We start from the raw sequence: 60,948 nt of genomic DNA on the forward strand, positions 1-60,948 counted from the left end.
GACAGCTCTCTCTCCCCCATGTGGTTTGTGTACAGAGAGCTGTGGGACTGGGTCAAATCTGGGTGCAGATGGAAACTGGAAGCAGCACTCTGATTTATAATACCCAGCATCTCAAAAGAACCAGGATATCTTTCAACAGAGGAATGGATACAGAGAATGTGGTACATTTACACAATGGAGTACTACTCAGCTATTAAAAACAATGACTTCATGAAATTCAAAGCAAATGTATGGAAATAGAAAATATCATCCTGAGTGAGGTAACTCAATTACAAAAAAAAAAAAAAAAACCCCACACACATGGTATGCACTCACTTATAAGTGGATATTAGCCCAAAAGCTTGGTGTACCCAAGATACAATCTATAGCCTATACGAAGGTCAAGAGGAAGGACCACCAAACTGCAGATGCTTTAGTCCTTCTGAGAAGGTGGAAGAAAAATATTCTTGGAGGAGACACGGAGATGAAGTGTGGAGCAGAGACTAAAGGAATGGCCATTCAGAGCCTGTCCCACCTGGGGATACAGCCCATGTACATACAATCACCAAATTCAAACAATATTGAGATGTCAAGAAGTGCATGCTGACAGGAGCCTGATATAGCTGTCTTGTGAGAGGCTCTTCCAGAGCATGACCAAGACAGAGGTGGACACTCACAGCTAACCATTGAACATAGGATGGGGTCCCCATTGGAGGAGTTAGAGAAGGGATTATTGGAGTTGAAGGGGTTTGCAACCCCATAAGAACAACAATACCAACCAACCAGTGCTCTCAGGGATTAAACCCCTATACAAAGAGTAAACATGGACAGTCCATGGCTCCAGCTGCATATGTAGCAGAGGATGGCCTTATTGGGCACCAGTGGAAGGAGAAGCCTTTGGTAATGCCAAGTCTCACCTTGCCCTGCCCCCCACCCAGTGTAGGGGAATGTCAGGACAGGGAGGCAGGAAGGAGTGTGTGGATGGCTGGTAGAATACCCTCATAGACAAAGGGGGGTGGTGGTAGAATAGGCATTTATTGAAGAGAAACCAGGAAAGGGGGATAATACTTAAAATGTACATACAAAATACCCAATAAAAATTCAATATAATAGAATAAAAAGAGACATGTTGATGAATGAAACTGAAGACCCAAACATGAGTACTTGAAAATATATCCATCTGATATTTGATGAAAAGATAAAACCATACACTAAAGAAGAATAGTGTCTTCAGCAAATGATGCTAGGAAAACTGAATATCCACATGTACAAAAATGAAAGTAAACCTCTATATATCATCCTGTATAAAAACTAGACTCAAGTGGATCAAAGACCTCAATTTGAATCCTGAAATATTGAAACTGTTTGAGCAGTATCATGCAGGATTTACATGGAAAAAATAATTTTCTGAAAGCTCAATAGGACATTTACCCAGGAATTAATTATTTACCTGGGAATTATGATATCAAAAAACTAAAAACTTCTCTACAGCTAAGGAAACAGTACATTGAGTAAAATAGAAACCCACAGAATGGGATATAATCTTTGCTACTTATTCTTCTGAAAGAAAGTTAATATCCAAGCTATATAAAGAACTCAGAAAGAACAGTCAAAGGAAACATGAGCTAGGAATTAACAAATGAGCTAAAATATCTAAACAGAATTTTCAACTCAGGAAACAAACACAACACAGATCAGTTAAAAAAAATGTTCAGTATCTCTGCAATTAGGGAAGTGCACATTGAAACAGACTTGAGATTTCATCTTGCCCCAGTCAGAATGGCTAAGACAACAGATCAACTAGCAAATGTTGAGGAGCTTGTGGGAAGAGGGAACCCTCATTCATTGTTATTCAGAATGAAAATTGGTGCAACCATCCTAGAAATCAATATGGTGATTTCACAAAAATCTTAAAAAATTAAATACAGTATATGATCCATATATACCACTCCTTGGCTTATGCCGAAAGGAAGGAACATGCTACTTCACAATATACTTGTCAGCCATGGTCAGTACACATGGTCATTCACACTACCTAGACAGTGAAAACCACCTAAGTGTCATGCAACACATGAAAAGATAATGAAATATAGCAATATACACAATAATATTCCAATTAGCCTTAACAAAAACATTAGATCATGAAGTTTTAGGTAAATGGGTAGAACTAGAAAATATTATATTGAATGACGTAACGCAAAATGAGGTAAACCAGACATGTTACATTTCTCTCATCTGTAGTTCTGTCAGATGGGAGTCTACACTTCTTCATGTGTCAGCATGCAACAAGTAACCACAGAAACAAAGAAACTATAAAGGGGCTATTGGGATAAGGGGATTAGGAGTTATGAGAGGAATAGCAAAAGACAGTGATGTGAGGTGAAAACGGAAAAATGAGGGAGGAGAATCCAGCTTCTGGGTACAAAGGAAGGTCAATACAGAAGATGGGGATGAATGACAAATAACATCAAGGTTGTTTGAAAAAGTCTCAAGGAAACATTATTTCATATATATCTAAAATTATAAGCATATAAGTGTATAAGTGTATGAAGCATACAAGTACATGAAGATGCTTAAATTAAAATATGGCACTAGATCTGGCAGTGTGTCCCCTAAGAACCACTGACTAAGAAAAACTTAGTTCCAATACCGGGGACAAGGAATATCCTGTAGAAAAGTTCATCAAGGTAGTCCTTGTAGTAACAGCAAGAGTGTAGTAACTCCTAAAACAATGTAGACTCTGACAGTTGCCCTCAGTTGCCTGTTAGTGAAGATATGTCCCTATTGCAGAAGATACCACACACTTAAGATAGAGGTGTCAGTTGATACAAACTGGATATAATCTGGAAGATTCTTACTGCAGTCTACCTTCCATGGTATCAAAAAATACTAAGTAAGCTGCCAAGGGAGGGAAGTAATTAACAATACTACTCACCTGTGGCACACATGGACCACAACAATGACCAGCATGACAAGATGTCCATAAAGGTACAGGGATTGACACATGTTGGTGATTGAAGATGATGAAAACCCTGCCTGGCACTAGAAGCACAGCCACCTTCCTAGGTGTTGTGTGACAGGACTTTTCCTCATTAGATGCTACACACATGTTTTCTCATACGCTGGAGAGGGAGTCTAAAATAGACCAAAGTATGATGCCACCAAAGTCCAACTTGGTCAACTAATGTTTTATTGGGGTTTCTCATAGGAGTATGGTTGGTAGGTTACTTACAGGAACAGAAATGACTCAAAGCTGCATCACCACCCCAGCGTGAATGACAACTCACAAAAGCTGTGAACCTAAAGCATAGTACGAAGCTTACAGGCCATTCAACAGTGTGGAGACTGTCCTTTCCAAGTGATTGAGTGATTCTCTGGGTCTAAGCATCTTCTGGGCAGTTCTGCTGCTTTCCTCTTTCAGCAGCTGGTCTGATCTCAGTCTTCTTTGTATCCTGACTTGTTTGGTAGTGACACATAGGAACTTTATTGCTACTCTGGGAGAGAGGGAATCTGGCTACCCTAAAGAATATGGTCCCTTTCTGGGTCTTTCTATTTTGAGTTGTTTACTTTTTTGCTTGAGGCGCTTCCCTGCATATCACAATGTTTATAAGTTAGAGGAAACTGTTACACAGTACTAGGGTAAGTGAAGTGATGGATTGTAGAAGAGAATCTACGATCACTACCTTGTTACACCAGCATAATTTCTAACTACATTCTAAATCATATCCTTATATTCACATATAATTATAATTATTACCTTCGTCAAAGAAGCTGTTTTTTTTAAAGCAAATCACACAGATAACAACTGTATCCAATATCACAAAGATCAACTAATTGTACAAAGCCTAGTCCCAGTGTATACAACTATCCAATATCTCCTTATCTATGACTCATGGAGCATCACAGTTGAGATTGAAGAAAGATTTCAAGAGCTAGAAAAACAAGAAGTCGGCTTTGAAGCAGTCTTTTATTATAACAGCTGCTAAACAAAATCTGAACTTAGCAATATCGAAAGACATGCTAATGAGGTAGGGAAAAAGAAATCTGATAGGGTCTCATTCCTGTGAAAGTAACTACAGCCACTTAATGAATGCTGAGGGAAGGCGTCTTTCTCAGGGGTGAGCTAAATAATTGGCTGTCCAGAACAAAGTGGTCAGCCTTGAAGCCCTATATATAGAAACAAGAAAAGAAGACCCGGCAAGTTATTTTTTTTCTTTCTTTTTTTCTTTCTTTTTTCTGGAGCTGGGGACCAAACCCAGGGCCTTGTACTTGCTAGGCAAGCACTCTACCACTGAGCTAAACCCCCAACCCCCTGGCAAGTTATATTTAGATACTTTGGCATTCACAAACATACATATATATGTTATAATAATTGAGGAAGACGAGCTATTAATTTGAGAGTTGGAAGGCAGGGGAGAACTTACAAGGAGGAAACTTGGGAGGGGCTAGAGGAGAAAGGGAAGAGGGAAAGTGATATAATTATATTTTAATTAAAATGTATAATTAAAATAAAATGTAAGAAAAAAACTCTTATGCTTTAAAAGTGCAGCCAAAAAAGTGAAATAAAACTGAGGAGAATCAGCAACAGGACATGATGAAATATTTGCAAGTACATCAGATAAAACTGTTTGAGCATTATTTAAAGGAGTCTTCAAGTTAGATAATAAAAACAGCAAGTAGTCCACTTTAAGAAAAAAAAACAAAAATACTAATCTTCTATATTTAGTTTATCTGTGACAGGGAGAAATGTTTCAAGGTATACAATAGAAGAAAGAGAAAGGTGCTTACATAGACTGACCTGCTTTTCACGAGCCAAAAATGTGCTGAGAAAAGCACATGGCAGGAACAAGGGTGGCAGAGACTTTCTCTTCCTATTCATTATTCAGAAACTTTTCTTGCTCAGGGAAATCACTTGGCAATCAACTATGATTCTGTTTCAAAGTTGTAGCTTTCTCAGTCTTCCTGTGTAACTTATCAAATCCACTGCTTTGATACTTCAAGTCCTTACATTTCATAATATCTTCTCCAGCCCATGTAACATGTACCATTGAGTGAACATATTGCCTTATTCATCAAGGCTACTGTAATTAGTAACACTGGCAGTGGAGTTTTGGCAGGAAAATTGATTTCCAGCCTTTCACTCTGAGGTAGTGTCTGTCTTTGTCTCTGAGGTGTGTTTCCTGTAGGCAGCAGAATGCAGGGTCCTTGTTGTGTATCCAGTTTGTTAATCTATGTCTTTTTACTGGGGAGTTGAGGCCATTGATGTTGAGAGATATTAAGGAATAGTGATTATTGCTTCCTGTTATATTCATATTTGGATATGAGGTTATGTTGGTGTGCTTTTCTTCTCTTTGTTTTGTTGCGAAGACGATTAGTTTCTTGCTTCTTCTAGGGTATAGCTTGCCTCCTTATGTTGGGCTTTACCCTTTATTATCCTTTGTAGTGCTGGATTTATAGAAAGATAATGTGTAAATTTGGTTTTGTCATGGAATATCTTGGTTTCTCCATCTATATTAATTGAGAGTTTTGCAGGATACAGTAACCTGGGCTGGCATTTGTGTTCTCTTAGGGTCTGTATGACATCAGTCCAGGATCTTCTGGCTCTCATAGTCTCTGGCGAAAAGTCTGGTGTGATTCTGATAGGTCTGCCTTTATATGTTACTTGACCTTTTCCCCTTACTGCTTTTAATATTCTTTCTCTGTTTTGTGCGTTTGGTGTTTTGACTATTATGTGACGGGAGGAGTTTCTTTTCTGGTCCAATCTATTTGGAGTTCTGTAGGCTTCTTGTATGTTTATGGGTATCTCTTTCTTTAGGTTGGGGAAGTTTTCTTCTATGATTTTGTTGAAGATATTTACTGGTCTTTGAGCTGGGAGTCTTCCCTCTCTTCTATACCTATTATCCTTAGGTTTGATCTTCTCATTGAGTCCTGGATTTCCTGTATGTTTTGGCCCAGTAGCTTTTACCGCTTTACATTATCTTTGACAGTTGAGTTGATGATTTCTATGGAATCTTCTGCTCCTGAGATTCTCTCTTCCATCTCTTGTATTCTGTTGGTGAAGCTTGTATCTACAGCTCCTTGTCTCTTCTTTTGGTTTTCTATATCCAGGGTTGTTTCCATGTGTTCTTTCTCGATTGCTTCTATTTCCATTTTTAATTCCTTCAACTGTTTGATTGTGTTTTCCTGGAATTCTTTCAGGGATTTTTGTGACTCCTCTCTATGGGCTTCTACTTGTTTATTTATGTTTTCCTGGAATTCTTTCAGGGATTTTTGTGATTCCTCTCTGTAGGCTTCTACTTGTTTATTAATGTTTTCCTGTGTTTCTCTAAGGGAGTTCTTCACATCTTTCTTGAAGTCCTCCAGCATCATGATCAAATATGATTTTGAAACAAGATCTTGCTTTTCTGGTGTGTTTGGATATTCTGTGTTTGCTTTGGTGGGAGAATTGGGCTCCGATGGTGCCATGTAGTCTTGGTTTCTGTTGCTTGGGTTCCAGCGCTTGCCTCTCGCCATCAGATTATCTCTAGTGTTACTTTGTTCTGCTATTTCTGACAGTGGCTTGACTGTCCTATAAGCCTGTGTGTCAGGAGTGCTGTAGACCTGTTTTCCTGTTTTCTTTCAGCCAGTTATGGGGACAGAGTGTTCTGCTTTCGGGCGTGTAGTTTTTCCTCTCTACAGGTCTTCAGCTGTTCCTGTGGGCCTGTGTCTTGAGTTCACCAGGCAGGTCGCTTGCAGAAGAAAAGTTGTTCTTACCTGTGGTCCCGAGCCTCAAGTTTGCTTGTGGGGTGTTGCTTATGAGCTCTCCGGGGCGGCCGCAACCAGGAAGATCTGCGCTGCCCTTTCCAGGAGCTTCCGTGCACCAGGCTTCCAGATGGCGTTTGGTGTTTTCCTCTGGAATCAGTAATGTGTGCAGAGTGCAGTCTCTTCTGGTTTCCCAGGCATGTCTGCCTCTCTGAAGGTTTAGCTCTCCCTCCTACGGGATTTGGGTGCAGAGAACTGTTTATCTGGTCGATCCCTTCAGGTTCTGGGGGTGTCTCAGACGCAGGGGACCCGCTGCTGCTGTGCCCTTATCCAAGGGAACTCAGAGGCCATATACAGTTTCCTCTTGAGCCAGGGATGTGGGCAGGGGTGGGCAGTGTTGGTGGTCTCTTCCGCTCTTCAGTCTCAGGAGTGCCCTCCTGTCCAGGTGGTGAGGGCTCTCTCCCACGGGGTTTGGGAGCAGAGACCTGCTGTGGGCAGGGATCCACAGGTTTTGGACTCCCACTAAATACCGGAAGTGTACGGTCCTAGAGGAATTTTGCCTCTGTGTGTCTTGAGTTCACCAGGCAGGTCACTTGCAGCAGAAAAGTTGGCCTTACCTGTGGTCCCGAGGCTCAAGTTTGCTCATGGGGTGTTGCTTATGAGCTCTCCGTGGCGGCCGCAACCAGAAAGATCTGTGCCACACTTTTTGACCCATTTTTTTCTTCTTGTACAAAGCTCAATTCCAAGTGGATCAAAGATCTCCTCATAAAACCATATTCACTGAAACTAATAGAAGAAAAATGGGGAAGAGTCTTGAACACATCGGCACAGGGGAAAGTTTCCTGAACAAAACACCAATGGCTTATGTCTAAGATCAAGAATTGACAAATGGGACCTCATAAAAATGCAAAGCTTCTGTAAGGCAAAGGACACTGTGGTTAGGACAAAAATGGCAACCAACAGATTGAGAAAAAGATCTTTACCAATCCTATATCTAATAGAAGGCTACTATCTAATATATACAAAGAACTCTTCATAGTCTTTAGAGAACCAAATAATCTTATTAAAAAAATGGGGTCTAGAACTAAACAAAGAATTCTCAGTTGAGGAATACTGAATGGCTGAAAATCACCTAAAAAAATTTCAGCATCCTTAGTTGTCAGGGAAATCAAAACAACCCTGAGATGGCGAGGATGTGGGGAAATAGGAACACTCCTCTATTGTTGGTGGGATTGCAAGCTGGTACTGAAAGGAAAATTATACGAATTTAAGGTTTAAAAATATTAAAACTAAAAGAGTAAGCCCCAAAAGCCATATACTCAGGGCTAAGCCCTGCTGCCAGGAATAACAGGCCATAAAGATAAAGAAAAGGAATGCAAGAGAACTACTTTGCTTATCACCCTGTGTGAGTAACTGTTCTTTGTTCTGCCCCTGTGATGTTTATTTAAGCCCCTACTTGTGCTTTCCAGCCATTGCATCCTTCAGAGAGCACTCCAGGAAACCCGTGGCCCAAGCCTAACCAGAGGTGTTTCAAATACAGATGCTTCATCAATTCTGACAAACTTTAAAAAATAATGAGGACCTGAAGACCCTGATTTAGTAGCTCTCCTGATTTAGTAGCTCTGTTCCAGGAACCAGGGGGCCATAAATCCTTCTGGGTCCCCTTATCTCCTGGAGCCATAAACCAGTCCTGTGACTTGGGTGCAACCCCTTTGACATCCCCATCCCCTGGGCTCACAGCCTCTGCCTTTAAATGCTCTTTCTCCCAGCCTCTCAGGGGTGGAGACCTCTGTCTCCTGCGGGATACCTGTCGGCCGGAGATCTCTGTAATATGTCTCCTTAATAAACCTCGCCTTTATTTATTACATCCAAAATGGTCTCTCTGTGTCTGGGGTCTGAGATTTCCCAAGACTTGAGTAAGGGTCTCTCTGCGTGGGATCTTTCAGTACAACCACTCGGAAGAGGGGGTGGATAAGGGATAACATTTGAAATGCAAGTACGTAAAATATCCAAGAAAAATAAAATTAAAAGAAAACAAAACACCCCCCCCCAAAATGTTAGTGACTATAAGATGCTTGATTTATACCAGTTTTAATAAAAAGGAAGAAAAAGAAGAAGGAGGAGGAGGAGGAGGAGGAGGAGGAGGAGGAGGAGGAGGAAGAGGTGGAGGAGAAGAAAGAAAGAAAGAAAGAAAGAAAGAAAGAAAGAAAGAAAATCACCTACAAACTCGCATACTTGCAAATCTTTTAGAGGCATTGTGTTTTGTTTTGTTTTTAATTCAGAATTCCTCTTCCCAAATAACTCTAACTTGCTTAAAGTTGACAATAAAGTAGCCAGGATACCGCTGAGCCTTGAAAGAATTACAAAATTGAGACTGTACGTTTGAGATTGTGAAAGCAGCCAGTCACAAAAGAACCTGAGTGACTGTACTTGCAGGAAATGTGGAGAATTGACAAATCTATTTCCAGTTTTAAAGAGTCATAGATGAGTCATGTGGGGGATGGAAGGACTCAGAAGGTAGATGAAGACGACAGGATTTCTTTGAGAAGTGATGACAGTATTTTAACATGGAAGGAGGCAAAAACCTGTGAACATACTGAAAATCCCTCAACTAATACATTTTGATCATATTCTTTTCCTCCCCCAAATACTCCCAGATTATCTTCAAAGTACTTTTATTTCCTTGTCTTAAAAACAAAACAAAACCAAAATGTAAAAGTACAGATTCAATTAAGCAAAGTGAAGTCATTCTTAGGTTTCAAACCTGGGACAATGGCTGAGATGTCTATTTAACATATCAAAGCAGATGCTGCCTATAAGGATCTCCACACAACCCTCAATCTTAACTTGTTATAGAGTTCTAATGGGTGCAGACCCTGCTGTACCCTGAACTTTTCAGCCCAGAGGGCTCTTTATACCTTTGGGCCTCCTGCTGCAGTGCCTGTCTTGTCTGTCTCCCCCCCCCACCCCCCGTTGACCCCCCCCCCCCCGGTTCCCTGTTTACTCACATGGCAAAACTCAAGCTGGTCTTGTCCTCACTGAACTCTCCCATTTGTTCCTGCCTCTGACTATGCTCTTCTCAATATCTACAATAAATCTCCTCCAACATTTCATTCTCTCTCTCTCTCTCTCTCTCTCTCTCTCTCTCTCTCTCTCTCTCTCCCCCTCCTCTTAACCCTCCCTCCCTCCCCCCTCTTTTTTCTCTTTCTTTTTTTTATTCATCCATTTTGTATTGGGTCACTGTTCTTGAAGATGAAGCCTGTCCTACAGAGTGATTGATACATCCAGTTTCACTCCACTGAAGAAAACTCATTTTCCCAGTTCTAGCAGTTACCAATTTCAAGTAGCTTCTAATTAGGGATGCTACTTTGGGTCTATTTCTCCCCTGTGCTAGGATTTTGGTCTGGCTTAACGTTGTCTTTTGCATGTAGACAGGGTCATTCTCTTTGAGTGCTTGTGCACCTTCCCTATTGTCTGGAAAATACTTCTTTGTTGGACTCATCGACTATTTCAGTCTCTTTCTACCTCCTTTCCTTCATAGATCACTGAACCTTGAGAGGAGTTGTTTCACAGAGTCATCCTATTTGGGGCCAAATGCTCCAAATCTCTTACTCTTTGCACGTTGTCCACTTGTAGTGTCTCTTAACTACTGTCTACTGCAAGAAGCTTCTCTTGTGAGGGTTGAGTGATGCAGTTGTCTACCTCATTAGGAGTCATCCTATTGCTGTGTTCACTTAGCAGAAAAATATAAAGTTTTCCCCTAGTAATCATGACCTATTTTACCTCGGGTTATTGATCATGAACAGTGCCAAATATGGCTTCTATTCTCTTGGAGCAGGCCATAAATTCTATCCAAGCGGTTGGTTATTAGCATAACATATTAGACCAGAAAGTATACCTTGCATTGAGGTTGCTATTATAGCTCACAGAATTTTTAGTGTTCTTTGTATGTATGTCCAATGCTAGTATAGCTGGCTCTTTTGCTAGATCTATTTTCTGCTTTTTGAGAAATCTTCATAGTGATTTCCATATTGGTAATTTTTTATCAGCAATGAATACATGTTCACCATTCCTCAAATCCTCACTAAGATCAGTTGTCATTTATTTTATTAATATTGGCTATTCTTAGGGGAGTAAGGGGAAATAGTTTTATACCCACTTTAAAATTGTTTTTTCCCCTCAATGGTCACTCTTTAGTTATAAATATAGTTTGGATGATAACCCTCTTTTAAACGTATAATCAATCAGTCAGGATATTTTTCTATTCTGCAGGCTGACATTTGAATAATGATGATCTTTGCTGTACAGAAAATTTTCAACTTCACTAGATTAAATTTATTAATAATTGGTTTTAATCACATTCCTGTTTAAAAACTATTTTCTTCTTTGATGAATTCAAGCCTCTCTCCCACTTAAACTTTTACCAAACTGAGGAAGATTTCAGCAGATGGAAAGATCTCCCATGCTCATGGATTGGCAGGATTAATATTGTAAAAATGGCCATTTTACCAAAAGCGAAAAACAGATTCAATGCAATCCCCATCAAAAGACCAATCCAATTCTTCAAAGAGTTAGACAAAACAATTTGCAAATTCATCTGGAATAACAAAAAAACCAGGATAGCTAAAACTATCCTCAACAATAAAAGGACTTCCCGGGGAATCAGTATCCCTGAACTCAAGCAGTATTACAGAGCAATAGTGATAAAAACTGCATGGTATTGGTACAGAGACAGACAGATAGTTCAGTGGAATAGAATTGAAGACCCAGAAATAAACTCACACACCTATGGTCACTTGATTTTTGACAAAGGAGCCAAAACTATCCAATGGAAAAAAGATAGCATTTTCAGCAAATGGTGCTGGTTCAACTGGAGGTCAGCATGTAGAAGAATGCAGATCGATCCATTCTTATCACCCTGTACAAAACTTAAGTCCAAGTGGATCAATGACCTCCACATCAAACCAGATACACTCAAACTAATAGAAGAAAAAGCAGGGAAGCTTCTCGAAGACATGGGCACTGGAGAAAATTTCCTGAACAAAACACCAATGGCTTATGCTCTAAGATCAATAATTGACAAATGGGATCTCATAAAACTGCAAAGCTTCTGTAAGGCAAAGGATACTGTGGTTAGGAAAAAACGGCAACCAACAGATTGGGAAAAGATCTTTACCAATCCTACAACAGATAGAGGCCTTATATCCAAAATATACAAAGAATTCAAGAAGTTAGACTGCAGGGAGACAAATAACCCTATTAAAAATTGGGGTTCAGAGCTAAACAAAGAATTCACAGCTGAGGAATGCCGAATGGCTGAGAAACACATGAAGAAATGTTCAACATCTTTAGTCATAAGGGAAATGCAAATCAAAACAACCCCGAGATTTCACCTCACACCAGTGAGAATGGCTAAGACCAAGAACTCAGGTGACAGCAGATGTTGGCGAGGATGTGGATAAAGAGGAACACTCCTCCATTGTTGGTGGGATTGCAGACTGGTACAACCATTCTGGAAATCAGTCTGGACGTTCCTTAGAAAATTGGACATTGAACTACCTGAGGACCCAGCTATACCTCTCTTCGGCATACACCCAAAAGATGCCCCAACATATAACAAAGACACGTGCTCCACTATGTTCATAGCAGCCTTATTTATAATAGCCAGAAGTTGGAAAGAACCCAGATGCCCTTCAACAGAGGAATGGATACAGAAAATGTCTACATCTACACAATGGAATATTACTCAGCTATCAAAAACAATGACTTTATGAAATTCATAGGCAAATGGATTTAACTGGAAAATATCATCCTGAGTGAGCTAACCCAATCACAGAAAAGCACACATGGTATGCACTCATTGATAAGTGGCTATTAGCCCAAATGCTTGAATTACCCTAGATGTACAGAACACATGAATCTCAAGAAGGATGACCAAAATGCGAATGCTTCACTCCTTCTTCAAAAGGGAACAAGAATACCCTTGGGAGGGAATAGGGAGGCAAAGTTTAGAACAGAGTCAGAAGGAACACCCATTCAGAGCCTGCCCTACATGTGGTCCATACATATACAGCCACCAAACTAGATAAGATGGATGAAGCAAAGAAGTGTAGGCAGACAGGAACCGGATGTAGATTTCTCCCGAGAGACACAGCCAGAATACAGTAAATACATAGGCGAATGCCATCTTAAACCACTGAACTGAGAACGGGACCCCAGTTGAAGGAATCATAGAAAGAACTGAAAGAGCTTGAAGGGTATTCAGACCCCATATGAAAAACAATGCCAACCAACAAGAGCTTCCAGGGATTAAACCAGTACTCAAAAACTATTCGTGGACTGACCTTGGGCTCCAACCTCATAGGTAGAAATGAATAGCCTAGTAAGAACACCAGTGGAAGGGGAAGCTCTTGGTCCTGCCAAGACTGAACCACCAACGAACTGGATGGTAGGGGGGATGGTGGTAATGGGGGGAGGATGGGGAGGGGAAGAACCATAAGAAGGGGAGGGTAAGGAGTTAGGGGGATGTTGGCCCAGAAACCGGGAAAGGGGATAACAGTCAAATTGTAAATAAGAAATACCCAAGTTAATAAAGATGAAATATATATATATATATATATATATATATATATACATGAAATGAAAAGAAAAAAGAAATTCACGAATTTTTTTACGTTTTCCAGTTTAGTGTAATAAAGTTTTTTAAACTATTTCTTTATGATTCTCTGAATTTCCTCAGTGTCTGTTGTAATGGCCCCCTTTCACATCTCTAATTTTCCTAATTTTGATTCTCTTTCTTTTGTTTTTTTTTGTTTTCTTTTTTTTTTTTTGTATTAACTTGAGTATTTCTTATATACATTTCGACTGTTATTCCCTTTCCCGGTTTCCAGGCAAACATCCCCTCCCCCCTCCCCTTCCTTATGGGTGTTCCCTCCCAACCCTCCCCCCATTGCTGCCCTCCCCCCACCAGTCTAGTTCACTGGGGGTTCAGTCTTAGCAGGACCCAGGGCTTCCCCTTCCACTGGTGCTCTTACTAGGATATTAATTGCTATCTATGAGGTCAGAGTCCAGGGTCAGTCCACGTATAGTCTTTAGGTATTGGCTTAGTCCCTGGAAGCTCTGGTTGCTTGGCATTGTTGTACATATGGGGTCTCGAGCCCCTTCAAGCTCTTCCAGTTCTTTCTCTGATTCCTTCAACCGGGGACCTATTCTCAGTTCAGTGGTTTGCTGCTGGCATTCGCCTCTGTATTTGCTGTATTCTGGCTGTGTCTCTCAGGAGCGATCTACATCCGGCTCCTGTTGGTCTGCACTTCTTTGCTTCATCCATCTTGTCTAATGGTTGTACCAGTCTGCAATCCCACCAACAATGGAGGAGTGTTCCTCTTTCTCCGCATCCTCGCCAGCATCTGCTGTAACCTGAGTTTTTGATCTTAGCCATTCTCACTGGTGTGAGGTGAAATCAAGTTTCTCTCCATTTAGTTTAATGTTAGCAACTGGTTTGCTGTATATGGCTGTTACTATGTTTAGGTATGGGCCTTGAATTCCTATTCTTTCCAGGACTTTTGTCATGAAGGGGTGTTGAATTTTGTCAAATGCTTTTTCAGCATCTAATGAAATGATCATGTGGTTTTGTTCTTTCAGTTTGTTTATATAATGGATCACGTTGATGGTTTTCCGTATATTAAACCATCCCTGCATGCCTGGGATGAAGCCTACTTGATCATGGTGGATGATTGTTTTGATGTGCTCTTGAATTCGGTTTGCCAGAATTTTATTGAGTATTTTTGCGTCGATATTCTTATGGGAAATTGGTCTGAAGTTCTCTTTCTTTGTTGGGTCTTTGTGTGGTTTAGGTATAAGAGTAATTGTGGCTTCATAGAAGGAATTTGGGAGTGATCCATCTGTTTCAATTTTGTGGAATAGTTTGGATAATATTGGTATGAGGTCTTCTATGAAGGTTTGATAGAATTCTGCCCTAAACCCGTCTGGACCTGGGCTCTCTTTGGTTGAGAGACCTTTAATGACTGCTTCTATTTCCTTAGGAGTTATGGGGTTGTTTAACTGGTTTATCTGTTCCTGATTTAACTTCGGTACCTGGTATCTGTCTAGGAAATTGTCCATTTCCTGTAGATTTTCAAGTTTTGTTGAATATAGGCTTTTATAGTAAGATCTGATGATTTTTTGAATTTCCTCTGAATCTGTATTTATGTCTCCCTTTTCATTTCTGATTTTGTTAATTTGGACACACTCTCTGTGTCCTCTCGTTGGTCTGGCTAAGGGTTTATCTATCTTGTTGATTTTCTCAAAGAACCAACTTTTGGTTCTGTTGATTCTTTCTATGGTCCTTTTTGTTTCTACTTGATTGATTTCGGCTCTGAGTTTGATTATTTCCTGCCTTCTACTCCTCCTGGGTATATTTGCTTCTTTTTGTACTAGACCTTTTAGGTGTGCTGTCAAGCTGCTGACATATGCTCTTTCCTGTTTCTTTCTGCAGGCACTCAGCGCTATGAGTTTTCCTCTTAGCACAGCTTTCATTGTGTCCCATGAGTTTGTGTATGTTGTACCTTCATTTTCATTAAATTCTAAAAAGTTTTTAATTTCTTTCTTTATTTCTTCCTTGACCAGGTTATCATTGAGTAGAGCATTATTCAATTTCCACGTATATGTGGGCATTCTTCCCTTACTTTTATTGAAGACCAGTTTTAGGCCGTGGTGGTCTGATAGCACGCATGGGATTATTTCTATCTTTCTGTACTTGTTGAGGCCCGTTTTTTGACCAATTGTATGATCAATTTTGGAGAAAGTACCATGAGGAGCTGAGAAGAAGGTATATCTTTTTGCTTTAAGATAGAATGTTCTATAAACATCCGTTAAGTCCATTTGGCTCATGACTTCTCTTAGTCTGTCTATGTCTCTGTTTAATTTCTGTTTCCATGATCTGTCCATTGATGAGAGTGGGGTGTTGAAATCTCCCACTATTATTGTGTGAGCTGCAATGTGTGTTTTGAGCTTTAGTAAGGTTTCTTTTACGTATGTAGGTGCCCTTGTATTTGGGGCATAGATATTTAGGATTGAGAGTTCATCTTGGTGGATTTTTCCTTTGATGAATATGAAGTGTCCTTCCTTATCTTTTTTGATGACTTTTAGTTGAAAATTGATTTTATTTGATATTAGAATGGCTACTCCAGCATACTTCTTCTGACCATTTGATTGGAAAGTTGTTTTACAGCCTTTCACTCTGAGGTAGTGTCTGTCTTTGTCTCTGAGGTGTGTTTCCTGTAGGCAGCAGAATGCAGGGTCCTCGTTGCGTATCCAGTTTGTTAATCTATGTCTTTTTATTGGGGAGTTGTGGCCATTGATGTTGAGAGATGTTAAGGATTAGTGATTATTGCTTCCTGTTATATTCATATTTGGATGTGAGGTTATGTTTGTGTGCTTTTCTTCTCTTTGTTTTGTTGCCAAGACGATTAGTTCCTTGCTTCTTCTAGGGTATAGCTTGCCTCCTTATGTTGGGCTTTACCATTTATTACCCTTTGTAGTGCTGGATTTGTAGAAAGATACTGTGTAAATTTGGTTTTGTCATGGAATATCTTGGTTTCTCCATCTATGTTAATTGAGAATTTTGCAGGATACAGTAACCTGGGCTGACATTTGTGTTCTCTTAGGGTCTGTATGACATCTGTCCAGGATCTTCTGGCTTTCATAGTTTCTGGCGAAAAGTCTGGTGTAATTCTGATAGGTCTGCGTTTATATGTTACTTGACCTTTTTCCCTTACTGCTTTTAATATTCTTTCTTTATTTTATGCGTTTGGTGTTTTGACTATTATGTGACGGGAAGTGTTTCTTTTCTGGTCCAATCTATTTGGAGTTCTGTAGGCTTCTTGTATGCCTATGGTTATCTCTTTTTTTTAGGTTAGGGAAGTTTTCTTCTATGATTTTGTTGAAGATATTTACTGTTCCTTTGAGCTGGGAGTCTTCACTCTCTTCTATACCTATTATCCTTAGGTTTGATCTTCTCATTGAGTCCTGGATTTCCTGTATGTTTTGGACCAGTAGCTTTTTCTGCTTTACATTATCTTTCACAGTTGAGTCAATGATTTCTATGGAATCTTCTGCTCCTGAGATTTTCTCTTCCATCTCTTGTATTCTGTTGGTGAAGCTCGTATCTACAGCTCCTTGTCTCTTCTTTTGGTTTTCTATATCCAGGGTTGTTTCCATGTGTTCTTTCTTGATTGCTTCTATTTCCATTGTTAATTCCTTCAACTGTTTGATTGTGTTTTCCTGGAATTCTTTCAGGGATTTTTGCGATTCCTCTCTGTAGGCTTCTACTTGTTTTTTAATGTTTTCCTGTGTTTCTCTAAGGGAATTCTTCACATCTTTCTTGAAGTCCTCCAGCATCATGATCAAATATGGTTTTGAAACTAGATCTTGCTTTTCTGGTGTGTTTGGATATTCTGTGTTTGCTTTGGTGGGAGAATTGGGCTCCGATGATGCCAGGTAGTCTTGGTTTCTGTTGCTGGGTTCCAGCGCTTGCCTCTCGCCATCAGCTTATCTCTAGTGTTAGTTTGTTCTGCTATTTCTGACAGTGGCTAGACTGTCCTATAAGCCTGTGTGTCAGGAGTGCTGTAGACCTGTTTTCCTGTTTTCTTTCAGCCAGTTATGGGGACAGAGTGTTCTGCTTTCGGGCGTGTAGTTTTTCCTCTCTACAGGTTTTCAGCTGTTCCTGCGGGCCTGTGTCTTGAGTTCACCAGGCAGGTCACTTGCAGCAGAAAAGTTGGTCTTACCTGTGGTCCCGAGGCTCAAGTTCGCTCGCGGGGTGCTGCCCACGAGCTCTCTGGGGCGGCAGCAACCAGGAAGATCTGTGCTGCCCTTTCCGGTAGCTTCCGTGCACCAGGGTTCCAGACGGCGTTTGGTGTTTTCCTCTGGCATCCAAGATGTGTGCAGAGTGCAGACTCTTCTGGTTTCCCAGGCGTGTCTGCCTCTCTGAAGGTTTAGCTCTCCCTCCCACGGGATTTGGGTGCACAGAACTGTTTATCCAGTCTGTTTCCTTCAGGTTCCAGTGGTGTCTCAGGCGCAGGGGTCCTGCCGGTCCTGGGCCCTCCCCTACGGGAACCCAGAGGCCTTATACAGTTTCCTCTTGGGCCAGGGATGTAGGCAGGGGTGGGCAGTGTTGGTGGTCTCTTCCGCTCTGCAGCCTCAGGAGTGCCCACCTGACCAGGCGGTGGGGTCTCTCTCTCACGGGGTCTGGGAGCAGAGAGCTGCTGCGGGCCGGGATCCGCGGGTGTGGGACTCCCGGTAAACACAGGACATGCCCGGTCCTAGAGGAATTCTGCCTCTGCGTGTCCCGAGTTCATCAGGCAGGTCTTTTGCAGCAGAAAAGTTGGTCTTACCTATGGTCCCGAGGCTCAAGTTTGCTCGCGGGCTGCTGCCCACGAACTTTCTGCGGTGTCAGCAACCAGGAAGATCCGCGCCGCCGTTTCCAGGAGCTTCAGTGCACCAGGGTTGCAGATGGCGTTTGGTGTTTTCCTCTGGCGTCCGAGATGTGTGTGCAGAGTGCAGTCTCTTCTGGTTTCCCAGGCGTGTCTGCCTCTCTGAAGGTTTAGCTCTCCCTCCCACGGGATTTGGGTGCAGAGAACTGTTTATCCGGTCTGTTTCCTTCAGGTTCCGGTGGTCTTGATTTTCTTTCTTTTCTGGCTAATTTGTCTAAAAGTCTGTCAGGACTATTAATTTTTTAAATGAAATAGTTCTTAATTTCACTTACTTTTAGCATATTGCTTTTTTTGTTTATTTCTATCTTATTAGTTTGATCTCTGTGTTTGATTATTTCTTTCTGTCTGTACTTTTGGGGTAATGCTTCTGCTTGTTTTTTTTTAAAGTGTTCATGTGTATCATTAACTTATTAATATGAAATCTTTCCAAGAGTTTTTGTGCAGACATGCAGAAAGTCAGAATGACCTAGATAGAAAGTCTGCATGCTCTAAGAAAATCAGATGTCAGCCCAGAGTACCTAGTAAAACTATCAAACATAATGAAAGGTTAAAGAAAAAACATTTCACAGTAGGGACAAATATCAGCAATTTCTCTCCACCAATTCATTTCTACACACGGCATTAGTTATAGACCAAAAGAAGGCACAATGAGTAAATAATCCCAAAACACGTAGGCAAAAGATGATTCAAATGTGAGTCAGGAACACAAAAACAACAGGAATTAATAAATACTCCTTAATAATAACTGTTAATATTTTTAATTTCTTAATAAAAAGATACAGAATAAGAGATTTGATTAGAAAGCAGGATCCTGCTCCCTGGAAGAAGCACACTTGTCCATCAAGGACAGGTACCATCTTACAGTTAAAGAATAGAGAAATGTACTCAAGGGAATGAGGACAAGAAGCAAGCAGGCTAACTATTTGATATCTGACAAATATACTTCCAACAAAAACTAATTAGAAGATATAAGGGAGGAAGCTACATACTCATTAAAGGAAAAAACTACCAACAGGATGTTACAGTTTTAAACATTTCTGTACCAAATGTAAGGGCACCCCCTTTCATAATACAAACACTACCCTATCCAAAATTATATGTCGAGCATCACACAGGTATAGTGACTTCAGGACCTACTTCTAACCAATAAGCAGGTCCCCCTGACAAAAGCTAAACAGAAAAACTCTGGAGTTAATTACATCATACATTGAATGGAGCTAATGGAACTCTTACAATGTTTTACCCAATCATTAAACATTAAATTTTATTTTGGCAGTTAATGACATTTTCTCCAAAACTAAACACAGTACTAGGAGAAAAAGTAAGTCTTCATGAACATAGGAAAATTGAAATAACATCTGACATCTCATCTTGTTAATGCAATTTTATAATTAACAGTTTCTTGTTTATCTTGGTTATCTTCCAAATACATGAGACAGAGACTATAAGGTTTATTTGATAAGCTTTACAGAACAATATCTGAGTAGTTATTAATCAATCGAATCCTCTAAGCTAATCTGGCTACCTCTCAGGGAAGATTCCCAAGATACTTGCATTTTAGTATTGATTTGGCTCTCTCTGCTCTGGGCACTTTTCCAGGTATTTCTCGGACTCTCTCTTTGTGTTGACGTTTCTTTAACCCCTTTATTTACTCCTTTCCACTCACTGGAATCGGAAGTCCACCCCTGTTCTCTCCCCTGCTCAGCCATTGGCTGATCAGTTTTCATTGACAAATCAGAGAATAAATGGGGAGCAAAATGTATATAACAGCGAGACAGGAGATATTGGAATAAGCATTACAACGCCATGTCTGGATTACAAGAAGTTACGGGAGCAGAGAAATCAACATTTGAATAATACAAGGCTAATCTTTATACAATGCACAAAACATTATGCCTATGCCATCAGACTACCATGTATTAAATATGGATATCAACAATAGATATATCAAAAATTATACAATCTCATGTATAAAAACTGGTTCAAAACAGAATCCAAGAAGGAAGTAAAAAAGCTTTAGAACTGAATGAAAATATGACATACCAAATCTGGGGGAAACAATGACAGTATATTTAGCAGGAAAGTTCTTAGGCTAATTAAATGGTACAATTTAAATGCATTATTTATATGATGTCCAAACTACACCCAAATGACGTTTTGATAAAAAAATAAGTAATGAAAATGTGGTAGAACACACTTCCAGCTTTTAGGAAGTGGAAGCATAGGAGGAGTTCAAGGCCAGGCTAAACTACATAGCCTCAGCTAAATGATCTTTGTCCACAAAAGGAAAAGACAAGTAGGGAAAAGACAGTACAACCAAGGCCTTCAGATGATGGCTGAAGGAGAATGTAACAGGGAAAAGAGTCACAGAGATTCCAAGGTGTGGGTAAGGAAATATTTACTGAAGGGATGGGGTGTTGTTTCTAGTACAGGACTTTCCTCTTTATTCTGTATACTAGAATGGGGAAAAAACAGTTCACTATCTCTATTTGTAAATAATGTTTTATTTGAATACAGTCATGCCTAATTACTTAGTGTGATGTGACTGATTTCACAGTAAATAGACAACTTTGCAAAGTTACCATATGATTGATCAGTAAATCATAACATATTTTTCATATGATGCTGCCCAAGATATACATCTGGTCTTTATTATTAAGTTTAAAGTGTACCACAAAAACCATGTGCTAGAAACAATCATCCCACATTCATGCATGAATCATATTTAGAAGGGTCTTTGAAAAGTAAATAGGATTGGGTGAGAATACATAAGGCAAGAACTAGAATGTTTCCTGTTCTTCACTGTGTGATACCTCTGCCTCAGAGGGCACAAGGTTCTCTATTCTTCACTTCTTGATAAATTACCTAGTCTAGGCTATTTTGTAATAGGAAGAGAAATCAAACTAAGACCCTGCTATGTAGAGGGTGCCACCACTGAAGGTTTTCAGGATAACCATGTTTACCAGCCAGTAAGTGCATCTGAATGGACAGAACCAAAGGAGCACATTGTCCTATTGCACATTCTTTTATCTTACCTGTCTCCAGAATTCCACTGTCTTTTACAGAAGCAGGAGATAGGGCTATATACTCAACCCAGGAGTTTTGGGCCATTTCTCTTAAGATTTTGAGAGCAGTAACAACACATGCAGTACCAAGTTTTAAAAATCTTAAGATTTTTAACACTTCTTTCTTTGCACACTCCTCCATGTCTGATACAGTTCCTAGTAATCAACCAATATTTAATGAGTAAATGGCCATCATCACTAGTTACTAGAACAATATCAGTATTTCTTTCCATCTTTTTATAGAATTCAAAGCCTCCTATTACCTGTTCATAGAACCTTTTGGCTTTCTAACTAGAACATGTTTCCAGAAACTACTAGCCATCACCAATATCCCCCTAAAGTCTCAAAAGACATAAGTGTAGTGCACTGTTCTCCTTCCCTTGAACAGAGGCCCTCAAGAAGAATGTTTCTGTCACTTTCCTCCCACATTGAGAATTAATTCAGCCTGCATGCTCTTTCCTCTAGAGGACAAAAGTCCAACCCTGATTTCAAACATATATGTGGCCAATACTATCAAAAGTAAACTTATTAATCATAATACAATATGGCAACACTGAGGAGTGATTTCCTGAAGAAAGCCACAGCATTCATGCCAAGATGTGCTTGTGCCTCCAGGATGGGGTCAAAGTGGGTGGATTCCTGTGCTGCCAATTAACCTTGGATCAGGGAATTTACTAGTCTGAAGGAGGACCTTCAGAAGAGACTGTCAGAAAAGGAAGATGGTGCATCTGTTCTGCTTAACATCTTACAGACCCATACTGCTTGTGCTTAAACACTAACTGTAAGTAATTAAAGATAGCATATAGCACTGACTTTACTTAGTCCTTTAAATAAAATGCCATTAAACACTGAATAGAAAATATGCTGTTAGGCTGAAGAGATGGCTCAGCCATTAAAGGCTAGGCTAACAACCGAAAATGTAAGAAAATAGATTACACATTTTGAAAGATGAATGGGATTGTTGGCTCTTCAATTGACAAGGGCAAATTTCAAATGATGTTGGCTAACAAGAAAAATGTTATTTTTCTTTAAAAGAAGTTGTTTAGAGTAATTTTCTTTTATGTTTGAGTGCTTTACCTGTGTCCACAGAAGCCAGAAGAGGGCATGGGTCCTGTGATTGGATTTACCAATTCTTGTAAGCCATTTCAAGTGTGAAATAGTTGCATGCAGTGTATGACATCCCCACAGAGACACCAGGACACAGGACTTTCTACTACAGGGTAATTAATTGGCTTGATGACCTTGTACAGCTGTTATACAGGTAACCACATCAGCTCTGATTCTTGCACCAGCTGTTTCATTTCCAGAAGTCAACATTTTATAGCTGTCCTCTATATCTGCTGGCTCATACACTCTTTTTCTATTTTGTGGAGTCGTTTCCATAGCAATTGGATAGTTCTTCTCTGAACTTGTGCTAAAATTCTGCAGTGAGTCCATCTGATCTTTGGCACTGGTTATTTGGGACATATATTATTTTTATTATTTTCTTCAGTCTCATCACTAATGTATGGATCTGTTTAGCTCACTTGTTTTTTATTGGTTTAATTTTGATATGTCAAGTGTTTCTAGAAATTCATCTGTTTCTTTCAGACATTTCAGATTAGTGGAAAAGAGACTTTTAAAATAGGTTCTTATAATTTTCTTAATTACATTTATATGTTATAATATTTCCTTTTTCATTTCTCATTTTATTATTTGGGTCTGTAAAAACACACATGCACTTAGGCTTTCATTCAGGGCTTTCTATATGTGAGTTCTTTTTACTTTTCTTAGATTAACATAGAGTTTGCCAAAATATATTCAAACATAACTTTTAATTTAATGGATTCTTTGGAAACTTTTTTGCTTCCATTTCATTAACTTTTGACCTCTTTTCATCTACTGGTTTGGGGTTTGGTTTGCTCAAGGCTTTTGGATGTATCATTACGTTATTGATTACTGATGTCTGGATTAGTTTTTCATTAAGCGTTCAAAGCTGTAATATTTCATTGTGTTCAGATAGAATGCAGGAAGTTATTTCAATTTTCCTGTGTTTGTTGAAAGTCGCTTTTTGTTCTAATATATGGTGAATATTAGAGAGATTTCTTTGTCTCGTTGAGGAGAAAGTATAATTTTAATGTTTAGGTAGATGTGCTATAAGATATATTTTGTCCTTTTGCGTTTTGATTTCATTCAGTTCCAATGTTTCTCTGTTTAGTTTGAGTCTGGACAACCTCTCAGTTTTTGATAATTGGGTACTAAAGTCATCCAATGTCATTGTGGTGATTAATCTGTAGATTTAGATCTAATAGACAGTATTTGTTTTATGAAATTGTATTTAGTGCAGTTATGGTTATAAATATTTACAGATTTTCTTTTCTAGAGGCCCCTTACTTGATCAATGCGCTGTCAGGAGTGACTGAATATTTGAGGACTTTTACCATCTTTTCCCCTGGCTTCTAGCTGCTTGTTTCAACTGTCGAAAGCTGTATACCATTTCTTTTCTCTCATTTATTGGCATCTGGTTGGTGGCCCACAGTTTGTTGTGTGGTAGAGGAAGTAAATAGAGCTGTTGGAGGGGTGAGTGTCACTTTAGTTCATCACTGTGACCATGAAGGAATCAGTTGTAATCAATGCTCACTAAATACATATGCCAGGTTGTTAGAACCTATTGATTTATCTCCTTTACATTCACCCTCAATACATAGCTGTTCAATTAATAATATCACTCTGATATGGGATAAAGAGTCTAAAGTGACACTTTGAGTGTGAAAATAGTTGCATGCAGTGTAGGATATCTCCACACAGATACTAGGACACAGGGACTTCTGCTACAGGGCAATTGTGACTTGCGAGTCAACAAAGAAAACCTCTTTTAGAAAGGAGGTGGTAGAAGACATATCAGCCATGGAGGAATTACAGTATCAAAAGATGAGTTAAGCTTTAATTTCATGGCTAAAGCAAGTTTGGAAGTTGCCAGAAGATATCTAGTAAGCTCAGTTTGATCTGAGGTAGCCAAGAACAACATCAAGGAACATAATTTGCCTTATTCATGCAAGTATGTATGTATGTATGTATATATATATATATATATATGTATATATATATATATATCATGGGATGATGTGAGTATAAATAAATATATACATAGTTTCTTAGTCTAGACTTTTGTTCTGTCCTTTCTTCATATGTGTGTATCAATGAATATATTCTGGAAAGTAGGGAAAAAGCCAGCATTTGTAACTATTTAGTCTGTGTTGGGTCTGTCTTTCTCTCTCTATTTCTTTTTAAATTTTATTTTTCTTGGATATTTTATGTATTTACATTCCAAAGGTTATCCCCTTTCCCTCTCTCCCATACCTCCTCCCCCTGCTTCTATGAGCATGCTCCCTCTCCTACCCACCCACTCCAACCTCAGAGCCCGGGTTCTATGTTTTTAATCTAACAGTACTGATTGGAGGTAATTAGCATGACTCACATTTTATAGATATAGAACAGAAATCTCTAAGAAGGTCCCACTGGGTACCTGAGACCATGTAGCCAGTATTTTAGTTTCTCCATTACTGAACCCAAGTCTGTTTACTTGCCAACAGAACAGGACCCAAGTAACTAAGACTAGCTCTTGTGGTAGAAGAAAAACAAAGATTCTTTAGACTCGTGTTTTGAAATGTCTTTTTAAACTCACTCAGGTTTTAAGCTTCTTTTTATCACAGTCAAGGGGAGATTGGGAATTAGTTTACTTAGTGAATCCTGGTGGTTAATAATTTTTTTAGTTTGGCACACCTTAGCATCACGAGTCTTAAAAGGTAAATGAGGTCATGTATGTAAGCCTCATGTGCCGGGTTTGAGTAACTTTATAAGGGCTGCACTCATCTAGGCACAGGGTGCTTTGAGCAAAAGGCTGAATGTGTCAGCTTTTGAGTTATTTTTCGTTTTGAACATAAGCATGGCTATACTCTTGTTTTTCCCAGTTTAAACTCTATCAGAGTAGAGAGGAAGAAGACCAAGTAGCATGGAAACTTTGCAACAAAGCCAGGGCCTGCACATAGTGGGGAACCAGGTGGTCTTAGAGAGGGAGGAGCAGTGTGTTTGCCTCTGTGCATTTCTCTAAACAGCCTTGAGTCTGAAAGTACTTAAGGTAGTGGAGATTTATAGACCAGTGATCACTAAACAGTGAGACTTACTTCCTCATTGGCCAGATGCCAAAGTTTGTTTCTTGTAGTCGTGACTCTGTTGATTAAAGCTCTAGCTGATCTCGTTGATTGCAGAGCATTTGAGATTGATTGCTAAAGGTTGGGTACATTTGGCATAGTAGAATTTGAGCCTCTGTGCTTGCCATATACCAGACATACTTTCTTCCTTCCTCTAAATGTACCTTTATACTCACCGAACACTGGGCAGTCCAGCTTTTAGATTGCTGACAACTAGAGTTTGAAGGTAAGAACACAGCTTATCTAAAACATTTGGCATAACTTGTTGGTGTATGTTCTTAGTTCTCAGACATACAGGTGCTAATGTGTAAGTGGTGTAACTCAAGTCAGAAAGATCCTAAGTCTTAAGAAACCTAAGAAAAATAATAATAAAAAAAATCTGAAGCTAACATTGGCTGTGTTCAACTTAGAAATTCATGCAGACACCTTTCCACAATACCATCTCTTTGTGCATCCTGTACTTTTCCCTCACAAAGACTCCCCTCCTGTCAGCCATCTACACTGCTCTGGCTATGACTATTTCTTCACCACACTGGACCCTCTTTCGTCTAAGTCTGTGGACACCATTCAAGCTAGGCCTATAAAAGGAACTGGACCAGGTCTCCTGCTTAGGGAAGTTACTTATATAAGCAAGTAACCATAGCACTGTGGCATAAGATCTGGAAAGTTCTCATGTAAAGTTAGATCCTCTTGCAGCTGAGGGTGGAGGACAGTTATGATTTCAAATCGTGTCTGGAGGACAGTGTGAGGACCTGTCTCAGAAAAAAAGATGAAAGGTTAACTCTATGGAAAAGACTAGAGATTGTTTCACAAAGGAGGCCACAGGGACTTGGCCTCAGAGGACGAAAAGGAGCCTGCCTGGGAAAGTCTGTGTGTCTATCTGCCTTACTCTAAAAATAGCAGTGACCACAGCTGAGACCACCTATAAGTAGAAGCCCAAGGAAGCACTCTTTTTCTCTTCTAGCCTGCATGCTGTGGGCTGTCAGATGGCAGGTGTATTTCTACCTGTGTGCTCCTTGACCTTCTATGAGGTTATCAGAAGTAGAAAGTGTCATTCTCAGTATTTGATGTACCCAGTCTGCGAGGCACTGGTGCTCAGTAGCACAGGAAGCTGCTTTCAGTTCTTCCCCTGTGATCTCTGCTTCTGCTCAGCAGCAGAAGTGAGGTTTGTGCACACATCAACTCCAATTCTGGGAACACATTCAAACTTGAGAATCTGATTTCAGCTGGGTGTCTGTGGCTTTTGTATCACTGTAAGATAAGGCATTCAGAAACCTCTATTCCTCCCCAACATTGTCAAGCTGGGCATGGTGCACACTGGGCAAACCTTTACTACAGAACTACACATCAGCCCCCACCTGACTCACTGTACATACTTCCATGGCCTCACTCAGCCCCTCAAATCTACCTTTATACCACAGAGACTCTATTAATGAGCTGGTCTCTGTCAACTGAAGATTTTCAGTCCTTACCTCAGGTCATAATTTTAAACTTATTTAAATTCAGTTACTTGTTTGGTCAAGTAACAAAGAAACACTAAGACAAATGAATAATTTTCTTTATTTTCCAATGTTCAATGAAACAGCAGGTCTCTGAGCTTTAACTGATCATGCTATTCTGCTCAGTTTTAAAAAAAATTCCTACAAAAAAGTCCCAGATCAAGGTGTCTGTCAGTATGGTTTCTCAAGGCCTTTTCCTCTGTTTGCAGGCGGCCTTCTTTTACTATGTCCACACATGTTGTTCCCTGTGTACATCCCTTGGTATTTCTCTGTATGTCTAAATCTCTTCTAAGAAGAACCCTAGTATGATAGAATTGGAGCCTCATCTCAACTTAATGACATCTTCAGGGCCCTGTCTCAAACTGACACATTTTAAAGTAAGAAGATTAGAGCTCAACATGTGAATGTGGAGGCACACAGTTCAGTCCATCATATCCACCAATGCTTTTGCAATATTAGTTTATGCAAATAGTTTGCACTTGCTCACAAATTGAGCAGTTTAAAATGATGCAACAAGATGTGGTAGTACGTATCTGGAATCGCAGCATTTTGGAGGCAGAGGTAGAGGCAGAGGCAGAGGCAGAGGCAGAGGCAGAGGTAGAGAAAAAGGCAGAGACAGAGGCAGAGGCAGAGGCAGAGGCAGAGGCAGAGGCAGAGGCAGAGGCAGAGGCAGAGGCAGAGGCAGAGGCAGAGGCAGAGGCAGAGGCAGAGGCAGAGGCAGAGGCAGAGGGATACTTGCAATTTTGTTTAGAAAAACAAAGGATGAATTAATTAACTCAAACTTTTTCCTTTATTCTTATTTTGTTTTGTGCCAGCCTAGGTCTGCTTCTGCCCTTGAGGTATCCAGGTACCATTGTGCACTGAGTAGGACTGAAAAGAACAAAGTTTATTCTGGTAGGTGGATTTCACAGGGTGTCAGTCGGAGTGAATGCAAAGGGATAAATAGCCTTCTTTAGTGATGGTTTTCAGTGAAATAGCTCTCTCTCATTGGGGGTATTAAGGGGTATATATAAACCTTGGTGTGTAGGTAGGAGTTTTCATAGTGAGGGTATATTACTGGCTGGTGTTCATATGCTGGGAATGTTCCTTTACCTGTGGAGGACTATTTGATTCCTGAACATATCCTTACAGGGAAAGAGGAAGGTTAATCTGTAATTTTGCCATGACTACCTCAAGGGTGGCAAAAGTGGGGATCATAGGGTTTATGTGCACAGGGCATGCACACCCAAAGCAAGGAGGAAAACAGTCCTACTCCTGCTGGTGTCAGGATGAGATTTTCAAGGCTTCGACACATCAAACTTACTCTTGCTCTGGATTGGCTCCCTTGGTTGCATGGCATTCCTGACTCACAGGTTTAATGCTTTGAAACAGTCTTACTGTAACCTAGACTGTCCTCAAAGTCACACTCTTTCTGCTAGCTTCCCTCATATTGCTTGCCATCATAGCCTACTGATTGTTTTAACTGTTTTTGGTCAGAAGTTTGAGCAGATTACAGCAGCTAGGTGAAATGAAGGTCTGCACACCAAGAGGCTTGGGGAAAACATCCCTCCTCAGTTCATCTGCTGAACATCAGCCTTCTGTTCTGTTGTGCAGGTAAAGGACTGAGGATGCTGCCTCCAATTTATCCTCAGCTTCTAAAGGCCGTGAAATCTATTCCCTGTTGTCTATGAGCTGGTAGTGGGAACTGCATCATCAGTATACTTAGAGAACTCCCATATCCACCACCAAAGTTCTATTGGAGTTCAAAATGAGAATGTGTTTGGGAACTGTTATATTGAATACCTAAATTTACATTTGAAAAGGACACTGTAGACTTGCAGACTTGTGCTCTCATGTTGCCAACAGTGGAATGTGCTAGTAGAGATTTGTCTCTACAACCTCTCAGTTCTGGAGGCCATATTAGGCTTCCTATCTTAATAGATATTTGGTCATTCAAAGATTTCTGGTGGGGTTGAAGACTGATTACAGTCTCATAGCCTATCAGGCTGTTTAACTCTGAAAATACATATTTTTTGTATAGTTATCTATACTAAACTAGCTAGCCAAGATATAATATAGATTTTAAGCCTTTCTTAAGCTGGAATGGATAACTAAATGTTCTGTTTAACTAAACAAGTGATTGTCTGTGTGTTGAGTATATCATATGCTTTATAAATTTTAGAATGGTAATAATTGTACTCAATTTATATATAAGTGAAAAGGCTTTTTAACTGGACAAAAAGGGATAAATGTTGTGGTTTGCCCTGGAGTTATCTGTATTTTGATGCTAACTCCACTGCCCCAAGGACAGCTGTCTAGTCATGTACTCAGGAATCAGGTGACTTCAGTAGAAACTTCTCCCCATTGAATTTGTAAAATACAGGTGAGGGGTAGGTACAGGATAGAAGGAGGCCTGTCATTGGAGGAGAAGGAAGGATGGGTGGGAGAGAAGTTTGAAGGAAGAGGAGGAGACTGGAACAGAAAGAGAAGAGGAGAGGGAGAGAGAGAGAAGCGCTGGCAGGACAATGGACGCTGATGTAAAGATCTCACTCTGTGTATTTACAGATTGTTATTAATGTTCCTAAGGGATGGATGGTACTGGGCTTTGCATGTTTAGGTGGGCAATTATATCTTACCAATTGGCTCAAAGAAAAAAAAGAAAAGGACAAAAATACATTAAGTAATAACAATTTCTGTATTAGTTTTCTTTGTGAATATGGACTTATTGCATGGGCATCTTAAATTTCATGGACACTTGTAACTTAGAAGCAATTTTTAAAGAAGTTTTATGAGATTAGTAGACAGATACTAGCTGAGGTCTTTATCAAACCATTGATTTAGAATCTTGTAAGCCTTCTTATGTTTAGAGGAATGAATATTACTTATGCTAAACCTGTGATGTGGATTAAAAGTGAAGGGGGAATTTAGGGAAGGACCTAACATAGAAGGTATGTTAGAAATGTCAGTGCTCCAAACCAAGTGAGTGAGCTTACACTTGCCACTTCAGAACCAAGGAGACTGGAGCAGGAGGATTGTACATTCAAGGCTACAGAATGAGCAATGGGCAATCCTGGGATATGTAGAGACCCTATCTACTCTTACCTTAAAAGAAAAGAAAGGGGAGATGGCAATACTTTATCTTCCTCTGCTGAAGCTGATTATATCACATCTCAGAGTTTTATGGGAAGTACACCCTCTCTGCAATACTACAACTGTAGCTGCTGCTTATATTGGAAATGTTTTCAAGTAAAACCGGGTCTTCATTTTCTAAAAGCCCTGCATCCATTCCAGAGAACTCAGCTTTCTCTGGGAACCTGTCATCCTGATATTTGGTCTGGCCAGCCTGGACAGTCTTTGTTTCTCTCACTCATTGTAGTTTTCTTTACACAATTACTAGCAATTATTCACTGTTACACTTTCCATAAATATTCTTTCCCTCTAATGTTCTAGGCCTCAAATTATATAAGAACTAAAAACAAGTTGCTTATAATAAATAAAATAGTGGTGCTCACTATTGTAGCAGTCACTGAACATTACCTTGCTATCCCTCTGAGCAGCAGTGATAGATGTGCTTTGAAACTCAAATAGCCACTTACTCTTGAGTATTAGAAGATCATTCATCCCTTCTATTCATATATTTGTAAGTTTCTAGGTATAGCAACCAACAACAAACAGTGGAACAATGTGTCTCTTTCTGAAAAAAAGACATAAAGTAGACTGTAAGTGCATGAGAAGATATTCATTAGTAGTCATGAAGGAAAAGCAAAACAAATCTATTGGGATGGAGATTTAAGGGAGATACATGTCAGTGATTAGAGAGTACTATATACTACTGGTAGAGTTCTTAAATGATACAGCCACTGTAGGAAAGTTCTATGACAATTTCTCAAAAATGAGAACATACTCTATGGCATATCTGCATTGAGTTATGAACCCAAAAATATGAATGTAGAAGCTTAGATATTTGTACATTTTTTATTGTACAATAGTTGAAAGGAGGCACTCCAAGTGCCCATGGACAAAGAAATGGATAAACAAACCACACTACAAGCAGGCATGCAATAAAAGTTAGCATTAATTGGGAAGAAAATCTGATGACATGCCACAATACAGCCGATCCTTAAGAATATTCAACTAAATAAATTAGCTATTCACAAGAGGACAAAATGAACTTAGTCTAAAGCATCTAGAGTTTAAGGAGATAAAAAGGAAAGTCGTGGTAGCCAGGCACTGAGATTTAGCAGCAGTGGGCTCCTAGCTTCCATCTAGAAAAGTAAAATGTTTTCAGGAGATTCAAGGTGATGGTAGACAAAGAACAGCAGGAATATTATTAATGCCACTGAGCCATCCACTTATGATACTTAAGAGTCATTTTCATGTTGTGTATGCTTTATCACAGTACTTTAAGAATTCCATTCTGATCTTTTCTCACAGGGACTAAACCTTCTTCCCAGAGACATCATGGCCCTGGCCCCAGAATTGAGCAGACAGACAAAACTGAAAGAGGTCGCAGGGATCCACTGCAGGCTCCAACTGTCGACAACTGGAGTCAGATTCAGACCTTCAAGGCGAAGCCAGATGACCTCCTCATCTGTACTTACCCTAAATCAGGTAACCTGGTAGAGTAGTAGCCCCAGCCTCATCCTCTGAGCTATCTGAACTTCTCACCTAAGTTAGAACTACCTACAATGAGAAGCTGGCTCCTTTTGTCCCACAATGGGTGCTACTTCACATGTCTTATCCCTGGGATCTTGAAGCTTAGTCTCTTGTACCATTCATTTTTCTTGGGAAGAGGTGAGATTTGTGTCTACTCTTTTACCTTTCCCAGAGATCCAAAGTATTTCTTCTATAGCTAACAAGATCCTTGTTAGAACAGAAGGTAAAGCCAACATCTGCATCCACACCCGTTCATTAGTATGTTTGAAGAATAATCGTCTAACTCAATCTTTATGGTCTTCCCAGGGACAACATGGATTCAAGAAATTGTCGACATGATTGAGCAGAATGGGGATGTAGAGAAGTGCCAGAGGACCATCATTCAACACCGACACCCTTTTATTGAGTGGGCTCGACCACCCCAACCATCAGGTAAGAGACCATGATTCCATATATGTTCCTCTCCTGTCTAATCTCTGTCCTTGTCCCTTCATCTTCTCTTTTTCTTTCCTATCCTGTCTCTCTCCCTCCCCCTAGTTGCTATTTGGAACAGCATCATGCTGTATATTAGGCTGGCCTTGAACTCACTGAGATTCTCCTCTTCTGCCTCCTGAGTGTTGGGTTAAATGTATATGCCACCCCTTCCAGATCCATTTTTTTCTGTATTTCTACCAAATGTGAATCAGCAAGGAAGATAGATGCATATGAAGGCAAAATTCTGCCTAATGTTCTCATTATACCTTTGCTCTGGTCATGTGTAACTGCAGAATAGAGGAAGGAACAGAACTCTACTCATCAGCAGCTCACAGCCATCTGCTTTCAGTACTTTACCTTTCATAACCAAGTGGTTTCTGGACAGTGTCTTATGATTCAAAACACACACACAAACACACACACACACACACACAAACACACGCATGCACACACACATACACACATATACACACATACACATATATACATGCACACAAACATACACACACATGCACACACATACACAGGCATATTAATACACACACATACACATGCACATACATACATATGCACACACACACACACACACACACACACACACACACACACACGAGGAGGCAATTACTTTGTTCAATTGAAAAGCTATTTTCCCCGTGACGTTAACTGAACATTTTTCTTTTCATACATAGTTTCTAGTCTTGAGATTTCCTTGCTAAACATAATCCCTCATTGTTGTGAAATAAACCTTACTCAAGTTCTTACTTCAAGAGCAATATGTGGCCAGACTCTTCACCAAAATATAATATAATAACCTCCAGCTCATCTCTCCATAGAGCAGTTCTGCAACCTCATGAGTGGGCCTCCATTCTCTACTCTTTTGGCACTGTGCTCTTCCAAATTTTCCCCAGAATTGTCTGTGAAGCTTTGCTTACAGCATTTTAGGGCTTTTAAGCTTGATGTTCAAATTTCAGGACATATTATGAATCTGTCATGAAGCTCATCACAATTAGTCTATAGTTAGAAGCAGAGACAGATGCTAATGTGTTGCTCGACTTTTTTCTATTTAGTTTAATTTCCCATTGGGCTGCCAATCTGTGGGTGAACCTTTCTGGAAACCGCATTATGGATATACACACCCAGAGATACAGTTCATAGTCCAGTCAAGTTGACAATGGAAAGTAAGCATTATACCTTGTCACCTTCCAGACCTCATATCATAGAAGTAAGGTGGAACGTAAGTTTACACCATGCCCTCCCGCTGTATGTTTATAGTTAAATGCCACTTATTATCAGTCACAATTCTAGTTTTTTAAAAGTATCTCTGTTCCTTGTTTGACAGGTTTTCAGATTATTCATATAAGAGAATCTTTACCATTTTCTGTGGATCACAGTCCAGATTCAAATGTGCCGCCTAACAGAATGATTTCATGCAATCTTTGAAGCAATGCAGGACTAATTCTCTAACCTCTCCACTGCCATTATTTGAAGAGCCTGATTGCTAGATTAAAGGAAAGACCTTAGGGACAGTCTGCAATATCTTTATTTCATCTTACTCCAGTTTGTCTCAAAGATTCACAGAGAAAGTCCCTACAAGAGTTGTAAATAGAAGTGCAAACATCACAAACCATGTATCAGAAAGGATGTAATAGAAGAAACATCACTGCACAGAACCAGAGACATGTTTTTGATATGACAGGAAGGGAGGTGAAAAGAGTCTGCTCACTGTTTCTGATCAGCTCTGGCTCAAAAGAACAAATTTGGTTATTCTTGGCTTCCAGGTCATTATCCTCAAAATGATAGAGTGAATTCCTTGAGGTTCCAATAAGAGACTTCAGGTTTGGGTGTTGAGAGGGACACTAAGAGGAGTTTCCTTAGAGATGTAAGTCTTGTTAGGAGAATTGTTAACCCCATGGTCATACAGATAGACAGCAGCATGAAAGAGCACTGATGAGAATCCAAGCAACATGGTAAAATGTGGGAAGTCCATTCTTATAGGTCTCAGAGAAATTGGGGGGTTTCATGAACTCAGGCTGACTAATTCCTATACAGAAGCAAAAGGAGGAGGAGGAGGAGGAGGAGGAGGAGGAGGAGGAGGAGGAGGAGGAGGAGGAGGAATAATCCCAGTGTAGGAATGTAGAACTCCAGTGATGTGTGTGGGACACATCTATTGAAGTTGAACATGCTACACAGGTGTGGGATGTGTTGTCATTAGTGGCTTTCTGTTCTCCTTGGGTCTGGTAGTTTGGGCATCTAAATTTTCTTTTTTTTTTCTGGCTGTGTCTCTCAGGAGCGATCTACATCCGGCTCCTGTCAGCCTGCACTTCTGTGCTTCATCCATCTTGTCTAATTGGGTGGCTGTATATGTATGGGCCACATGTGGGGCAGGCTCTGAATGGGTGTTCCTTCAGTCTCTGTTTTAATCTTTGCTCTCTCTTCCCTGCCAAGGGTATTGTTGGTCCCCTTTTAAAGAAGGAGTGAAGCATTCACATTTTGATCATCCGTCTTGAGTTTCATTTGTTCTAGGCATCTAGGGTAATTGAAACATTTGGGCTAATAGCCACTTATCAATGAGTGCATACCATGTATGTCTTTCTGTGATTGGGTTAGCTCACTCAGGATGATATTTTCCAGTTCCAACCATTTGCCTATGAATTTCATAAAGTCGTTGTGTTTGATAGCTGAATAATATTCTATTGTGTAGATGTACCACATTTTCTGTATCCATTCCTCTGTTGAAGGGCATCTGGGTTCTTTCCAGCTTCTGACTATTATAAATAAGGCTGCAATGAACATAGTGGAGCACGTGTCTTTTTTATATGTTGGGGCGGCATCTTTTGGGTATATGCCCAAGAGAGGTATAGCTGGATCCTCAGGCAGTTCAATGTCCAATTTTCTGAGGAACCTCCAGACTGATTTCCAGAATGGTTGTACCAGTATGCAATCCCACCAACAATGGAGGAGTGTTCCTCTTTCTCCACATCCTCGCCAGCATTTGCTGTCACCTGAGTTTTTGATCTTAGCCATTCTCACTGGTGTGAGGTGAAATCTCAGGGTTGTTTTGATTTGCATTTCCCTTATGACTAAAGATGTTGAACATTTCTTTAGGTGTTTCTCAGCCATTCGGCATTCCTCAGCTGTGAATTCTTTGATTAGCTCTGAATCCCATTTTTTAATAGGGTTATTTGTTTCCCTGAGGTCTAACTTCTTGAGTTCTTTGTATATTTTGGATATAAGGCCTCTATCTGTTGTAGGATTGGTAAAGATCTTTTCCCAATCTGTTGGTTGCCGTTTTGTCCTAACCACAGTGTCCTTTGCCTTAGAGACCTTTGCAGTTTTTTGAGATCCCGTTTGTCGATTCTTGATCTTAGAGCGTAAGCCATTGGTGTTTTGTTAAGGAAATTTTTTCCAGTGCCCATGTGTTCCAGATGCTTCCCTAGTTTTTCTTCTATTAGTTTGAGTGTGTCTGGTTTGATGTGGAGGTCCTTGATCCACTTGGACTTAAGCTTTGTACAGGGTGATAAGCATGTATCGATCTGCATTCTTCTACATGTTGACCTCTAGTTGAACCAGCACCATTTGCTGAAAATGCTGTCTTTTTTCCATTTGATGGTTTTGGCTCCTTTGTCAAAAATCAAGTGCCCATAGGTGTGTGGGTTCATTTCTGGGTCTTCAATTCTGTTCCATTGTTCTATCTGTCTGTCTCTGTACCAATACCATGCAGTTTTTATCACTATTGTTCTGTAATACTGCTTGAGTTCAGGGACAGTGATTCCCCCTGAAGTCCTTTTATTGTTGAGGATAGTTTTAGCTATCTTGGGTTTTTTGTTATCCCAGATGAATTTGCATGTTGTTCTGTCTAACTCTTTGAAGAATTGGATTGGTATTTTGATGGGGATTGCACTGAATCTGTAGATCACTTTTGGTAAAATGGCCATTTTTACAATATTAATCCTGCCAATCCATGAGCATGGGAGATCTTTCCATCTTCTGAGGTCTTCTTCAGTTTCTTTCTTCAGTGTCTTGAAGTTCTTATTGTACAAATCTTTTACCTGCTTGGTTAAAGTCACACCGAGGTACTTTATATTATTTGGGTCTATTATGAAGGGTGTCGTTTCCCTAATTTCTTTCTCGGCTTGTTCTCTTTTGTGTAGAGGAAGGCTACTGCTTTATTTGAGTTAATTTTATACCCAGCCACTTTGCTGAAGTTGTTTATCAGCTTTAGTAGTTCTCTGGTGGAACTTTTGGGATCACTTAAATAAACTATCATATCATCTGCAAATAGTGATATTTTGACTTCTTCTTTTCCGATCTGTATCCCCTTGATCTCCTTTTGTTGTCTGATTGCTCTGGCTAGAACTCAAGAACTATATTGAATAAGTAGGGAGAGAGTGGGCAGCCTGAAGTGGATGTTCTCATGTGCTGAGCAGACTGTGCAATCATCTCCTGAATTGTGTTACAGGTGTGGACAAAGCCAATGCGATGCCAGCTCCAAGGATATTAAGGACCCATCTTCCCACTCAGCTACTGCCACCGTCTTTCTGGACAAACAACTGTAAGGTAAGACAGTAGCAGTTCCTATCGGGACTGGAGCAGGGAGCCCAGAGCCTCAGGCCTTCACAGCCTGAGTGAGTATAGCTTCCTTAGCAGTACCCTGAACCTCTGAGACCTAATACTGTGCAGTAAAGTCAAACACCATGCTAGATTTAGTAGAGTGGTTCCCCAGAGTCTTTCAAATGTGATGTGAAGGCCGAGGGCAGACTGAGGTATTGGGGATCATGTGTTCTTCAGTGAAGCAGACTGGGAGTGGGGAAAGGGAACCATAGACTGTAGGCTATAGGAGGGCTTATGGAGTGGAGCACAAAGAAGACTGAGCAGATCAAGTGCAAAGGACTGATGTTCAAAGGGTAAATCCCAGTGGAGCTGCAGAGGAGGCTTGGATGGAGCCTCAGAAGCCTCCAGGCTGCTTTCACTCTTTCTAGGATTATGTCATGTGTCCCAGTGTCTTGTCTATTATGTTCCTGACACATTGAGAGTGTTGGACCATGGTAGGAGTATACCATGGGTATACCAAGGAGTATGCCAAGGGTACAGTAATCGTGCAGTGAAGGGAGCTGAGATTCAAGGATGAGGCAATGGCTTTTCTAAGAATAATCTTTTTCTTTTTTAAATGGAAATAGTGAAAGAAAGATAAAAAGGGACTAGAGAAATGGGCTCAGTGCTTAAGAGTATTGACTGTTCTTCCAGAGGACAAAGGTTCAGATACTAGCTCACAACTGTCTGTAACTTCAGTACTAGGGGATATGATGCCCTCTTCTGGTTTGTATGGGTACTGCTTGCACATGGGTCATGATCATACAAGCAGGCAATGCATCAATGTAAATAAAACCATCACTTTTACTATATTAATCCTGCCAATCCATGAGCATGGGAGATCTTTCCATCTTCTGAGGTCTTCTTCAATTTCTTTCTTCAGTGTCTTGAAGTTCTTATTGTACAGATCTTTTACTTGCTTGGTTAAAGTCACACCGAGGTACTTTATATTATTTGGGTCTATTATGAAGGGTGTCGTTTCCCTAATTTCTTTCTCGGCTTGTTTCTCTTTTGTATAGAGGAAGGCAACTGATTTATTTGAGTTAATTTTATACCCAGCCACTTTGCTGAAGTTGTTTATCAGCTTTAGTAGTTCTCTGGTGGAACTTTTGGGATCACTTAAGGATTAATATAGTAAAAATGGCCATTTTACCAAAAGCAATCTACAGATTCAATGCAATCCCCATCAAAATACCAATCCAATTCTTCAAAGAGTTAGACAGAACAATTTGCAAATTCATCTGGAATAACAAAAAACCCAGGATAGCTAAAGCTATCCTCAACAATAAAAGGACTTCAGGGGGAATCACTATCCCTGAACTCAAGCAGTATTACAGAGCAATAGTGATAAAAACTGCATGGTATTGGTACAGAGACAGACAGATAGACCAATGGAATAGAATTGAAGACCCAGAAATGAACCCACACACCTATGGTCACTTGATTTTTGACAAAGGAGCCAAAACCATCCAATGGAAAAAAGATAGCATTTTCAGCAAATGGTGCTGGTTCAACTGGAGGGCAACATGTAGAAGAATGCAGATCGATCCATGCTTATCACCCTGTACAAAGCTTAAGTCGAAGTGGATCAAGGACCTCCACATCAAACCAGACACACTCAAACTAATAGAAGAAAAACTAGGGAAGCATCTGGAACACATGGGCACTGGAAAAAATTTCCTGAACAAAACACCAATGGCTTATGCTCTAAGATCAAGAATTGACAAATGGGATCTCATAAAACTGCAAAGCTTCTGTAAGGCAAAGGACACTGTGGTTAGGACAAAACGGCAACCAACAGATTGGGAAAAGATCTTTACCAACCCTACAACAGATAGAGGCCTTATATCCAAAATATACAAAGAACTCAAGAAGTTAGACCGCAGGGAAACAAATAACCCTATTAAAAAATGGGGTTCAGAGCTAAACAAAGAATTCACAGCTGAGGAATGCCGAATGGCTGAGAAATACCTAAAGAAATGTTCAACATCTTTAGTCATAAGGGAAATGCAAATCAAAATAACCCTGAGATTTCACCTCACACCAGTGCGATTGGCTAAGATCAAAAACTCAGGTGACAGCAGATGCTGGCGAGGTTGTGGAGAAAGAGGAACACTCCTCCATTGTTGGTGGGATTGCAGACTGGTAAAACCATTCTGGAAATCAGTCTGGAGGTTCCTCAGAAAATTGGACATTGAACTGCCTGAGGATCCAGCTATACCTCTCTTGGGCATATACCCAAAAGATGCCTCAACATATAAAAGAGACACGTGCTCCACTATGTTCATCGCAGCCTTATTTATAATAGCCAGAAAATGGAAAGAACCCAGATGCCCTTCAACAGAGGAATGGATACAGAAAATGTGGTACATCTACACAATAGAATACTACTCAGCTATCAAAAACAACGAGTTTATGAAATTCGTAGACAAATGGTTGGAACTGGAAAATATCATCCTGAGTGAACTAACCCAATCACAGAAAGACATACATGGTATGCACTCATTGATAAGTGGCTATTAGCCCAAATGCTTGAATTACCCTAGATCCCTAGAACAAACGAAACTCAAGACGGATGATCAAAATGTGAATGCTTCACTCCTTCTTTAAATGAGGAAAAAGAATACCCTTGGCAGGGAAGGGAGAGGCAAAGATTAAAACAGAGACTGAAGGAACACCCATTCAGAGCCTGTCCCACATTTGGCCCATACATATACAGCCACCCAATTGGACTAGATGGATGAAGCAAAGAAGTGCAGACCGACAGGAGCCGGATGTAGATCGCTCCTGAGAGACACAGCCAGAATACAGCAAATACAGAGGCGAATGCCAGCAGCAAACCACTGAACTGAGAATAGGTCCCCTATTGAAGGAATCAGAGAAAGAACTGGAAGAGCTTGAAGGGGCTCGAGACCCCAAAAGTACAACAATGCCAAGCAACCAGAGCTTCCAGGGACTAAGCCACTACCTAAAGACTATACATGGACTGACCCTGGACTCTGACCCCATAGGTAGCAATGAATATCCTAGTAAGAGCACCAGTGGAAGGGGAAGCCCTGGGTCCTGCTAAGACTGAACCCCCAGTGAACTAGTCTATGGGGGGAGGGCGGCAATGGTGGGAGGGTTGGGAGGGGAACACCCATAAGGAAGGGGAGGGGGGAGGGGGATGTTTGCCCGGAAACCGGGAAAGGGAATAACACTCGAAATGTATATAAGAAATACTCAAGTTAATAAAAAAAAATGGAAAAAAAAATAAAACCATCACATAATTTAAGCTTTAAGGATTGTTTTGAAAGGACTAAACTATTTATAGATAGCAGAAATATTGGTGGAGTTCCTACAATCAAATGACTTGTATTGTCTGTAAAGGTGGGTGAGGAATGCCAATTCTATTCCTGGCATTACTGAGACCAGCTATCATGAAATCACTGAGGAATACCTCTTGATATTATCTGAGATCAAATAAGCTGAGGAAATTCCCAAGTTACAAAAAAATATAACTGAAATAAAATTAAGAAAAGCATAATTATCATGGACCTGTGCAGTGGTATTTGATCCCCTGGATAATTCAGCAACATTAGCTTTAATGTTTGCACAGGGATTGAAACAGAACATGAACACAAGGAGATAAGAGAATGAGGAGAGAGCATAGGAATCATGGGTCATCATCTTCCATGTATATGTAGGTGGAGGAGTTGAGCTCTGTGGTACTGAGAACCGTCTTCAATGGGTGTATTTTCAGTTTTGAATGAGTGAGGTTATTAAGTATATAAAACAAGCCAAAGAAAATGAACAAATAGAAAGCAGCAGGCAAATGGAAGGGTGGAGAGAGAGAGGGGGGGGGTGGGGAGGGAGCGAGGGAGGGAGGGAGAGAGAGAGAGAGAGAGAGAGAGAGAGAGAGAGAGAGAGAGAGATAACAAACAACAAATCAGGTCCTCAAGCAGAAATTGCCTGGACAAGCCCTCTTGAAACTGACACTTGTTGTTCCCAGCACAGAGATTCTCAGGCAGAGCATAGAGTGTCCCTGGGCAAGGCTTCCAGGTCAAGGAACAAATCACAGTAGAAAGATAATATTACAAAGGGAGGACTCACAAACATCTAGCAAAAACTACTGATGAATCTCCATTGGGATAGCCAGTCAATTTACTCATAAAATACCCAGGCTGATCAGAATATTCCTCCAAGTAAAGGACAGGTAGGAAAGAGATAACATCAGGAGATCCTGTGCTCACACCATTTTCAAGAAACTGAGGAAATTCAAGCATCAGCTGGAGTTTCACACTGAGGTTTCTCTCTATGGCTAAGGTTTCCAAGAGCTGATCTTCTAGTATCTCTTTCCCAATGGGCTAAACAAAGTAACACCTTTACAAAAGAGTTCACCTTCCAGATGTTCTCAGTAACTGGTTTTTTACTTGGGATATTTTGCTCTTCTCTTCCCTCCTTGTCACAGAGTTCATGGAGTAGTCTCTCCCCAGATAAGGGATCTTGGTGTACACTTAGAAAAATATATTTGGTGTTGAAGTGCGTATGGAGTAACCCAACTTCTGAAGCCAGCTTCTCAGTGAATTCAAACAACAGAAGGAAATTTACCAATATAGTATACATTGTAGGTGGTAAAGAAGACTGTAGGCAACTTCTGGGTAGTCTTGTGTCATCTGTCAAAGGTTTTAAAGATTAATTCCCTATTCTTACCCTGGACTATAAGCTCTTACAAATCAGCATAAGATGACCCCAGTACCAGAAACACCAGTATATCTAACAGAAATACACATGATCTTATCTGAAGAGTCATCTCAGCTCAGATCCCCAGATTACTACTGTGATCATGATCATACATTACAACATACATACATACATACATACATACATACATACATACAACATACATAAGGAAAGAGACCTTCATGAGGGTGTCTGCTAAAGAACAGTTCAAGTTGGCTCCTAAAAACTTCTGACAAACCTGTTATATGCAAAAATAAGAAAATGTTAATGCGGCTGCTCCCAAACCCCGTGGGAGAGAGACTTCACCGCCTGGACAGGTAGGCACTCCTGAGACTGCAGAGCAGAAGAGACCACCAACATTGCCCAACCCTGCCCACATCCCTGGCCCAAGAGGAAACTGTATATGACCTCTGGGTTCCCTTGGATAAGGGCACAGCAGCAGCGGGTCAAGAGCGTCTGAGACACCCCCAGAACCTGAAGGGACCGACCAGATAAACAGTTCTCTACACCCAAATCCTGTGGGAGGGAGAGCTAAACTTTCAGAGAGGCAGACAAGCCTGGGAAACCAGAAGAGACTGCACTCTGCACACATTACTGATTCCAGAGGAAAACACCAAACGCCATCTGGAACCCTGGTGCACGGAAGCTCCTGGAAAGGGCAGCACAGAACTTCCTAGTTGCTCCCCCACGGAGAGCTCGTAGGCAGCACCCCACAAGCAAACTTGAGCCTCAGCACCACAGGTAAGACCAACCTTCCTACTCCAAGCGACCTCCCTAGTGAACTCAGGACACAGGCCCACAGGAACAGCTAAAGACCTGTAGATAGGAAAAACTACACGCCCGAAAGTAGAACACTCTGTTCCCATAACTGACTGAAAGAAAACAGGAAAACAGGTCTACAATACCCCTGAAACACAGTATTATAGAACAGTCTAGCCACTGTCAGAAATAGCAGAACAAAGTAACACCAGAGATAATCTGATGGTGAGAGGCAAGCGCACGAACCCAAGGAACAGAAACCAAGACTACATGGCATCATCAGAGCCCAATTCTTCCACCAAAGCAAACACTGAATATCCAAACACGCCAGAAAAGCAAGATCTAGTTTCAAAATCATATTTGATCATGATGCTGGAGGACTTCAAGAAAGATGTGAAGAACTCCCTTAGAGAAACACAGGAAAACATAAAGAAACAAGTAGAAGCCTACAGAGAGGAATCACAAAAATCCCTGAAAGAATTCCAGGAAAACACAATCAAACAGTTGAAGGAATTAAAAATGGAAATAGAAGCAATCAAGAAAGAACACATGTAAACAACCCCGGATATAGAAAACCAAAAGAAGAGACAAGGAGCTGTAGATACAAGCTTCACCAACAGAATACAAGAGATGGAAGAGAGAATCTCAGGAGCAGAAGATTCCATAGAAATCATTGACTCAACTGTCAAAGATAATGTAAAGCAGAAAAAGCTACTGGTCCAAAACAAAGAGGAAATCCAGGACTCAATGAGAAGATCAAACCTAAGGATAATAGTTGTAGAAGAGAGTGAAGACTCCCAACTTAAAGGACCAGTAAATATCTACAACAAAATCATAGAAGAAAACTTCCCTAACCTAAAGAAGGAGATACCCATAAGCATACAAGAAGCCTACAGAACTCCAAATACATTGGACCAGAAAAGAAACTCCTCCCGTCACATAATAGTCAAAACACCAAACGCACAAAATAAAGAAAGAATATTAAAAGCAGTAAGGGAAAAAGGTCAAGTAACATATAAAGGCAGACCTATCAGAATCATACCAGACTTTTCTCCAGAAACTATGAAAGCCTGAAGATCCTGGACAGATGTCATACAGACCCTAAGAGAACACAAATGGCAGCCCAGGTTACTGTATCCAGCAAAACATAGATGGAGAAACCAAGATATTCCATGACAAAACCAAATTTAAACAATATCTTTCTACAAATCCAGCACTAAAAATGATAATTAATGGTAAAACCCAACATAAGGAGGCAAGCTACACCCTAGAAGAAGCAAGAAACTAATCGCCTTGGCAATGAAACAAAGAGAAGAAAAAGCACACAAACATAACCTCATATCCAAATATGAATATAACAGGAAGCAATAATCACTATTCCTTAATATCTCTCAACATCAATGGACTCATCTCCCCAATAAAAAGACATAGATTAACAAACTGGATACGCAACAAGGACCCTGCATTCTGCTGCCTACAAGAAACACACCTCAGAGACAAAGACAGACACTACCTCAGAGTGAAAGGCTGGAAAACAACTTGCTGAGCAAATGGTCAGAAGAAGCACGCTGGAGTAGCCATTCTAATATCAAATAAAATCAATTTTCAACTAAAAGTCATCAAAAAAGATAAGGAAGGACACTTCATGTTCATCAAAGGAAAAATCCACCAAGATGAACTCTCAATCCTAAATATCTATGCCCCAAATACAAGGGCACCTACATACGTAAAAGAAACCTTACTAAAGCTCAAAACACACATTGCACCTCACACAATAATAGTAGGAGATTTCAACACCCCACTCCCATCAATGGACAGATCATGGAAACAGAAATTAAACAGAGACGAAGACAGACTAAGAGAAGTCACGAACCAAATGGACTTAACAGATATTTATAGAACATTCTATCCTAAAGGAAAAGTATATACCTTCTTCTCAGCTCCTCATGGTACTTTCTCCAAAATTGACCATATAATTGGTCAAAAAACGGGCCTCAACAGGTACAGAAAGATAGAAATCATCCCATGCGAGCTATCAGACCATCACGGCCTAAAGCTGGTCTTCAATAACAAAAAGGGAAGAACGCCCACATATACGTGGAAGTTGAACAATGCTCTACTCAACGATAACCTGGTCAAGGAAGAAGTAAAGAAAGATATTAAAGACTTCTTAGAATTTAATGCAAATGAAGGTACAACATACCCAAACTTATGGGACAAAATGAAAGCTGTGCTAAGAGGAAAACTCATACCTCTGAGTGCCTGCAGAAAGAAACAGGAAAGAGCATATGTCACCAGCTTGACATCACACCTAAAAGCTCTAGAACACAAAGAAGCAAATACACCCAGGAGGTGTAGAAAGCAGGAAATAATCAAACTCAGAGCTGAAATCAACCAAGTAGAAACAAAAAGGACCATAGAAAGAATCAACAGTACCGAAAGTTGGTTCTTTGAGAAAATCAACAAGATTGATAAACCATTAGCCAGACTAATGAGAGGACACAGAGAGTGTGCCCAAATTAACAAAATCAGAAATGAAAAGGGAGACATAACTACAGATTCAGAGGAAATTCAAAAAATCATCAGATCTTACTATAAAAGCTTATATTCAACAAAACTTGAAAATCTGCAGGATATGGACAATTTCCTAGACAGATACCACGTACCGAAGTTAAATCAGGAACAGATAAACCAGTTAAACAACCCCATAACTCCTAAGGAAATAGAAGCAGTCATTAAAGGTCTCCCAACCAAAAAGAGCCCAGATCCAGACGAGTTTAGTGCAGAATTCTATCAGACCTTCATAGAAGACCCCGTACCATTATTATCCAAACTATTCCACAAAATTGAAACAGATGGAGCACTACCAAATTCCTTCTATGAAGCCACAATTACTCTTATACCTAAACCACACAAAGACCCAACAAAGAAAGAGAACTTCAGACCAATTTCCCTTATGAATATCGACGTAAAAATACTCAATAAAATTCTGGCAAACCGAATCCAATAGCACATCAAAACAATCACCCATCATGATCAAGTTGGCTTCATCCTAGGCATGCAGGGATGGTTTAATATACAGAAAACTGATTTATTTCAGTTAATTTTATACCCAGCCACTATGCTGAAGTTGTCTATCAGCTTCAGTAGTTCTCTGGTGGAACTTTCAACCACCATGATTTTTTCAACGTGATCCATTATATAAACAAACTGAAAGAACAAAAGCACATGATCATTTCATTAGATGCTGAGAAAGCATTTGACAAAATTCCACACCCTTTCATGATAAAAGTCCTGGAAAGAATAGGAATTCAAGGCCCATACCTAAACATAGTAAAAGCCATATACAGCAAACCAGTTGCTAACATTAAACTAAATGGAGAGAAACTTGAAGCAGTCCCACTAAAATCAGGGACTAGACAAGGTTGCCCACTCTCTCCCTACTTATTCAATATAGTACTTGAAGTTCTAGCCAGAGCTATCAGAAAACAAAAGGAGGTCAAGGGGATACAGATCGGAAAATTAGAAGTCAAAATATCAGAGCTATCAGAAAACAAAAGGAGGTCAAGGGGATAGAGATCAGAAAAGAAGAAGTCAAAATATCACTATTTGCAGATGATATGATAGTATATTTAAGTGATCCCAAAAGTTCCACCAGAGAACTACTGAAGCTGATAGACAACTTCAGCATAGTGGCTGGGTATAAAATTAACTGAAATAAATCAGTAGCCTTCCTCTACACAAAAGAGAAACAAGCCGAGAAAGAAATTAGGGAAACGACACCCTTCATAATAGACCCAAATAATATAAAGTACCTCAGTGTGACTTTAACCAAGCAAGTAAAAGATCTGTACAATAAGAACTTCAAGACTCTGAAGAAAGAAATTGAAGAAGACCTCAGAAGATGGAAAGGTCTCCCATGCTCATGGATTGGCAGGACTAATATAGTAAAAATGGCCATTTTACCAAAAGCGATCTACAGATTCAATGCAATCCCCACTAAAATACCAATCCATTTCTTCAAAGAGTTAGACAGAACAATTTGCAAATTCTTCTGGAATAAGAAAAAACCCAGGATAGCTAAAACTATCCTCAACAATAAAAGGACTTCAGGGGGAATCACTATCCCTGAACTCAAGCAGTATTACAGAGCAATAGTGATAAAAACTGCATGGTATTGGTACAGAGACAAACAGATAGACCAATGGAACAGAATTGAAGACCCAGAAATGAACCCACACACCTATGGGCACTTGATTTTTGATAAAGGAGCCAAAAGCAGCCAATGGAAAAAAGATAGCATTTTCCGCAAATGGTGCTGGTTCAACTGGAGGTCAACATGGAGAAGAATGCAGATCAATCCATGCTTATCACCCTGTACAAAGCTTAAGTCCAAGTGGATCAAGGACCTCCACATCAAACCAGATACACTCAAACTAATAGAAGAAAAACTAGGGAAGCATCTGGAACACATGTGCACTGGAAAAAATTTCCTGAACAAAACACCAGTGGCTTACGCTCTAAGATCAAGAATCGACAACTGGGATCTCATAAAACTGCAAAGCTCTGTAAGGCAAAGGACACTGTGGTTAGGACAAAACGGCAACCAACAGATTGGGAAAAGATCTTTACCAATCCTACAACAGATAGAGGCCTTATATCCAAAATATACAAAGAACTCAAGAAGTTAGACCGCAGGGAGACAAATAACCCTATTAAAAAATAGGGTTCAGAGCTAAACAAAGAATTCACAGCTGAGGAACGCTGAATGGCTGAGAAACACCTAAAGAAATGTTCAACATCTTTAGTTATAAGGGAAATGGAAATCAAAACAACCCTGAGATTTCACCTCACACCAGTGAGAAAGGCTAAGATCAAAAACTCAGGTGACAGCAAATGCTGGCGAGGATGTGGAGAAAGAGGAACACTCCTCCATTGTTGGTGGGATTGCAGACTGGTACAACCATTCTGGAAATCAGTATGGAGGTTCCTCAGAAAATTGGACATTGAACTGCCTGAGGATCCAGCTATACCTCTCTTGGGCATATACCCAAAAGATGCCGCAACAGATAAAAAAGACACGTGCTCCACTATGTTCATAGCAGCCTTATTTATAATAGCCAGAAGCTGCAAAGAACCCAGATGCCCTTCAACAGAGGAATGGATACAGAAAATGTGGTACATCTACACAATGGAATATTACTCAGCTATCAAAAACAATGACTTTATGAAATTCGTAGGCAAATGGTTGGAACTGGAAAATATCATCCTGAGTGAGGTAACCCAATTACAGAAAAATACACATGGTATGCACTCATTGATAAGTGTCTATTAGCCCAAATGCTTGAATTACCCTAGATGCCTAGAACACTTGAAACTCTATACGAGTGATCAAAATGTGAAATTTTCACTCCTTCTTTGAAAGGGGAACAAGAATATCCTTGGCAGGGAATAGAGAAGCAAAGATTAAAACAGAAACAGAGGAACACCCATTCAGAGCCTGCCACACATGTGGCCCATACATATACAGCCACCCAATTAGACAAGATGGATGAAGCAAAGAAGTGCAGGCAGACAGGAGCTGGATGTAGATCTCCTCTGAGAAACACAGCCAGAATACAGCAATACAGAGGCGAATGCCAGCAGCAAACCACTGAACTGAGAATAGGACCTTCATTGAAGAAATCAGAGAAAGAACTGGAAAGCTTGAAGGGTATCGATACACCATATGAACAACAATGCCAAGCAACCAGAGCTTCCAGGGACTAAGCCACTACCTAAAGACTATACATGGACTGACCCTGGACTCTGACCTCATAGATAGCATTGAATACCCTAGTAAGATCATCAGTGTAAGGGGAAGCCCTGGATCCTGCTAAGACTGAACGCCCAGTGAACGTGATTACTGGAGGGAGGGCGGCAATGGTGGGAGGATGCGGAGGGGAACACCCATAAAGAAGGGGAGGGGGAGGGATTAGGGGGACGTTGGCCCGTAAACCGGGAAAGGGAATAACACTCCAAATGTAAATAAATACTCAAGTTAAAAAAACAAATAAATAAAAAAACAAACAAAAAAAATGACAAAAAAAGAAAATGTTAATGCTGTACCAAATAAATCATTGTATCAAATATCACATAAAGAAAGTATATGTGACTTTAGGTTGAATCATCAAATAAAGCAATGGTGTTTTATAATTGCTTACACATATATGTATATATCATTATATATTATATACATTATATATTATATATACATATTTAACGATTTATATATACAACACAAAATTAAAAACCAGAACGAGCCTAACCCTCAGACTGTGTGCATCTGAATAGAGAAATGTATGGACATGGAAAGGGATGAATGAGGGCTGAGGAAAGGTGAGAGTTATGCCATGTGGCTGGAAAGCACATCCCTGAAAAGGAAAGATGAAACTCCTAAAATGTCAGTCAATACTGAGGTGAAAGAGCCTGAGTACAAAGTGCAAGAATTAAATTAAAAAATAAATAAATAATCTGACACTTTAGAAAATTCTTTCCATTGGTGCACAGCAGCATTTTGACTTGGAGAATACAAGGGCAAGATAACAAAGTCTCCCAACAGGGTCCTTATTGAAATGCACCTAGTGTTTGCTTATTCTGTGTAGAAACACACAGATTTTAAAGTGATCATCATGGAAGAAAGTGTGTGCTCATATCAAGTAGGATCCACGGTGCTGCTCCACGTCAAAACAGCAGGTGGAGCAATTGCTTTCTCAGAAATCAGGCTGAGGTTTCTGGAAGGCTCAGTGGCTCTGTAGTTGATTCAGAGTATGTAGAGGAAGAGTTTGCCCCTGATAACAAAAGGGAAATCAAGAATTGAGATAAATTTTAATGAGTTAGGGCTGGGCTGGGAGTATCATAATTGGTGACATTGCTCTAGGCTGAGTCTCAGTGCTAGGGCAGGAGAGCTGAGCATTCCCCAAAAGGACTCACCCAGAGGGAGAACTAGGGAGTTCCAATATTTGTGTTCCTTTAACTCACCTCTCTTCTTCTCCAAAGTACCTTTATGTGGCTCGAAACGCCAAAGATGCATGGTTTCCTACCAACACTTCTACAGAATGTGCCAGGTGCTCCCCAATCCAGGCACCTGGAATGAGTATTTTGAAACCTTCATCAATGGAAAAGGTAAATAAAAATGCATTGTCCCTCTGTGGTTTTACCCCGATTAGGCTGAGCTGAGAGAACAACCCCTGACAGTTGATCCCCCAGAGTTTCCTGTGCCTCCTATCCTGGCCTCTATTCGGGGATTCCTGACCTATAGACTTTCCTCAGCCTGTGTGACCCTGTCATAATATCAGGGTGCAAGTGATTGTGCATGATCAATATGAAGCCACTTTAATTCTCATATTAAAGAAAAGCCCCCAATACTGACAGAAACTACGTGACCTCAGAATCGAGCAGCTCAGTGATGCTGGGAAATATCTAATACAGAATTTTTCCTTCTCTGATGTACCTGAAGCCAGAAAAAAGAAAAAAAGAAAGAAAGAAAGAAAGAAAGAGAGAGAGAGAGAGACAGAGACAGAGACAGAGACAGAGACAAAGAAAGAAAGAAAGAAAGAAAGAGAGAGAGAGAAAGAGAGAGAGAAAGTAAAAGAAAAAAGGAAAGTCAAACTTTCCTGACTTGGAATATTTGTGTCCATGAAAACAATTCTTGTTTTTCACAGTAAGTTGGGGATCTTGGTTTGACCATGTGAAAGGATGGTGGGAAATTCGAGACAGATACCAGATTCTCTTCCTCTTCTATGAAGACATGAAGAGGGTAAGTAAATTACTTCTTCAGCATCAGGGACAGGGAAGCTGCTTTAGGAATGTGGTTCTGACAGGGATGTCTGGATAAATGTGATAGTGTGAAAACTCTTTTCCAGTCCAACTAATGCTACCCTCACTCACAGGACCCAAAGCGTGAAATCCAGAAGGTAATGCAGTTCATGGGCAAGAATTTGGATGAAGAGGTCGTGAATAAAATAGTCCTGGAGACATCGTTTGAGAAAATGAAAGACAATCCTTTGACAAATTTTTCCACAATCCCCAAGACTATCATGGACCAGTCCATTTCCCCTTTCATGAGAAAAGGTCTGTGGGGCTTATTTATCTCTAATTCTGAGGCAGTCCCTCTCCAATCCACATATTGTGATTCTAAGAAAGCTAGAGATTTGTTCCTAGTGTACAAGAAGCTCTACAAAGCAAGTCTTACAGATAACTAAGACAGACTCCCCTTGGTGCACACCTCCTTGGGATCCCTGCCTGCGGTTAGACTCATCAGAGCTGACATCTAGTTTGATTCTGTCTCCAAATCATGACTCATGACACTTTCAGGACTTTCAGCATGTATTACTGAGACCCAGGCCCTTAATGCTTCCTAGATTTTGAAAAAAAAAATCTGATTATCCCTGGTGATTCACTTTTAAGTGGGGAATGTTATTTTTTAAAGTTAGTATACTCAATAACTTTCTAAAACTCAACAGTTCGATGATTTCACACAGATCCTCAGTAAACCCACTTTCCAAAAAGGTAGATACAGAATGAAACCCATCCCACTGTCTCATTAACATCTGCACTTTTTTCCACTGCTATGCAACCAGGACTAGGTTTTATAAACAGCTGCAGAACTTTTTTTCTTTTACTTTCAGCACATGAGTTAATCCATTGCCCTTGCAGTATTCCCTCTTTTCTCTCTTAGACTTTGGTAAGGTTTGAGAAGCACCCTTTTTCCCAGTCTATCCATGTCCACTCTTCTCTGCACTCACTTGTGTTTGCTTCTTTGCTTGCTTGCTTTGGCCATAAAAACACAACTAAGAATACCATGACAGAAACCTGTTCACTAACACAAACCGTGATTACCTTACATACTTTTGCTTACCAGAATATGAGCTATCCCTCCAGGAAAAGAAATACTGATCTCTACGCATGACTATCTATACAGGACTCATGGATATCCTGTTATTCTTCCAAGTATTTCTCTTATTATAGATATTGTGTCCATATTTTTATGATTAATGCTACAATGAACATTTCTTGTTCATCAAGTTGGACAATTTTCTTTAAGAATCACAAGTGTTACAGTGATTATCTCTCTAAAATTATTTAAAATAATAAAAATAGAATCTCGTTCCAATAACATAATTTACTAAAAACAATTCATAGAAATAAACGATGCAGTTCAATACATTCTTACAAACAAATAAAACTAAGTGATCAAAGTAAAAAGAATTCCATCAGCTTGGTTGATATCCTGCCATATCCTTTGCAGGCAATCTTTCCTTCAGAAGAAAATATTCCCATTTCTCACTGTAAGTTGGTTTTGTTTGTTCTTAGGTGGCATATACTTGGAGTGTCACAATATGTATTTTCTTATGCCCCAGATCTCTGGCCAGTATAACATCTTAAGATCTCCTTGTATGGCTATATGTCTACCATTCCTTCATTTTCATAATTGTTACTACCTAATATGTGTGTGTAGCACAGTAGAGCCAAGATTCTGGGTCACATTGAATTGATTGATTTTATTTAGATGCCAGCGCCCCAGCACAAAGACAACTAAACCCCCTTCTCATTCAGGAGAGGTAAAGTGGTGAGGAATTGAGCTCCTGTCAGGACAGCACCAATGTGGGTACTGCACACTCCAGTCAGGGATACAGTCTGTCAACCACACACTGATGCTTTTGTCTGGCCTTTGTCCTTTAGGAATTGTGGGTGATTGGAAAAACCACTTTACTGTGGCCCAGAATGAGAGGTTTGATGAAATCTATGAGCAAAAGATGGATGGAACCTCTCTAAACTTCTGCATGGAACTCTGATCAAGATGAGAAGATAGACATCAAGGACAGGAGTCTGTCTGCAAGCCTCAATCCAGCCAAAGGAAGATCAGTAAGCAAACTGTAAATGCCAAGGACTGTGACACCGACTCTGTTATTACTGACATCACATTACAATTCACAAAATCATATTATGTCCAGTGTATACTTTCTCCACTATTCAGTACAAATCAGTAAGATGGCTTAATAAGCTAATAAATAAACAAACTTGAATAGTATAAATTTTATGATGACATCTTTCTAGGAGGTATAGCCTATATTCTAACTCTAAATAACTATCTTATGCACAAAAACACAAATATTAGAAATCATCTAAATGAATGTACAGAAATTCCTAATGTCTTTCTGCTCAATCAGTATTTTTCCTGGTTACAGTGGGAAGACTCAGTTTGTGGACAACTTGTTGCAACATGCTCACTGGAACATTTTCTACCTGGTAGGAGGAAATTGAGGGAAGGACTTCAAGGAGATGTCAGAAATCCAAATCTTAATAAACGGAATCCTAGTTCTGAGTCATAAAAGAAACAGAAGAAAGGCATGAGGGTGACCTTTGGAAAGCACAAATTGTGTCTTGATAAAAGCAGAATGGAAGCTTTGTGTTCAACTTGCCGCCAATTTGCATTTTGATCTCCTGTCATCTCTTCTGAGGAACAGCTTGTACTTTTGCCCACTTTAGCAGAGTCTATCTGCATTTGCTTGCCAGCATACTTCCTTCCACCTCCCACTCGCTCCATGTCTTGGGCATCCTTTTACTCCCAGTAACCAGGCAATATGGAGAACACAGCATGTTGCATGACTGAATGATGGCTCAGAAGACAGAAAGGCACACATGTTTAGGTCACAAACTCTCAGCACTTACCCTTTTACTTTAGTTGCAGACATCAGCACTGCTAAGTTGAGATCAGCAGGAGCAGCCTGTGGTGTGAGCAGGAGCCTGGGGTATTTAGCATGAGCTAGAATGCCATTTGCTTTCTAGCACTCAATCCTGCAATGGCCATGTGATGAGGATGTGGGCACAGCATGTGTTACTACCAGCAAGAGCTATGAGAAGGTGTAGTACAAGTTAGTGGGTGGAAGCTAAGAAACTGGAACATGGCCTAGAAGAGAATGAGTGCTCCTGGCCCTTGGTCTTCCTTTCCCTTGTTTCTTGGCCATGAAAAATTCAATAAAATAAGGTGGATAGTTTTGCTTTGCCATTTACCCTCACCATGATATTCTGTCCATCTCTCCACAGAATGTAAATTCCAAACCCAAGAGCTAAAATAAAGCTTTTGTCTTTATAAGTTGCTTTTCCCAGATAATTGTTATAATGAAAGAAAGCTCACTAATACATTCCCAATGATGTGGTTATAAAATACTAGAAAAGTCTGAAATTTTGTTGAACTTATAGACAATCGCTTGGTTACTGCCGAAATCTAACAATATGTGTATAGTTAATTAACAATGTCTATTATATTAAAAAATTATATCCTAATTGTATTGTAAAATTTTATTGTTTGGTTCTAAGTCTTGAAATTATTCAAAGTTTCTCTAGGTAGAGAGTCCCCTCTTACAATCCAAACTAAACTGAAATCCCTACATCTGCCTCCTGTCAGGGTTAAGTTCATAAGAGCCCAGAGTCACTCTAGCCTATAAAAAGAATGACTCTGGTCTCCAACCATCTACTGGTTAACTGTAGATTTAAGGTAAACTTTGGAAACATAATAGTGTCGAACTTAAGCCTCTTTTGGCTTTATTTTTCTGGGAGTTTCCTTTGTATTCAGAAATTAAAATAGCAGAACTTGAAAGAGATAAATTGTAAAACGTACTATGTTGGCTTTGTACACGATTGTATTCATAATTTACACATTGGCAATTTTTAACTATTACTTTTAGAGAAAAGAATTAATCAAGTAAATGAAACATTACATCAGAAGAGTAGTTAAGTAACTGTTAGAACGTTTATAAACATTTTAGTTTTACTAGTATTGACTTATGATTATTTTACTAGCACGTCTCTATATACACAAAATTCAATAAAAGAGTTTCAGTTACTCCATTTGTTTGCTATCAATCATTTATTTATTTCTGCTCATTATAAATACTGATAACAGACTGGGTGCAGGAAAATGGATAGTAAAAATGATTCAGTCCAGTTTAAGAATGAGCCAATTAATAAGCTCATGCAACCTTCCTCAGCAGACCTCTCTTACATCTGGTATCACTAACACCTTGAGGTCTCCAATGCTTTTTGTCCTTCATGGTTACAGCTTTACTCTTGGATTTTGGGGGTACTGTTGAGGATCAGGGATCCATCCCCTTCTGTGGCAGTCTCAGTTCAGACTGACACCTTTTAAACAAATGTGCATGTTCAGAAGTTGAAGTCTGCTATAGGTGGAGTTTTTCCTCAGTGTATGTTCATATCATCCCACAGCAGAGCAGGGGATTACAGGTAACAATCACAGCCTCTTTTTCAGCATACACCTTAGCTGAAATTTTCACTTTGTCTTTTCCTAGTCAGTAATCTGCAGATTTTTTTCCAATCTGTCTATCCAACAGTTGCTCTTTTTCACCACAGATGTAGACAAGAGAGTTCAGAAGAAGCCACAGCATAGCCTAAATGCTCTCTTGTCTTGAAATTACCTGTGCCAACTAATTAGTTCCTAATTATTTGATTTAATTTTCAGTTTAAGTGCTCAATTCTTAGCATCCATTCGTGAATTCAAGTACACCTAAGTTCATAATAGAAGCATTTTTACAGCTTTACACATATATTGACCCTTAAACACGGATAGTAGGAGACTTCAATACCCTACTCAGTTGACATGTCACACAGACAAAACTAAATAGAGAAATACCAGAGCTAACTGACATCAAAAACTAAATGGATCTGACAAATATTTACAGAACATTTCACCCAAATACAAAGGAATATACTTTCTTCTTTGCACATCATAGAACTTTCTCCAAAATTGATCACATACTTAGACGCAAAGTCTTCACATACAAGAAAGTTGAAATAACTCTCTACATTCTGTCTATCACAAGAGAAGCTGGATACCAACAATAGAAAAATGAAACAAAAAACTAAAAGACAGAAATCTTTACAAACTCATGGTAAAAGAACAAGTCACTACTGAATGAAAGCAAGTCAAGCTAGAAATTAAGAAAGAAATTAAACACTTTCTAGAATTGAATGAAAATGGTTACTCTACATGTTCACACTTAAAGGACACAATAAAGACAGTTCTCAGAGGAACTAAGTGCTTCACAGGGTTGTTAAGAGCTGCTATATTAGAAACTGTGAGCATACCTGAAAGCTATAGCATAAAAGAAAGAAATCACAACCAAAAGAAGGAGATGGCAAGAAATAATCAAAGTCAGGGCTGAAGTAAATAAATTTGGAACAAATACAAAGAATCAATGTAACAAAAGGTTGATTTTTTGACAAAATCAGCAAGATTGACAAACTCTTAGTCAAATTAAATAAAAGACAGAGAGAAAATATCCAAAGTACCATGATTAGAAATGAAAAGAGAGAGATAACAACAGAAACTGAGAAAATCCAGAGAATCATAAGGAAATATATTAAAAACTTGCACTCCACAATTTGGAAAATCTTTTAAAAAAAGAATTTTCTTTTTCTAAATTCATTTATTTTATTGGATATTTTATGTGTTTAAATGTCAAATGTTATCCCCTTTCTCAGTACAACCCCTTTGCCATCACTCCTAATGCTCCCCTTCCCATCCACCCACTATGCTTCACTACACTGGCATTCCTCTACACTAGGAAATGAGCCTTCACAAGACAAAGGTCTTCTCTTCCTTTTGATACCAGTCGATGCATTCCTCTGCTACATATGCAGCTGGATCCATGGGTCTCCCCACATGTACTCTTCTCTCTGCCCTAGAGCACTAAGGTTACTGGATTATTCTGTATGTCCTGGGAATGGGAATTTATACCCCCAATGCTTAAACAGCAAATACTATACAATCTCCATAGCACAATTTGTACAAAGCCCTCAACAAATCTACTAAAAATCAGCAGTGTTTTCCATACATACAGGTGTTTGCTTGAAAATCCAATTCAAATTTGTTCAGCACTTTTCTAAAGAGGACACCTCTACCACAATCTTCAAAAGCCTGTATTAGTCCCAACACTTGCAATTTTGTTTAATCAATACACTTGTTAACATTTTCCAGATTGCACAGCACATCAGTAAAATTATTTGGATAACTGACATGGGGAAAAAGACACTAGAGAGCACACAATTCTGAAAGAACAAGCATAAACGATATAGGTATTCTCTCCAGGAACAACTTATCTAAGAAAGTAGCATGGTGCTGGAAGTAGTTTGAAATATTTGAGGCTTATGAAAAACATGAAAGAGACACAAAATATCACTGAGCATGCTTTGTATCTGGGACATAACACTATTCTCCCTCTGGAATATCAACCTCGTCTAAGATAAAGGTTCATGTCAGGATAAATGTAAGGTATTTGTTATCAAAGCTGATCATTCCCAGAACTGACGTCAATTCCCAGAAATTGAGTTTAATTCTCAGAACCCTCATGATGGAAGAAGAAAACAACTTCTGAAAAATTGTCTTTTGACTTCTAAATGCCTGCCTTGGCATTGGTGCCCCCACGACAGTATAAATTGTAAAAATCCCAAAACATAGAAATGAATGCCAAATGAACATAACATGGCCAAATAATTTTCTGGCATTAAATGGAAACAAAATTCAGGAAGAAGCTAAAACAAAAGCTATATAGGGGAGAAGATTAATTCTATCCAGTTTATATTTTCATTGGAAAACTTGCAAATACATCTATTGTTTATTCTCTCCAAATCTGTCTTCTTCTTGGCTGTGTTTGTGAATTTTGTCTATTCAAAATATGTCCTTAATATACGGTTTATAACTTCCCTTAAAACTGGGCTCACAAACCTCTTGATTTTGCTATTTTTGAATGATTACTATTTATTCAATTACATTAACTCTATGATTTAAATGCTCTTCTAAGCTGTAAAAGAAGTCTTTAGACAATAGTTTAAGACAAAGTCTGTGTTGTACATGTCAAGAAAGGGCATGTGTCCTGTATATATGGCCAGCCTTCTCCAGACCTGGTGGTTTATAGATTTAAAATCTATAAATTATGTGGATAAACTCACACAGAACAAACACACACACACACACACACACACACACACACACACACACACACACACACAGAGAGAGAGAGAGAGAGAGAGAGAGAGAGAGAGAGAGAGACATTCTAATTAAAAAGTGCCATGCCACTCTAGAAAATAACTGTCACAGGTTTCACAGCTCTGTGCAAACACTAGCCAACATAAGAAACCCATGTTTACCATGAGCTGCCAGCATTTTAACTATTTCCACATTTGCAATGTGTTGTTTAGATTGCAAATAGAGAGTAAAATCCTCTAGCAAAAATAATTGTATAATATTTTTACTATGAACAAGGTATAATAAGACCACAATTTTAAAATGTCAAATAAATCACTCAATCACAATCTAGTATTTTTCAGTCTACCCCCATGTAGACTCATTCTGGGGACTGTGCCATCCAGTGTTCCCTCTCAACTGCCCCTCAGGTTTAAGTTTTTGGGGATGCATACTAGACCTTGGACCAGGTGAAGAGCTGGGATACACATCCCTAGGCTCCACTGCGGGTGCAGGCAAATTCTGAAAAGGACCCATGGCTCAGCACCTCAGGTCACTATGAGACACGCAAAAAGGTATTACAGTCCTAGAAACATAAATCTGTTTCACTCGCCCTTCCAGATGAGCACATGGACCCCATACAGTCCTGAGGTCCCATTCTTTTCACAGGGCTACATCCCTTTCCAGCACCCTGAACTTCCACATTAGCCAGCCATGCCCTTGCATTCAGCTATGCCCCTGAAACAACCACTTCTCAGGCAAAGAGATCTTACCCAGAATTGTCAAAGAAGTACCTATCCCAATTTGTAGAAGAGACTGGGGTATCATACTCAACTAAAACCTTGCACCTTGTGGATCATTTTCTCCCGACCGCCAAACTGCACAACACCAAATGTGGCATTTTTCCTGAGCATACTGGTCACCAAGAGAGGTTGGAGTGGGTGGGTGAGAGTGGGAGCATCCTCAAAGAGGCAAGAGGAGTGGGGAGGGGATGTGGGAGAAGGGGAATGGAGATAACATTTGAAATGTAAATACATAAAATATCCAAGAAGCATAAAATCAAATAAATAAATAAATAAATAAATAAATAAATAAATAAATATTTTTTAAAAAGAGCTTAGGAGTCAAATGAATGACTCCTGTGATGATTTACTAAGTAAATCATATAGAGATGAATCTAAAAAAAAGTCTTCATTTTAGGAGAATGTTAATTTCCATTATTCATAATTAATAATCCCTAAACACAAATTGTTAATGAATAAAAATGTATGCTACATGGTTTTTTATTGTTATTTGGTTGGTTGGTTGGTTGGTTTCAGTGAGGAGTTAGACATCAGGAAGAATGGCAGTATGAGGATGTACAAACAATGACTTTAATATATGTGCTGGGTAGTTTTTGTCAACATGGCACAAACTAGAGTCACCAGGAATAAGAAACCCCAGTCGAGGAATTATGTCCATCAGATTGGTTTTTTTTTTTTGCAGGTCTGTGGAGCATTTAATTCATGATTGATATGGAGGGTACTGCCAAATGTGTGTGCCACCCCTTGGCAGGAGGTCCTGGTTTCTCTAAAGCACACCCAGACAATATGGAAAGCAGGGCAGCAACCAATGTAACTCCATGTTCTCCTCTTCATTCCTGTCTAAAGTTACTGTGTAAGCATTCCTTCATGATAGCCTAGCTTGTGAGATGAAATAAACTCTTTTTTCTCACCTTCCTTACTTCTAGCCAGTTTTTCTTAAAGCAACAGAGCATCAAGCTATTCCATGTATCAAGACTTAGATGTTCACTTGGCACCATCAGAGCCCAGTTCTTCCACCAAAGCAAATACTGAGTATCCAAACACACCGGAAAAGAAAGATTTGGATTTAAAATTATATCTCATAATGATAGAGGACTTTAAGAAGGACACAAATAACTCCCTTAAAGACATACAGAACAACACAAGAAGAACAAGTAGAAACCCTTGAAGAAGAAACACAAAAATCCCTTAAAATACAAACAAGTGAAGGAATTGAACAAAATCATCCAAAATTTAAAAATGAAACTAGAAACAATAAAGAAAGCAAAAAGGAAGACAATCCAGGAGATAGAAAACCTAGGAAAGAGATCAGGAGCCACAGATGCAAGCATCACAAACAGACTGCAAGAGATAGAAGAGAGAATCTCAGGGGCAGAAGATACCATTAAAAACATCATCACAATTGTCAAAGATAATGAAAAATGCAATAAGCACCTATCCCAAAACATTCAGAAAATCCGGGACACAATGAGAAGATCAAACCAAAGGATAATAGGTATAGAAGAGTGCAAAGCTTCCCAAGTAAAAGTACCAGTAAATATCTTCAAAAAATTACGGAAAAAAACTTCACTAACCCAAAGAAAGAGATGCAATAAGCATCAACATAAAAGAAGCCTACAGAACTCCAAATAGATTGGGCCAGAAAAGAAATTCTTCCCATCACATAATAGTCAAAACATCAAATGCACAAAACAAAGAAAGAATATTAAAGGCAGGAAGGGAAAAAGGTCAACTAACATATAATGGTAGACCTATCAGAATTACACCAGACTTCTCACCACAGATTATGAAAGCCAGAAGATCTTGGGCAGATATCATATGGAACTTAAGACAACATAAATGCCAGCCAAGGCAATATATCCAGCAAAAACTTCAATTAACATAGATGGAGAAACCAAGATATTCCATGATAAAACCAAACTTACACAATATATTTCTACAAATCCAGCCCTACAAAGGATAAGAGATAGAAAACTCCAAAACAAGGAGGGAAACTACACCTTAGAAAAAGTAAAAAACTAAAAGAAGAGAGACACACAAACATAATTCCACCTCTAACAACAAAATAATAGGAAACAACAATCAGTATTCCTTAATATCTCTCCAAATCAATGGACTCAATTCCCCAATAAAAAGACATAGACTAACAGACTGGATATGGAAAGAGGAACCAGAATTTTGCTGCATACAGAAAACACACCTCAGTGACAAAGATAGCCACTATTTCAGAGTATAAAGCTGGAAAACAATTTTCCAAGCAAATAATCCAAAAAACAAGCTGGAGTACACATTTTAATATTGAATAAAATCGACTTTCAACTGAAAGTCATCCAGAAAAATAAGGAAGGACACTTCATATACATCAAAGGAATAATCCACCAAGATGAACTCTCAATCCTGATTATGTATGCTCCAAATGCAGGGGTAACTACATTCATAAAACAAACCTTACTAAAGCTCAAATCACATATTACACCTCACAAACTAATAGTAGCAGATTTCAATACCTCACTCTCATCAATCGACAGATCGTGGAAAGAGCAAATAAACAGACATACAGAAACTGCAGAAGTTATGAACCAAATGGATTTAACAGATATTTATAGAACATTTCATCCTAAGACAAAAGAATATACCTTCTTTTCAGCACCTCATGGTCCTTTCTCCAAAACTGGCCATATACTGAGTCACAAAACAGGCCTCAACAGATACAAGAAGATTGAAATAACCCCATACATGTTATCACCATAATCTAAGGCTCGTATTTAATAACAACAAAAACGACAGAAAGCCTGCATATACATGGAAGTTGAGCAATGTTTTACTCAATGGTCAAGGAAGAAATGAAGAAAAATTAAAAACTTTTTAGAATGTAATGAAAATTAGGGCACAACATACCCAAATTTATGGGACACAATGACAGCAGTGCTAAAGGGAAAACTCATAGTTGGGTACCTCCAAAAGAAACAGGAGAGAGACT

At 39.5% G+C, this 60,948-nt stretch overlaps 1 pseudogene across 1 annotated transcript; it reads left to right on the forward strand.

Moving 5' to 3' along the window:
* Positions 1–31,383: 31,383 nt before the first annotated feature.
* On the forward strand, positions 31,384–52,564 carry LOC148003324 (sulfotransferase 1C2A-like; annotated as a pseudogene). The gene is made up of 7 exons (XR_015628977.1): positions 31,384–31,553; positions 31,905–32,030; positions 36,532–36,629; positions 49,182–49,307; positions 49,847–49,941; positions 50,075–50,255; positions 51,867–52,564. The product of XR_015628977.1 is annotated as a sulfotransferase 1C2A-like (transcript).
* Positions 52,565–60,948: the final 8,384 nt, after the last annotated feature.

The sequence above is a fragment of the Rattus norvegicus genome, chromosome 9, assembly GCF_021556685.1.
Source record: "Rattus norvegicus strain SHRSP/BbbUtx chromosome 9, alternate assembly SHRSP_T2T, whole genome shotgun sequence".
In the NCBI taxonomy this organism is placed as follows: Eukaryota; Metazoa; Chordata; class Mammalia; order Rodentia; family Muridae; genus Rattus; species Rattus norvegicus.